Below are 64,282 nucleotides of genomic sequence, written 5' to 3'. Positions count from 1 at the left end.
CGGCTGGTTAGTCTCCGAGCCAGAAGAGCTGGGATGAGGAGCCCGGTGAGTAAGCGCTCGGGCAGCCGCGTCAGCGGCCTCATTACCTCGTAAGCGCTGGTGGCCAGGAGCCCAAATGATTCTTTTGGGTGTTGGATCAGTGGCAGTCCGTCTTAGAATGCAAGCAGCTAAGGGGGAGATCTCCCCTGTCAAGTAATGATCACATGCTTTTCGGGAGTCCGTAATGATGATTCTCGAATTGGCGTGGGGAACCGGCCGAGAGCGACTCTGAAATCAAAGCTTGGTTAAGGGCCGTGAAAAGGATAGGCAGCGAGTGAAAGTGCTGATCCTGCCTGCGCAGCGGTCGAATGGCCTCACCGCGTCGCTAGTACGCTTGAACAGCTTCCAACTCTCGTCATCGCTCTCTATCTCGCCATCGCATCCACCTGTGCGATCTGACGCGTGTCTTGGCTCCCTTTTCTCCGAGCACTCTGATAGCTCATCTCGGTCGTCGCTCCGTAAGTCTTTCAAAGGGAAAAAATGCCTGTTTCATAATGCTCATCTGGAACGGTTTGTTCATTTAGTTATTAATAACACAAGAACGCGTTCCCAAGACGCGGCAAAAAAAAAAAGCAGGTAGTGGAAAGCTGTTTTCCTCACCGCATAAATTTCCTGTGAGAGCAGGTTTACTGCGGGCTTTGCTATGCTGCCTTGTTTTTTTGCTTGCATGGCGCAAAGCAGGTACAGTGAACATAGTTGCGCTATGCTTAGTAAGTACAGTTAAAGGAGTATAGACCGCTAACTTTTTGGTGCGTGTTTTCTTCTTTGTAATGATGTGCAAGGCATCGTTAAGCATGGATTACCGCTTGGTATTCTCCAACCACGGCTAAATAACTTATAATCGATTTCTTTCCCGTGCTCTTTCGGTTTCGGTTTCAACAGCCGAACGATGGCTGTGACATCTAAGTGTGGTATAGGTCGCGGTAGGCATGAAAAACTGCAATGTAGCCAATTCTTCCACATTGGTTGTCATTCTGGCTCTTAAGGAAAGCTGGCTTCAGTGCTGTAGTGAATTAAAAAGGTGAAGCAGCGATTATGTCGCACTTTTTCCATGCCTCACGTGACCTGTAACCTTTCTTAGACGTCACAGCTATCGCTCGGCAGCTGAAACCGAAACAATGAAAGAAAAAATCCATTAGAAATTATTCACCAGTCATAAGCATAGTAGTGCCTTCAGCATCACTATAGAGAAGAAAACATGCTACCAAAATTAGGTGTCTGTTATCGATAAAGCCAGATATATTATATAATATAGGAATATCGCCGCACTGTCATCTACTTCACCATGTTTAGAAACACCTATGTTAATAATTCTGATTAGTGTGCTCTTTTGAATTTTACTGCACCGCTGGCACAGTGCAATACTGTTCGGAAATTGAAAAAAAAAAAAACAGGGGAGAAAGTGCATATAATGCCGCGCCAGAAATTAAGTTGGAAGACACCCGCTGTGTTTCCGATACAAGGAAACGGCAGGTCCGAGGAAAACGGGTGGCGCACGAGTAATAACTTTCCTGATTCATCGTAGTGCCCACGCGTTGCTCCTCCATAGAGGCCGGTGTCAAGGGTTCTGACGTGACGGAAACTAGCGGGCGGGAGCACATTTTACGGTTGCCGAAAGTCCTCAGGTGGTATTTAATTCTGCGCCTGCCCTATACCCATTCGGCGCGTGCTTATGCAGATACCACCAGTAGTGAGCTGCAGCGCTCGTTTATTGCTGCCATAGAGAAATACGACACTATATATCTTCTTTCGGTTCAGCCAGAATAGGTACCGAAGTGATTTTCAGTGAACAGGAGGTAAACGCAATCATATGGGACTGAAAAGAGGAATCAGGCTGGATATCTTTATTAATGTGGGAGAGTTATATGGCTCTGTCTGGTCAGCAAGAAGGGTCCGCAGATTTCTACGCGCAATTACGTCGTTCTCTGAAGATAAATGTGTGAAAGTGTGATTGTGACAGATAGTGAGAGACAAAATGTTGCCGTGGCGAAAATTCCGCTGATGAGGTGTAATTAGATGAGTAATTAAGCGCGACAAAACGCGAAAAAATACACTCGGACGTCAAAATAGCCACGGATGTCGAATAGTACATGGACGTCAGGAAAGCCACGGACGGTGATATAGTATGTGGACGTTTTGCTTTCGCATTGCTGCAATGCGGGTCGCCGCAGTGGTCTAAAAGTTTTTTTTCTTCAAAACGTTGTCCTACGAGTTAATACCTTGAGCGTACGTCTCGCATGTGCATGCTTTGCGGATACAATCCCCACAACCGCCAGGCACCCGCCAATGGTACAATGGGAGCAAGCTTTCCCCTGGCCTGGTGCGCGGCTTCATTAGAGTTATATGATTGGAAATGGATGTTTGGACCCGCCTTGCTTAAGAAAGAAAGGACCACAATTTGCTTTACCGTAAGCACAAGGCGAACTTTGGGTCTCTTGCGGATTGACTTTCCATCGAGGGACAGGTGAGGTTGGTTCTCAGTTCCGTGCCATTATCTAACGCGATGCTGAAGTAGATGTTGTTCAGTTCCAGAAAAATAGATTTGTGCTGCCAGCGTACAAATTTACATATTGTGCTAGCGCTACGCTTATGACGTCGTTTAAGCATATCAAGAAATAAAGCGGACAAAGCATGGAAGCATTCGGTACGCCGTGTATGATCTTTGTCTTATTTATTTTGCTGTTGCTTAACGGCAGGATCCTGAAAGTGATTTTGTTGGTAATATTTTTATTAGATGCCACCCTATGCGTATAATGCCCTATGAATAAACATTCGATCAGTATAATCAAAGGCTTTGATGAAGTCGACATAGACACATCGTTTTGTACGCGCTTTTTTCTCAAGAGTAATTTTATTAGTGAGCGTAGCTTTTACCGCACCCAGCACTCTCCATAAGGCTAGGGTAGGTGACCTTCTCTACACAGCAACAACGTTTTCCCACATCTCCTTGAACCGAAGAAGCGCAGCTCTTTTTCGATCAAAACAGGTTGCTGACTACTTTACTTCTTTATTTTTTTGCATATCGCTCATGTGACACCTTCTCCTTGAGATCATGTTTACTGGACAAAGGCTACGCTATTTTTACGCGTGACTACGCCCGCTCCTTATCGACGCCCTCTGCCTGAAGGTACTTGGGAAAAGAAAAAAACAGAAAGCAAGACAGCATCTTTTTCCTCTTGGCAGCTGGATGCATAGCTTACCGCGGGCACAAAAATCAATGCGAACGTGTCGAGCTTAAAAGGAAAGCAGTTTTAAAGACCAAAGTTGCCTATCACCGAGCGTGAGCTTGCTGTCTCAGAACAGGCATGGTAGCACGGTGGGAACGAAATTCAACGCTTTTCTTGCATACAGTGAGACTGCGACTTGTGTGCGACGATAGCCATCATTACCTCCATCTTTAGGGTAAATTGTGCGGGAGTCTGCATGAGATATCACCTGTTTAAAATAGACAGATGAAGTACCTTACATTATGCATGCAGTCGCTGTGATTACTATAGAACTGGTATATATCCTTATACACCCTGCGAAGAGAAATAGTTGCCGGTATTTGACCAGCAAGGCATCCAATTATGCTTGCGAGAAGTGGGAAGGTAGCGTGACCGTTACGTACGCTTTGCCTTCGTCCTAGATTACTTGTCCATCGCCTGGCCATACAGAAAGCCGGAAGACAGCCGCCTAACGCACAATACTCGGAGGCGATGATACTTGCATTGTAACCGCACAGTTGGAAGAGAAATAAAGCTATTCGACTCCTGCAAGAGGTGATGTCAACAGTACTAAGGGAACTCTTAAACTGAAACCTCGTTTTTTCGAGCACCGTTAACTCGGAACAGACCTTTGTGCTGAGCTAGTTGGCAGGACATAGTTGAAACTTGGTTCAGCGCGCTGCGTGTGTGTCGCTTCCTTTCTCTGTGTCTTCTGGGCTTAACCAAGATTAACTCGGAAGTCCGGATAATTCGGACAGCCATCTATGTCCCCGGCCAACGACCAAGTAAATCTACATATTGCCACGTGGTGGTGACTACAGTCTGGCAAGCATACATACCGGATATATTTGTTCAACGCTTTGATCCGCTCAGATGAACTAGTGAAGTTTCTTGGAAAGATGGTATCAGATTTCCGGACCGCACACTCTTATTAACACCAAATCACCTTTGTTAGGGTTACGAGCCGCAAAACCAGGCATTGCTTCCCTTTTCCGAGTTGCATTCATAGCTTAGCAAACTTGCTGTGGCTAAGTCGGACCATAGGTAAACAGCCAAGCAGACGTTTAGACTAGTTGGTGAATATTCTTCGCGAAAAACTGCGCTTATTATAGGGAACACACGAGCGAAGGAACACACGATACCACCATGAGAGTTGCGAGTCAGCGCCTGTGGCGGCTTCCTTGTCTTGTGTGGTCCGTCTAGTTCGAACTGTTTTTCAGCATTAGTATAGGTTTGGTTTGGTTTATGGGGTTTAACGTCCCAAAGCAACTAAGGCTATGAGAGACGCCGTAGTGGAGGGCTCCGGAAATTTCGACCACCTGGGGTTCTTTAACGTGCACTGACAACGCACAGTACACGGGCCTCTAGAATTTCTCCTCCAAAGAAATTCTAGCCGCCGCGGCCGGGATCGAACCCGCGTCTTTCGGGTTAGCAGCCGAGCACCATAACCGCTTAGCCACCGCGGCGGCTAGCATTAGTATAGAGAAGTACTAAGTTAATCAAGTATTCTCTGCAAGCAAGATAGTTTCAATCCCAAGACCGAGCGTCTTGGGAAGCAAGGATATCCTAAGTAGCTGCTTGTCTCTGTATCAGTACCAGTTCTTAGAAGTTTAAGCACAAACAAAACAGAGGGACCGGACCAAACCATGAAGAAACAAAGAAAACACAAATGTGCTTCCCTATATTCCCCGTTTCACGCATACCTTCAAAACTATAGGCAATAGAGCGCACATTAAACTAACTTTCGCAGCCTTCCTGAAGCTATGCTAGATTTCTAAAAAAAAGTTGACAACGCCATATTGGTTGCGCAAGAATGCCCCACAAAGCAGCACGAGGACCATTTCGTGACAAAGAACCCAGGTGCATCATTACCTTGTGGAAAGCAGTACGTGGGTTCGACGGGAAGGGGCCTAAGCGAACGTCTGAGCGAAGAGCACAAGAATGTGTACAATGCGGTGAATGTACTTACAGCTAGGCATGCACTGAAAAGAAAAAGTAGTGAGCCGCACCTAAAGAAAAAAGAAATTTCAAGCAAGCGCAGAAATCAGGTGAAGCGGGAAGTTATCGAGGCCGCAGAAATACCGCGGTCAAAGGATGCATGCGTTAGCAGCCCCTCGTCGGCAATGCCGCCTCTGTGGCGCCGCGGCTACGGTGCTCCGCTGCTGACCAGAGAAAGGTGGGTTCAGTCTCGGCCGCGGCAGTCGCCTTTCGATGGAGGCGAAATCCTAGAGGCCCGTGTGTTGTGCGATGTCAGTGAACTTAAAAGATCCCCAGGTGGTCGAAATTATCCGGAGCCCTCCACTACGGCATTCTTTATAGTCTGGGGCGCTTTGGAACGTGAAAGCCCACAAAACCAAACTAAACAAATCATTAGCAACGTCAGCAAAAGCATGAGGGCTTCTTTACTCCTTGGCTTCCTTCTCGTGCTCTCTTTTGTTAGGTATATTTCCATATGGTTTTGAGGTAGTAGTATTCCATTTTGACAATACCTGTCTTTTCATTTCCATTGTAGTTTCGTGGTGTTTCATTGTACCAGGTTATTTTTTTTTCCTAACCTTCGCTTTTTTGTATGACACCTGTCACCTGGCTTTCATTTTTTTTGCATCAGCTAACATTTTGTGGGCGTTCCTCGCCCTCTCTTTGTCATCCACTTCAAGGCACGCTAGACCCTTTTTCGTTTCTAACTGGCGTTTAATTTAAAATTGCAGATGCCGCATCCTTTTTTTATCTGTTGTTCATTGGCATTGATTTGTTTAAGTATGTAGTAGCTTTGCTGGGGCAGTCATTTCCTGACCTTTATCACCGATTCTTTTCTTTTGGCTTCTTCCTAAAGAGCGACTAGAAAATAAAGTCATGAGGGCTATAACTGTAGGGTATGGACGAAGCTGTTATCGGTTTTATCAAATTGATTATCTGTGCGTGCGTTCACGTGTCATTCGTAATTATGTTTCTCCTTGTTGCTTGGTGCCTCATCAATTTATTTCCACGCTCCAACCAATAAAAATTTCACTTTGAAGTCAGCGCCCGTCCTTGTGTGTCTTTCTTCTGTCGCCCTCTCAGTTGACACTGTACGGCGCCAGAAGCACTGACATCTCGCAGCACACGATAGTTTTAATACTTTGGGCGCATCTAAATACGGCCGGCACGACCGTGACCGATCCCGCAACCTTAGGGGGAGCCACTGCTGCGAATTCCAAACATTCACGGCAACCAATAGATCCCCGAAAACCTGTAAAGGAAGTAGGCTGATCCGTGTTTAGTCTGCTGTTCAGAATTCCTTGTATAACACTCTCGATTGATATTACTGAAGGCTTGGTTGACGTGTTGTTGCGTGTTGTTGTGTACTGCGCATTGCATGTGAGTATAGAGTTATGTAATATATTTTCATTCGTCGTGCAGTTCAATTTCTTTGTGCAACATTACCTTCTTTGTTGATGTACATTAACAAAAAAACCGCCAAGAGGTTATGTTGTGTCGAGTCGTTCCTACCGCTATGAGCACCCAGCAGCGACACGAGGTAGCTTTCTTTAGAATATTACGTCTATTTTCGGCCGACCGTCAAACCTTGCTCATTCCTAACGAGCGCTCTTCGACACCCCTCAAGCCCAAATTCTATGCAAAATGAGAAGAATCCTCTCCCTGATCTTCTAAGGCCATTTGACGTTCATGCCTAAGGGTGCCGTGAATGCCCCTCTCTAAGGTTCAAAATCAAAGCCCGTGACATAAACGCGTCTTAACAAGATTCAAGGGCACTTGCGGCATCTTGAGCCAAGGCTGCACCCAAGCTATGCGGTGAAGTGGCAGGAAACGCCCATCACAAGCAAAGAAAAGTTTTTAGTGAAGTATACTCCACCGCTGACCATGAGTGATAAGAATGTGCAAAGGGACGATGGAAAGATTCGGAAACAGAACGGTGCCTGCGCACTTAGATTAATATCAGTGCGATGACCTTTTCTCGTCGTCTGTTGGGCTTTGGCATTCAGCTGCGGAGACGAAGGCAGCAGGCGTAAACTAAGCCCGAGGCGGCCGCATATTTCAGCGAAGTCTTGATTAAAAAACGGCCCGTGAACTCTGCCATTTCACTGCACATGGAAGAATCCTAGCTGGCTTAAATTAATTTAGAGTCATCTACTAGGGCGTCTTTCATTGTTCATGTGCTGCTTTTGGACACCCCGCCCGCTGCTACAACACCATCCCCGTGATTTGCAGTAAGCTCTTCCAATAACAAAGCGGTGAGACACTGGTAAACTGCGACACGAAATAACAGACAGCTCTGCAAGCTGTTGTCACGGGAGGGAAACGGAGATAAGATCAGGACGGTGACTCAACTCTAGATGGGGTGGCGTGAAACTTTAAGGGTACCGCAAGAGTACGGACTTCGGAACGACATTGCTTCAAAAAAAAAAAGAAAACAAAGAAACATTTCACGCTCGTGCGCAACATAGGCCAGGCGGTAGGTTGCATTTATTTGTTATAAATGTGTATGCGTTACGTTATGAGGCCTTCAGTGAGAAGAGGTTCCTGGAAAATCAAGTCAGAAAGCCTAGGACTGTAGAGTCGATTCTTTTATAAGCTTCCACAAAGAGCGGTTTTTGATGATGACCTGCAATACACATGTTGTTGTTACCTTGGTGGCCTGGCACATACCTACAACGGGGAATAGGCCACCACTCAAGCACCGTCGTCTTCTTCGTAACCATATTGCGCATCAACCGTGTCCTGTGTTTTGCGCTAAAACGAATGCTACCGAAATCAACACTTCCGTTGTCGATGTTTGTAATGACCTCGAAATGACCGGGTGCGCTCGCGATAATTATAACGGCCCTTAAGTTGCCGTAATTACATAACTGCATTATAAATATATATACCCCAGATAATAACATCAAATGTGGAGGGAGTGAGATCAACGGAAAGGCGGGAAGGCTAACTATGCGACGCCATGTATGCGACCCTACACGTGGGAAGGGGGACAAAGGGACAGATAGAAAGGGCAGAGAGGAATAGGAAATCACTTCTCCATGTCTCCGTAGGCCATTACTTACAGGGTATATAGGGCACGCACTGCATCGTCGCATGTGGAAAATCCAAACAAGTGGTAAATGTCCGTCAGGCAGCCATATGTGAGCAGACATTTTTTTTTCTTCTATTCATCTTGAGGAAAACAAGCAAGCGTTCGAAGGCCGCCAACTGAGCCTTCCACACTGGATCATTGACTTTTCAAATAGCATTAAATACGGTGCCGCATTTTTCTGGACTTTCCCGCTCTCAGCCAACCCTATTTTCGCATGCAGATGATAATCAAGGGCAAGCCGTTTCTCTCTCATAGGTTGATGCACCTCCATGTGACTGATTGAAGCAATTAAAATGCCTGGCATAAGTCAGAGGAAAAACTTGACTCTACGCTCCAGCACGAAAAACAACTGTGAGTGGTAGCTGCCCTTCCATTTGCCCTGGCCACACAGATGGACCACATTCAGCCTCTGGCCTTGATAATGTGCATATATTGACCACAAATGACTATATATACAGCACCCAGACTACCGGCTGACTTCAGATAACATCCTCACTGCGCAGCATTTTCGAGCGGCAATTTTTTTGTTAACGGCGAATCACTAGAAAGAACCGGGTGACGACCGCGTAAATCCTGAAAAATATTCCTTACCAAACTATCCGCAACAAATAATTTTTACAAGAACTTGTAAACACAGAACAGTGTTTCCGTGGGGAACTTAACAAAATTCGCAAAGTATTGCGCATTACGCGCAGATTGACAGGGCTGCCAATGGAATCTTGTCTGCGGCATTCAGTAAATGGAGCAAGATCTATTGGCTAATTTTTGCAACCCATCCACTTCTGTGTCCTCACCACCGAGTACTAATCAACTGCACAAATGCCTGGCATAAGAACTTGTCACACGGTTTTCTCACGAGTCTATTAAAAGCATTATGTATTAATATTATCAGGGACGGAAAAACGGGGAAACGTGATAGATGGTTGTGGTTGTTTTTTCTTCTGCTTTTCTAATCAATTAGCTTTAAGCGATAACATATTCAGTAATATTCTAAATTGATCAACACCACAAAATAAATAAATTAATTAAAAATCCCCTGTGCCCCTTGGTTTCTGTGGCTGTTGGCTTCTTTCATATTTATAACGAGCCCCTCATTCCCCTTCCCTTGTTTGCTTAATTGCTTAGCGAGGGCCTCGGTTCTGGCAGCCTTGACGCCATAGGAAGCATAAGAGGGTTCTCACGCAGCTTCCACCCTCTCCGTTCGATGACGTTCTACGTAACACCTGCGGTAACTCAGGACGTTCTACGTCCGCCGCTCATGAACGTGGGTGGCGCTGATGAACGCTCTCTCAAAGTTAGGTTACTTGTAAAACATAAATACCCCCGAAAGCAGAAGACTTGACAGCCGTCGCCGTAGCTCAGAGGTAGAGCACCGGACGCGTAATTCGGAGGTCGTGGGTTCGGATCCCACCGGCGGCAGTGGTTGTTTTTTCTTCTGCTTTTCTAATCAATTAGCTGTAAGCGATAACATATTCAGTAATATTCTAAATTGATCAACACCACAAAATAAATAAATAAATAAAAAATCCCCTGTGCCCCTTGTTGGTTTCTGTGGCTGTTGGCTTCTTTCATAAAGGAACGAAGTATCATAGACCCAGTGCTACAAAATGGATTCTTGAAAGATGACAAAAAAAAAATAAAACGCTACACGCAGGGGAACGTACAACACCAAAACTAGAGAACTGAAAGTATCAAAGCTAGTGTAAAATTAAAACAGCCAAGACAGCAAGAGATACAGTATTAACAAATTGCTTGCTTTATTAGATCTCAATACTTATTTTGCATTCAGCAATTATTGCTGCATTCACATTCAAAGTTCACGAGGCTAAAGTTATATCTCCTTAGGAACAAAAGATGATGTAGGAATTTAAGCGTATCGCGCAAGGTCAACAACTGAGCAGAAAGTATCGAGAGGACACCCAATATGGCAGCTAGATACAGGCAGACTTTAAATCAAACCCGAAGATAAGTGAAGAGGTGCTTCTCAAGGAGTAAACAGATGTACGAGCACAGTAAAAAAAAGCTAACACGTTATGTTTTAGAGCCACAATGGTTACCCCGGGGTCTACCCGATAAAGGACATAAAAAATAAAGTCAAAGTAAAGAAGCCTTCCGCGAGTGGCCTTGGTCATTGATGCCGTGTTTTCGCCGCGAATTAAAAACATCACTGCTCATACGTGCTCCAAGAGCCTTTATCCTTGGTGGAATCAACCCTTTAATCGGCGAGTAAAGCTAGACATGCTGGACCCAACCACAATAAGAAAAAGATAGGTTACCTTGAATAATTATTAAGCTTCTGCCAATTCGCAGTAAACCTCTGTGCACACAGATCGGAATCAAACTGTGCACAACAGCTTTACGCAAACATCAAGCTTTTTTATTGCATTAGGAATATAGTCCCCTTTCGGCGGAAAAGCCGTGACTTCTGTGTGCTCGCGCGTGTGCTTGCGTGCGTGCGCGTGCGTGTGTGTGTGTGTTTGCGTGCTTGTGAGTGGCGCGTGTGCGTTGCACACACACGTGCCACTCACAAGCACGCAAACACACACACGCGCCACTCACAAGCACGCAAACACACACACACGCACGCACACGCACGTGTGTGTGTGGGGCGGGGGGGGGAAGCATGCGTGCGTGCGTGCGTGCGCATGTGTTTGTCAATAGCATGTGCTTCAAACACTACAAAACACTAGAAAAAGCTGTAAGAACGGCTACTATGGTCTTACGCAGTCCAGCGGGGATCAGGGAAGAAAGGGTAAGCTTAAATAGTTTATTTGTGTGTACACACACACAAGCACGCACGCGCGCACACACACACACATTATATACAAAATAGCTCCAAAATATCGAGAACCTTGAGCTCAAGACGAGAAAGGGACCATAATCCTCGACAAACTGCGCAGAACAATGGAGCCATCCACATATGATGACTGTCCACTTCAGTATTACAGCGTGAGCCAGTCTAGAAACCAGTACACGCATTTGTTACCGGCTCAGGGCGGTTCGGTGGGGACCACCTCTGTGAAGTCGACATTATCGACACAGCATAGTGTTTGGCCGCCGCTCTACAGGGCAGTATAGCGCAGTGCCTGAACGGATATTTATTCCGCAGCCGCAAAACACTATTACAATTCAAATCTACCATTCGCAGCTTGTGAAGGAAAGTTCTGCAGCGCTGCAAGTGCCTTTGCAAGTCACAGAGTACCCGTTGCGCTCCCATTTGGTCTCCTTAGCAAGAACTGGGTAGCAATCGGGCTGCACTGTGCAGCCGTCTCATTTGGTTCCTTTGTCTACATAAGCTTCATACTCTTTACGGTCAAATTACTCCGGATTTTCTCCGCCTTTTGCGTCAGATAACGCGTAATTTATAATCAAACACGTAGCCATTCTTGTGCGAATTCATCAAAATGTATGGAATCATGATTTCGTAAATTGGTTTTTGAGGAAAGGAAATGGCGTAGTATCTGTCTCACATATATTGGCGGACACCTGAACCGCGCAGTAAGGGAAGGGAGAAAGGTAGGAGTGAAAGAAGAAAGAGAGAAAGAGGTGTCGTAGTGGTGGTCTCCGGAATAATTTTGACCACCTGGGGATCTTTAACGTCCAGTGTGGCGGACACCTGAACCGCGCAGTAAGGGAAGGGAGAAAGGTAGGAGTGAAAGAAGAAAGAGAGAAAGAGGTGTCGTAGTGGTGGTCTCCGGAATAATTTTGACCACCTGGGGATCTTTAACGTCCAGTGACATCGCACAGCACACGGGCGCCTCTTGCGTTTCGCCTCCATGGAAACGCAGCCGCGGTGGGTTTCGAACCCCCGGAATCATAAGTTGCAGCGCGTTTCTGAAGAAATGAAGTCACTTAGCACAGGGCATTGACAATGGTGACGTGTAAATAAATGTTGGGCCTTTGGCTAGTGTATTCTCAAGAGAACACTAAGTCTTCAGAAATGTATTTAGAATAACGCTGCCAAACCGAAATTCTGCTCGGGTTTGAAGAGCCTATAGAAGCAGTCGCGCGGCCCTAGTTTCTCTAGTATAACGCCATCTCTGCGTGCGTGCCCGGGCAGAAACCTTCCGATCTTTGTAGTTGGGCCCTGCGGGCATTATTCAAGTGTGTTTTCGAGTGTGTATTTGAGTAGTGTATGGCACAGAGTGCGGTTTAGCTATGATGTCTTCGTCATTATGGTAGTCAACGAGAACTTAGGCGGTCCTTTCTCTCACAAGAACTGCACCGAAAATGAGTTGTAGCTCTTTTCCTTTTTCGCTCTTCCAAGTAAGCTGCGCAGCAGAGCCCATTCGCTGGTCAGAAACGCCTGGGTGGCATTACGGCTTTCTCCTCTCAAAGTTACGCGGCAAAATTAAAAGTCGGTACAAGCATGGAATATAAAGTAATTCCACGGACACTCTTATCACTCTTGGCCAGAGGTAGAGTGTGTTGCTGTAGTTGCGACTGAAGGACGGATGAAAAGGAAGTTGCAAGGGCCTGCATACGGGCTCGTGCTGAGCCACAACCGCTGCCACGTACAGATAGAGGAGAGTTGAAAGATATGAGAGGAAAGAGTGAAAGAACAGGTGTGGGAGTCAGTACAAGCCTTTGGTCAAATGTTTAGGGGAATCCCCCAAGGTGGAGTAGCTTTGTACTAAGGAAGTGTTTACTCACTGACATCCAGCCAAGCGCCGCCATACGGCTACAAAGGAAGGCTACACAGCGAAGTTTCTGAGAAAGCTGTGTAGCCTTCCTTTCTGGCCGTATGGCTGCGCATGGGTGGATGTCAGTGAGTAAACACTCTCTTAGTAGAAGCCTTTCTATGCGTAGAATGGGTGTTTCTGCGCATGCCTTGGGTACAGCCTTTGTTAAAATCCAGCCCGTGTCCTTGAGCATTGCTTGCTGTTTAGGCTACTTGAATTGCATTGCAAACCTATAGTGGTAATTAAACAGCACCTCTGAAGACCTAAAAGCTCTTCGAAGATGAGGGCAAAAACTCTAGACCCTTTGCACAAATTTAGAGCTTGAGGACTGTCGTCAGTGATACATTAAGCAGCGGAAAAGGGTACCGCAAGAGTGAACTCGTCTCAGCGGTCTTTTTTTACAGATTGTGTGTGTGTGTGTAGGGGGGGGGGGGCATCTTAAGCGCCATGTATTTTTCTAACTTGATCCTTAGAACACAAGCAGTGTTAGGGAAGTTCTTCGGTGGGAAGTATCTCGCTAAAAGGAGCAGGCGAGGAGGTGTTGATCTACCTCGAAAATTCTCCCTAGATCGCTGTTGCTTTTGGCACGAAAGTACTACTTCACGATCTCGATACGGCTTACCGAGTATGAGTGAAGTCACCCGCCAAACTCCCCTAGCACAGAAACGTCCCATGCAGAAATGAAATAAATATTGGCGCGACTGGGTTTCAAACCCGCGGCGGCGCGAACGGATCAGCTTCGCTGGCCACTGCACGAGAGCACTGTGCCATCACCGCAGCCGATCCCGCCTCGTGTGATTGATTGATTGATTGATTGATTACAAACATCTTTATTTCTTCAATATTCTCAGAACATGTGGGTGGGCCGCCTAGTCCGGTAGTCCACTGGCTGCTGCTGCTGCGCTGGCCCTCCTCACCAGCCAGTGCTGACGGTCAGGATCATCGCTGAGCAGAATAGCCTCCCACTGCTCCTCCGAGGGGTTGGGAATGGGGTCAACTAAGGGATTACATTGGCATGCCCACACCATATGGTAGAGGTTAGCTACCTCTCCACAATGTGGACACTGCGGAGAGTATAGTGTAGGGTACCACTAGTGTAATTTAGCTGGTGTTGGGTATGTGTTGGTTTGTAGTCTCCTAAGGGTGTTCTAACTTATTGAGGGATTTGTGTGGTGTTGGATACTACTCTCTGGCTGTTCTGTATGGCGCGAGATTGTCAGCATACACTGCTAAACCTATTAGGTCGCGGCACCCTTCATGGTCATCAGGGGGAGACGCCCGGTATAGAAGAGCTCGGGCATGCCTGTGGGCGGCTTCATTTCCTCATGGTAGTTCCAGGTGACCGGGGAACCAGATGACTGATACTTGGTTGGGTGGATGCTAAGTCACTAATGACAACCCTGACTTGTGAATTAATCCGTTATTGAAGTTGCGACAGGCGTTCTGGGAATCAGTGAGCACAACGGCGTTGGGGTTAGATGCTACAGCTAATGCAATAGCTGCCTCCTCTGCGTGAGTGGGGTTAGATGTTTTCACCGAGGCGCAGTTCAACATCGAGAGGAGGAAAGCAAGAGGTGAAGCCCTGCAGAAGAAATGGGACAAGCAAATTAACACCCTTTACGTGGACGCAGCAGGACTAAAGAATGGAGTCATGACTATAGTGGTCTCAGCGCCTCGTGTGAAACTGCAACACACTCTCGCGCTGCGCATTGCACATCGTTGTCTTCATCAACTTCCATCTGCGGCACGAACAGATTAGATCAGCTTAAAGGTGCAGTGAAGACAAATCTGAACTCGTCTTTCTGCCGCGGCAACTCAATCTGCACGTTCCGAGCATTCTTAGAAACTTCGATTTATTGCCCTGTGTGGTCGATTTCCCTAATATTAAATCGAATTAACGTCCGGCTCCCACCTTTTTTTTTTTTTTTGAATTATCCCCCGTACGGTGGGCGGAGTCGACCAACGCGTGGAGTGCCTTTCACCCAGTCCCGTGGCGGCTTGCCGCTCTGCCATCGGCGGAGTGATACGTAGTAGTCAGTAGAAGGAAATAGTCCGCGCGTATTTTTATTTCTGCGGGCTTATTTTGCGGCTATATTATCTGCGAATGAAACTATTGTTCAGGGAAACCTAAAAAACAAAATAAAGCGAAAGCAAAGCCTCCACGGAGCTGGCTGAAAGGCACTCCACGGTTTGGTCGACTCCGCCCACCGTACAGGGGAGAATTCTAAAAAAAAGGCGGGAGCCGGACGTTAATTCGATTTAATTAGAGAAGTCGGGCACACAGGGCCATATCTCGAAGTTTCTAAGAATGCTCGGAACGTGTTGATCGAGTTCCCGCGGCAAAAAGACGAGTTCAGATTTCTCTTCAGTGCACTTTTAACTGCGACCACAGCTTAACCTGAGTGCAACATCGTCGCCAGACCTGCCGACGACCCAGTAAAGACAGCCAACCTTCGCTAAGCTCATGCTTTCGCACTACTATTCGGTTTAGCTACGTTAAAAATATCCCGCTTTTTTTTTCCTACAGTTGAGACTTTTACAATGTACGCCAATTTCCAACGTTTAAATCACCATGCGGAAAAGTATACGTGAAAATACATCTATATAATCGTACCGAAGAACGCAGGTAAGGTAATCAGCGAGCCAGTAGCAGAGTTGTCAAGAACTACTCGCAGTGGATGGTAGGCAGCGGGTCGAAGCCGCCACCTCCGTTGTTGGCTCTGGCAGCCCGGATTCGACGCACTCACGAGTGTTGCATCGGATGTTCTAGGCCAGGGCTTAGATTTCTCACCGTAAGCCCTGTCTGTAGCACCCGGAAATCCGGTAGCGCTCAATGTTGCGCCTAATTCATTGCCTTGCGGTCCACTTTCGTTGCAACATCTAGGTACAGTCAGGGACAAAAGTCTCCGGACCACGTGTTCCTCAAACGAAGTTTATAGCTCAACTAACAGACAGCGGATGGAGACCTCACTTGTGAAGATGAAAGAACAAAAAATTAACTTTTACCTCCACAAGTGTGGTCTCCAGCCGCCGACTAATAGCAGAGCTATCGGCTTCGTTAGAGGAACACATGGTCCGGAGACTTTTGTCCCTGACTGTACGTTACTTTAGGTAGTAAATCCTCACAAATCCTCCGTCAATCCAATATTCCAGGCAGGTCTCAATAGACCACTTCTTATGCCGTGCCGGAAGGACATGGAAGAGTTGTGAATTTTTTTTTTGTTATCTGCATAGCAATAGGCGCGCGATAGAATGGGTTCAATGCGGATTAGTTGCAAAATCTAACGCACCAGCTCTTCCTGTTCTTTATGCAACCAACAATTCTGGACAAAAGCAATTCTGAGCGAGAAAGAATTTATGAGCGTAATTTTTCATATATTTTAGGATTTTACTATAAACGGAGCAGGGTTCTAATTCTTTTTTTTTTTTGCTATCAACGTTTTTGCTGTCATCAAAAGAGTTTCCTACTGGTTTTATATGGCTGTCTTGACTCTCGACGCGAGCAATTGAAACAACATAAAAGAGAAATTTTCCCACAAATTGGAAAAATGAACCATTACCTTCAATATTTCAATACCAGTGCCCTACAATTTTCTAATGTAAAAAAATTTTCGCCCAAGAGTGTTGGGCATGTGAGGACAAAAGCTTTTGTTTCAACTTTATCCGTTTGAAAGGTGAGATCCTATTGGTGATCTTTTAAGACAAAATATGTTGCCTTTAAATCAACGCAAGATTGACAGTCGCACCCATACTGCAGCTCCCTCTTCAAACGCATATTTGCGCTCTGCAGCTGTGCTAGCGCGTTTGTTTTTCTACAACTCCGTCCCGGCAATCTAGGCGCAGATATAGCAGCAACGTCGAGGAGTCAACGCGCCGTGTTTCTGGGTAAGGAAAAGTTATCAGCCCACGTACTGAACGGATAAATGCGAGAAAGAGAAACCGAACCGCCGTCCTTGACCACCACAGAGCCTCCTCCTCACCCAATGCTTTCCTCTCCCTTTCCGTGCACTTGGAGCGAGTTTGGATGCCCCTCAGCTCCGCTGAAGCCAGCCGCGTGTGATTTCGGTGCGGCTAGTGACGACGTGCGTAGCGCACAGTGCACAGAAGTTGTGCGCTGCCTATCTGCGTGGAAGTGTGTGTGCGACTGTGTGCATTTATAGACAAAGTGTTGTCATGAGGACATCGTGGGTGTTGTTCGCGATTCTTCTGGTCGCGCTCCGATATGCCTGGCCCTGGCTCCCTTTTCTCGCAACGCTGTCTGAATGGTTGGGCACGACGTTGATACTGGCCTGCGCCGCGCACTGCCTGGCGCGGTTCCTCTGGCGAAGATTTTTCGTCAGTCTGATCAACGGAGATGGCAAGGCGGTACTCATCACCGGTAAGAGTGAAGGCGTGAGATGCTGTACGGGAAAGTCGCAGCTAAATATAAATGAATATATGTTCTGGATATATATCCTTCTAGACATAGATATATAGTTCGTCAAGTTGGCTCTTTCAGACATTGCTCCCCATTTTTGTCTCAAAAACTCTTTGCCGAAATTATTTTTTGCAAGCCCCAAGAAAGACATATTAATCATTTTTATTACAGAGCACAAGTGGCATTTTTTTTTTGCAAACTCCTTGCCGAAGTTGTTTTTGCAAGCCTCAAGAAAGACATTAATCATTTTTAATACAGAGCAAAAGTGGTATTTTTTGCAGGTATGCACGAAATCTTGAACAAAGCGGGGCAGTGGTATAAAAGTGTAAGATCAGAACACGAGAGTTAGTCAAAATGAGTATTCGATGACTGAGGGTAGCGCATTTTTTTTTCGAAGATGTACGCGCAGTTAAAACGCCGAAAAGGGAATTACATTACGGGTGACTGTACCGCGCGCATATAATAATATGTGACCATATGGTATAATAATATATAGTATGTTATAATATGTGACCATATGGAAGGCCAGGGCCATGTTACCACCGGCCGACCTCTCCACCTTTTCCTCTCATTCCTTCCTCTCTATTCCCTATGCTATTCATTGCGTTCATAGGAAATCTCTCGTTGAAAAATGCGCTTGTCCACAATTCCTGGGTATGAGGTACAAACATATAACGTAATCGAGCTTATCTCTCATCTGTTGAGAACTCATGGCACACAAACATCTACATCACTGATTCGATCTAGCACAACTCATTAGTGCATATTTTAGCCGGCCGCTTGTAGGTCAACTGTTCTTTTTGCAGTTATAAATAAATCTTTGCAGTTAATAAAACGATACCTGCTCGGCTCTGTGTAACGTACCCAGAGACTGCCATGTACTCTTCTCTTTTATTTTCTCTCTTTCATTCCTCTTTTTTTTTTGTGCCAGAAAAGTAGCGTAAATCGTTGCAGGCGCCCTGATGACAACGTTTGTGCATTCTTTATGTTCTAGAAGGATCAGGCTTGACTTGGGCAAGCGTGTCTAAACGTTCCTTGATCTATAAACGTAAAAATAGCAGTGAAGTGGTTTACTTAGCCTCATTGGTACTGAAAGAGCGAGACCATAACTAACTATATCTTTCGGCTCGCCTTCTGCGTACGCACACTGTTAGGCTCCTGAGTCCTGACACTGAAAACGCTCAAAAAGACAAGGACGACAGAAAAAGAAAAAAACATATACAAAGCGCTTACTTGCAATTGATTTCATTCCATACGAAAAACAATTTTATACTCTTGGTAGTCACTTGCGCATGCTTACAAGACAGTTTACCAAAGAGTGATGATTGGCACATTTTATCAGGCAACCCACGTGCCCGATATGACACTTTTTTTCCAGACAACCAAATTGATGGAGCGCTTACGAAACCGTCGCCCGCTCGTGCTATCTCAAAAGCGCCCAGAATCTCTCGCGTAATTGGACATTTGCTTTTCAAAAGTATTTTACATCTGTGAAAAATGGGACGATACCCTTCCTTGCTTTTCTTGCTCTAGTCCTTGCACTTCAGACAATGGATACCCGTGTGCCCCCCACCCCCCTCTTTTGTTTTCCACCTTGTAATTATGCTTTCCCAACCTCTCGTTTAGGCATACTCTTATCTGCCGTAAACAATATTTGCCACAAGTCAAGGGCACCTTGCACGCAGTGCCTTCTACGCATCTTACAAACAGCTTTTGGTGCCTTATTGCGCAAGCGGCCTTTCCCTGGTTTCCACAAGGGCTCTTCCTACACAGGGCGCTCGACTCATTCGGGGCTGAAAACAAAACGTTTATGTTTACCCTGTTGCCAATTTTCTCAGGTTGTGTGATAGCTTATGCTTATATGGAATAACAGCAAACCTCCTTTTGTCAGTTGTCTTATCCTGCTTTTGCTGGGTCGTAGTTTTCCTTTTTTTCTTTCTGACAAGTCCTTCGGCCCCAGGTACCTGCAAATGAAGCGGAAAAACCCGCGTCCTGCAACCTTTTTAACTGCAGAAACAAGCTCTCTTCAGTCACCTGAGGGCATGACTGTTTAAGACAGTTAAGAAGCCCTAAACGAGCTATGTTTCGGTTGATGTGCTTTTTGATGATTTTTGAGGATTTTTCCATTCCTAGGATGAAAAATGCAGCATGTGTGTTGTTTTAAAAACGTTAACTTGATGTCAAGAAAATGTATGCTATTGTTTACAGGTGTCTCATGTGTGACGAGCAGTGGAGATAAGCAGTCTGAAAAATGTTCCAAGAATCGTCCCACGGCCTCATGAACGCTGATGCCAGTGGCGTCTAAAAATATTAACAAATAACCAACAAAACGAAAGACCTTGAAGACTCCCAGTACTTCAATACAGGCAAAAAGCCTTCCGTCGCATTCAGCTAAAAAAATATCGCATAAAATTGGAGCAACACTGCATCCTATGCATATTCCTTGTTTTTTGTAAAAACAGGTCATCGCCCAACTTAACAAATGTAGATTTAAGATAGGTGCTTAAGAGCTCCAAAAAAAAACCTCCAATGCTCACAACCACGGAATTCTAGAAGGCAACGACACCCATTTCTCGATACATCCTTCTACGCACTGTAACAAACCATTTTGGGGGAGCGAATAGTAAAGGTCCTTTCTATCGACTGAAAAAGGAACCAGATTCTTTCTTTCAGTTTATTTAAGTAAAGAAATCACACTTTCTAGATTTTTTATCGAGAAGGGGTCATCAACGACGAGTTACTTTGCACTTTTTTTGCATAAAATCTGAGACTGACTTTTGCTAAGTGTCCTCTTACGAAACAAAAATTCTTAAAAAGCACACGATGTTATGTCTCTTGGCAGAAAAAAAAATTTCAACATTCACACCCTTGGCTTGTTCTACGCACTGAGCTAAACGGGTGACATTCAAAGGGACACACAATTTTTTCGCTTTTGACATTACTTTAGTCGAGCGCCCTGCGTAGGAAGAGCCTTGGGGAAACCAGGGAAAGGAAGCTTGCACAACCCGGCACCAAAAGCCGATGCGTAGAAGGCGTTGCGTACTAGGTGCTCTTCACATGCGGCAAATATTATGTAATGCAGACCGGAAGATGCCTAAATGAGAGGTTAGGAAAGCATAATTACAATGAGGAAAACAAAACAGGAGGAGACATGAATATCCATTGTCTCAGTTGCAAAGACAACAGCAGGAAAAGCAAGGAAGGCTGTCGTCCCTTTTCTCACAGATGTAAAATACTTCTTACAAGCAAATGTCAAATAACGCGAGAGGTTCTGGAGGTTTTTGGGATAGCACGAGCGGGTGATATGGTTGCGTAAGCGCTCCATCAATTTTGATGTCCGGAAAAGAGATGTCATATCTTACATCGGGCACGTGGGTTGCCTGATAAAATGTGCCAGTCACCAGTCGTTGGTAAACAGTCTTGTAAGTATGCGCAGGTGATGACCGAAAATATACAATTGTTTTTCGCATGAACTAAATCAGTTGCAAGTAAGCGCTTTGTATATGTCTCTCTTTTTCTGTCTTCCTTGTCTTTTTGAGTGCGTTCACTCTCAGATTGGCAAACCAACTTACCAGTCACTTCCATTAAACCGTTAGGAATAAATCTCGGACCAACGGTTACCGTGTTCTTCGTGATCTCGGAAAAAAACAGGCCACTGCAATGCGTGTCAGTTTTTTACGAGCCACAAGTTTGACCAAATGTTTGGGGGAATCCCCCAAGGTGGAGATGATTTGTAATCAGGGAATAATTACTCACTGACGTCCACCCAAAACGCAGCCATACGGCTACAAAGGAAAGCTATACAGCTTTCTCAGAAACTTCGCAGTTTAAGACAAATTCGTCCTGGTCCGCGGCTTGAACCCCGGACCACTGCTCAATCGGAGCAGTCACTCTACCAACTGAGCTAACCGGGACGGCAATCTTATGGTAGGGCGAGAGCGAATTGAACAATAACTCGAAGTGGGAACAATGTGACCAAATGTTTAAGGGAATCCCCCAAGTTGGAGTAGATTTGTAATCAGGGAGTAACAAGTTTTTAACGCCTCTAATTCAAAACCTACCTCAACCCTGAAACATACCTATTACTTATTCCTGATCAAACACACGATAAACTTTTATGAACCCATGTAGTTAATTATCGGTTGCGTCCTTCATTGAAAACCTTTCGTAACCCTGATCATGTGTATTGAGACGGTTAAATACTCATGAGTTATATTCAATGCTTTATTATATTCTTCTTGGCGGAGAAATCTCTAGTGCTGCCCATGAACGATACATCGGTGCTATTGTCGGCTCAAGACTCGATTTCCGTTACATCTTCCATTGTCTTGCGAGCATTGAGACACGTTGGTGTTATTACTCGGTTAACAATAAAGAGAACGTGATAACCAGTTTCTTCACAATGTTCCGCGTTCTATTGAATGTGAACAGTTATTGATGTCTCCAACTTTGGGCGCTCACGCAAAATCCGGCAAGTGCTTAGATATATTTCACCCGGAGATGCATTCCGTCTGCTCTATGACTTGGCTGCAAATCACTTATAATGAAATGTTTTATAATTCGGACATGTTTTCCTAAATTGCTGTTTTCATTGCACTCTTCGAACTGTCAGTAGCCCCGGAGCCGCTAGATTTAAGGCGAAAGCCTTTAATGGCTCATACTGTCGTACGTTAGCAGACGGTGTCACACGCGTTTAACTCGGGAACTAAAAAAAGACAGAAGAAAACCAATGGTTGCTTCATATCGAAGAGAATAAAATGAACACAAAAGCCAAGTTTGATGACTGTAGATTAACTAGTTAATTAATTATAAGCAAAAATGTTGAAATTGCGTTGAAATAGCGTGGACGTCGATATAGCCACTGGAATGGTGTGACGTCACATCCACTGGAAGTCGTCACGGCATAGTGAAAATTGTCACATAATGGTCGGAGAAACGTCGGATTTGTGTCAAATTAGATGAAAAATTAAGCGTAATTAACACTAAAGACCCCCCCCCCCCAAGGTGTACAATTTGGGTATCAATATAGCCGTTGAAATGGTGTGACGTCCCATCCACCGGAAGTCGTCACGGCATAGTGAAAATTGTCACATAATAGTCAGAAAAGCGTCGGATTTGTGTCAAATTAGATGAAACATTAAGCGTAATTGACACCCAATATCCACGAAAGATGTATAATTTGGGTATCGATATAGCCACGGGAACGGTGTGACGTCACATCCACCGGAAGTTGTCACGGCATAGTGTCATCGGCTTTCGCCTCTCAACACTTTAGTTTCCAAAGTGTCCACGCAATTTTTCTTCGGGGATCGCTAAAGAAAGCAATGAACTTTGTTCGCTTCAGGTCAACATAGGCGAGGTTTCTGCGGTGAGCATTCGTTCGGTGCACCGTTGTCGGTGCTCCCGTTAGCTCACACCGCTTCTTTGCCGGTGAAAAGAGCTCAAGGGCAGCTCGCGTAGGCCAGACCTGTCGAAGCAAGAGTAATTAAGCACTTCGAAGTAAACACACGCAGCACGAGGGAGGCGAAACGGGTCGAGGCTGCGAATCGCCGCTTCGACGTCGGGCGAGTCGTTCAGAACGAGAGGCACGTGTGAGGAAGTAAAATGGAACGAATATACTATGGGCTGAGAAAACTGGTCAAGGCTAGCCTGTTTCCGTGTTTGTGGGTGCTTCACAAAATTGCAACACTGCACGCAACTGCTGCTTCACTTTGAGATCAACAGATAGCTGCCATAGCTAAAAATATGATGTCATCAAGCGTGAATTTGGCTCGAACCAACATGTACGAAAAGCAAAGTTTGCAACAGGACAAGCACGTACTTGTGATGACCTTTCCTTTGAGTTTATGTCCGTTTTGCCCTGTATTCACTTAGGGTGCTCTACACGAAGCATTCGTTGCCAGTGAGCTGTTTATGCAATAGTTTTGTTGATATACTACACCAGCAAATTTAGTGTCAGATGTGCACAAAACTGGCGCTTGCTTTGAAGACCTTTTGCTGTTCTCGTTTCGTATGATATCGCTTTATCTCTTCCTTTGTTCTACTGGCAATGTCACTGTCACAAGTAATGGACAAATCGACGAGGAGCTTTAAAGGCAGTGTAGATGCAGTAGCTGTGCGTAGGTAAGAAGTGTTAGTAAAAGTCAGCTACACCAAATTGGCGTCTAATAAATAGGATATAAGCATTTAAATGGCGAAGTGCAGAAAGTACCAGTATCATTGACGAAATAGCACAAGTAAGAGGTGCTTTCCTTACCACAACAACAAAGCACAATAAACAGAAGTTACTACCTGCACTGAAACGTGCAGTCTGCAAATTGCATTCCCATGAATTTCCGCGCTTTAAGCAATATGGTACTCAATATATTGACATTTTGCGCCAGTTAAAATTATTGTGCACGTACAAAAATGCAGTTCAAACAAGTAATGAAGTCATGCTTGTAGCCTTTAATCTTCATCAGTACACACCAGTGTACAATATACGACGTCGCTTGCCCTGGCTTCTACCTTTTTGTCGCATCTCATATGGTAAACAGTCTTTATCCTATAACACAGCACACTACCTTAACATTCTGCAGATAATAACATACGTATAGAAGAAAAATCACGCAAGCACTTACTGTGCGTCACGTGCATTTTTGAAAGTTTTGTGGTATAGTTGTAGATAAGGGCGGTGTATTGTGATGTTTGTTGTTTTTTTATTTTTATGTATGTCCACCTTCTTTTGTTATGTGCGGGTTGAGCGTTGTACTTTTTTTTTGTACGCGAGCATACTGCTGTTGATGTATACGTGGGACACTGGGTGCTACTTCAAGCGGTCTCAGGAAGCTTTCTGCCAAGTGTCCCTTCTTCTCACAATGATATGCGTTAGAAAAATAAGCTTTATATTTCAGTTAAATTTCCTGACTACAGACACATTGTTAAGTTGCATTTTCTCTTTTCTTTAATATTGCACGTGGTATTCGCTTACGAGCGCTAACTAATTGAGATTTGAATTCAGTCCCTCATACTGTTTCGGTTTCATCAACTGCACTATGATTGAGCCCTGTAAGAAGAGTTTGGATCACGTGATACTTGAAACAAATCTGCAGAATTACCATTCATACCTCGTTTGTTGCCATTCCCCCTCTTGAAGCAGGCTAGCTTGAATGTTGCAGTAAACTAAAACAGTGCAGCAGCAACTATACTGCAGTTTTATTCATCCCTCTACAACCTAACGCTTCGTACATATCGCACGCACCTTTTGGTTCACGAAACAGAAAGTAAAACAGTTTCTACAAGAAATCTAATTATAAGCTATTTACCAATCGTAAGAGAAAATCCACGAAGTGATCCGTGCAATACTGAGGCCGAACGCATAATTTGAAACTAGAAAACACCTAAGCAAAATTTTGGTGGGTACTCCTTTAAGGGGTTGCAAGAAACCATAGAGTAAGGATTTTTGTCAACAACTTTGTGCCATGTACTGCTTCGTGTATTTATTACATTTAGTTTTTTTTTTTTTTCTATGGCATGCCGCATTGCCATGCTAGATAGTGAGTTTCTAGGCAGGAGATGCTAGCACGACAATTATTAGATTAATTGGCGATACTGAGTGCATAAAAACGTCCGTCTGATTGGTATTTTATACACAAAAAAAGCCAATAGGAAGGCCACACGAAGTCGCGGATTTCATCTACCATAAAGAGGAAACTCGTCATACTTTTTCTGGCTATTATGCTTTATTAAACAGTCAATAAATACGGCCGCGGTACGCATGCTTCTGTCAGAACGCTCAATGATCGTATTCTTCATGGTAGAGACGATGTAAACAGTTGATTCAAGCATCGTATCTACGCTTAGGCGTACCTCTTCTATAACGTATGGCAGTGCGTTAATTATTTTTTTCCTGAGGTTCTGACATTACTTGTGCTTTTAAACGGCATCCACCTCACAAAACGCAATTTCATATGCCTTTTATATCGCAGGCTGCGACACGGGGTTCGGGCACATGCTGGCAAAGAGATTGCCTCAAGAGGGGTTCATGGTTTATGCCGGCTGCCTTGATTCCAACAGCGAAGGGGCCATGGTCCTTAAGAAGAGCCGGAACATCAAAGTGCAGCAGCTTGACGTGACGAAGGACAACCAAGTCGACGAAGCTCTCGAATCGGTTAAACGTGACCTCGGCTCAAACGGTACTCAAGTGCTTTCTACAGTCAAGTATGCGACGTTCAGAGCGCTCAAGATTTCATTATTGTCAGAGAAAGAGCTTTAGCTTCTTGTGAAATTCTAAATTAAAAAGACCTTCGAGCACATACTTCAAATGATCCGCAAAATCGTGCTACTGTTCAGCTTTTTGCACTGCGGTGGATGTGTGCCGTGGATTCCAAGGGAAGGCAAGCGTGGTAGGGGCCGGCAGAAAGTTAGGTGGGCGGATGAGATTAAGAATTTTGCGGGGATACTGTGGCCGCAGTTGCAAAGGACAGGTTTAATTGGAGAGGCATGGGAGAGGCCTTTGCCCTGCAGTGGGCGTAGCTGCCCTGGCGATGATGATGATGATGATGATTACGTACAGGGACTATCAGCTTTTGAGCCATGTAGTGAGGCCTTTAGGAAACCCCCGAAGCTCAAAAGCTATAGAGGGTGATGAAAATCATCGTCATCGCCTTTGAGGCCCATGGTAGCTTCAGAGGGGTGGTATGCGCCCACTAACTGGTCAAAAGAAGAACTAGCGGCTGATAACTGATCCTGACCAACCCTCTTTGTCGTTTTTAGAGCCCGAAAACTTCCGAAAGCTCTTGAGAAGACAAATCTGAAAAAGAAGCAACTTATTTTGTCGGGAGAACCGCAATAGAAATGAAAAAAAAGGGATTTCTTTTTGTGGTGAAAAGCACTCAAGGACTAGCGACGGGTTTGGATAAAATTTTCAATGGGTGCTATGATTTGTAGCTTTAATTAGGCGACTTTCTGTATTGATATCCAGTGTATTGCGTCATAGGTTTCATTTTATATTCGAATGCTAATTGTTCACTGCATACACGCAGTGCTGTGGGCGGTGGTGGCGAACGCTGGCATCCCGAACAGCGGCCTGATTGAGTGGATGACCATGGAGAGCGTCATCAGGGTCTTCGACGTGAACGTCTTCGGTGTCGTGCGGGTCGCCAAGAAGTTCCTACCTCTTTTGAAAAATTGTGGAGGTCGCGTGGTGATTGTTACCAGCGCCTACGGTGAGTCTGAAGAGAATCAGATGATATGGTAAATCCCCATTCATCAGTGACCTTGAAGCAATTCACTGCGGAGAATCGCCATACATGTCTGATTGCCGAGGCAGTGCTTGTTATCAAACATACTTGCATGCTGCCATAACTACGCAGAAAGCTATCAAATATAATTGCCGAGTTTTGGTTACACTGTGATCGAGTAACAAAAGCCCACCTGCATAGCCCACAGATCCTGTGCCATTGAAGTGTACAAAAGGTTTAAATTGCAAATATTCCTCTGTTTTCTACTGAAGACTGCTTCATGCTCCAGCTGTGCCAAACTGCATTAGCTCCTGGTTAAAATTAATTCGTTTGTTTAACGTTCGCTACTTTATTCATCTATTGCTATACCACGCTTTCAGTCTGTTCTCCCTCAACGATATTTTTGTGAAGTTTAGTGTTCTAAAATCTGACCAGTTTTTTTTTCTCAGTTAAAGGAAAAGTTGAAGCTTCTTGTTCACTTGCGTCTCAGATTTCGCGAAAATATATTCATTCTGAGGTCAACCTGCTATACGTAGTGGCAAAAATATAAGCGGAATATGGCTTCAACACATGCATGTAGAACATAAGCGAAAAATACCCAGCCCACAGGATTTTCTTACGGGCCATCAATTACGGCTCATTTCGCAAATGACGAGCTTAGATATCTCGATTATCTTTATTTCTTCATTTCTCAATGCTGCCGGCAACAATTGGAAACCAAGGCATGAGTGGCCAGAATGAGCTTTGTTATGTTTGTGCGATGATAAAGAATAAAAAGTAATAACTGAGAACACAAGCACCAACAAAAGCAACACACTTAAACCCATTGGCACTCGGTGAGAAATTGGGAGAACACACTGGATTCACAAACAGGGAGCAACGTTTTCTAAAGAAAACTCGGCTGATTGCCACCTCACTTTCAGATTTGGCTGTCCGTTCAACTCAGTGACAGTCCTTGGATAAGAACAGCATTTCTACGCATCCATTCGATATTAATATTGATTTGTTATATCCTGCCTTCTTGTGTCCTGTTGCACTGTATTTATATCTCGAAATCCAGCCTTGCCTTATTTTACACTATGTTCAGGGTTCTATTAAAGTGCAACTTGCGCTGAATTGCAGACGGCAAATGTCTCAGTCAGGCTTACGATTTTCAGCAGTGCTCCTAGAGCCTCAGTGCATACGAGAAGCATACAAGTTCAGCATTTTAGCGGATGCGAATATGAGCAACTAAGCTCTATAGCGCACCAGTGTCTTCGAGTAATTACAAGTGCTCAAGACATACCTAGTGATCTAACTCAGGGCGCCAGTAGAACACATTCATATGTCATGAACAATTAACGGGTATTGGTGTGTTTCGACTGACAGCTGTGTTCTAAGTGAGAGAAACTACTTCAAATTTTCAGCACGTCATTGAGTTCGTTAACACAAAATTATTTTTGGCTCGCTTTACAAGAAAAACATGACTGTTTTTCAACTAGTTTTCCTCGCCGGTATCACAGTGAATTAACCACTCCCTCCCTTGCGTTGAATACGCCTCGCACTAAATTAACCAAACGCGGCTCTTTGTGACCGTTTTTCTTTCATATCAGCGCACCGAAAAGTTCTCCATGAGGACGAGTTATTTACACCGGCGAACGTTTTTTCAGGTTCCTGCACGTTTCCGCTGGCCACAGCGTACTGTATGTCAAAATATGCTGCGGTGTCTCTTGTCGACGGCCTGAGAAGGGAGCTTCACGGCAAAGGCGTCGACGTTATTGCCATTGAGCCTACTCTCTACAAGTAAGTTCAACGGCTAGTATACTTCTCTTTGCTGAAAATGTTCGGTGTAGACCTCGTGCTTAGTGTGCGGTAAATTCTTATGACATGACTGCAGTTTCTTTTTTCGTTTGAACCAAGTCGCTTTAAATTTACGTCACATCAGCGGTACCTCAGGACGTGCTACGTCCGCCGCTTAAGAACGTGGGTGGCGCTGATGAACACTCTCAAGGTTAGGTTATTTGTAAACATAAATACCCCCGAAAGCAGAAGATGAGACAGCCGTCGCCGTAGCTCAGCGGTAGAGCACCGGACGCGTAATTCGGAGGTCGTGGGTTCGGATTGTTTCTTCTTCTGCTTTTCTAATCAATTAGGTTTAAGTGATAATATATTCAGTAATAATCTAAATCGAACAACAGCACGAAATAAACAAATTAAATTAAAAAATTCCTTGTGCCCCTTGGTTTCTGTGGCGGTTGGCTTCTTTCGTATCAAGGGTAGAGAAGTCAGTCTTTGCTATAGCAGCCGCAGAGCCACAACTTAAACGACCCGAGAGGCAATGCATAGTAGGGAGGACATCAGAGAAATATTTGTGGCGTGGCGTAATGCTGCTTTGCATCTATAGTATCTTTAGATTTGCGCAGCAATTTATTTCAGGAGTGTAGCATTTAACCTGAAAAAATGGACTTTAACACGTCCAACATTCTCGGATAAAAATTTTGAAAACTGAAAAATGGCAATATACTCCTATGCAAAATTTTGAAGGAAATGGGCCATTCTACTGATTTGTAGCAAAATCTTTCGTTTAAAAGGTATCCATCGATCGCACTGAACAGTTGAGGCTGCCATATACAAACCAATGGGGAACGCTTTTCACGACAGGAGAATCGTTAAATGAAAATAAAATTCAAGACTGTAGTCGTGTGATCTAGAGATATATTGATTGTTATAGTGAAATCATACATTATATAAAAAAACTGCATTCATCAAAGGTTTTCCCGTTCAAAAATGCGTTTGTCCAGAGTTGTTGGGTATGAGGAACCCTGAGATGATTTCGATGGGCACATTCTGGTGCAACAGAACTGTAGAGGTGGTCTTGTGGGTATTCGAGTCAAATTTGAAAGCCCTGCGCTAGAGCTATACTTTAGAAATAATTTTTAAAAATCGCTGTTCGCAGTAGCTCGCAACCTATTAGGGCGACACACCTCACCGCGTGCCCCTATCACGATGACGTCAGTGGGCAGAGGGGCCACCCTTCAAGCTCGCCCCGTCTACCCCACTGACGTCATCGGGGTAGGGGACGCGCGGTGAGGTGTGTCGCCCTAATCGGTTGCGAGCTACTGCGAACAGCGATTTTTTTAAATTATTAAGGTGAAAGCCTTTAATGGCCCATACTGTCGTCCGTTAACAAAGCGTGTCACATGCGTTTAACTCGGGAATTAAAGAAACAGAAGAAAACCAATAGTTGCTTCAGATAGAGGAGGAAAAAATGAACCTAGAAGCCAAGTTTTACGACTGTCGATTAATTAGTTAATTAATTATACGCAAAAACGTCGAAATTGCGTCGAAATAGCGCGGACGTATATACAGCCACGGGAACGGTGTGACGTCACATACACTGGAAGTCGTCACGGCACAGTGAAATTTTTCACAGAATGGCCGGAAAAACGTCGGATTTGTGTCAAATTAGATGGAAAATGTGTAATTAAGCGTAGTTAACACTTAAGATTCCCGAAAGACGTATACTTTGGGTATCGATATAGCCACGGGAACGGTGTGACGTCACATCCACAGGAAGTCATCACGGCATAGTGTCCTCAGCTTTCGCCTCTCAGAACTTTAATTGCCAAAGTGTCTTCGCAATTTTTTTTTAATTATAGGGTCCATGCAGAGCTTTCAAATTTGACTCGAAAACCTCTAAAGACCACGTCTACAGATCTGTGGCACTAAGATGTGCCCACTGAAATCATTTCAGGGTCCCTTTAAGAATCCATGCATTAGAATTCGGTTTATTTCGTCTCATGCTGTTGCAATTAGGTGCCAAATACTTTATTCTGCCCAGTACCGGCATCAATGAGAACGTTGGATCACAGCGTGCTGTCGAGAAAGATTTGAAGAAGCAAGCGCCGGAAGTGGTCGCTGACTACACGGAGGCAGAGGTGAAGGGCTGGCTGAAGACGGCTACAAACTTCTACGCGTGCTTCATGCGCGAGAACGTCAGCGAGGTTGTGGATCAAATGGTCGCAGCTGTGAGGGAGACGGACCCGAAGACTTGCCATCCTGCCACTGGTCCCTTGGAGTACGCAGCCCTGTGCGTCCTGAGGACTTTACCCAACGAGGCAGTTGACTATCTAGTCTTGAGCACGCGAAAGATCATCAACCTCTTCACCTGAGCAGTGCTTCGGTTCTGGTAATTGTAAAAAAGAAACTAGCTATGGTCTATGTGGCGCTTTACCAAGGGTTGGGATGAAAGACAAAAAGAAAATAAGGAAGACTCTTGAGCGGGAACTCAAGAGTAGGGGTGATAAAGCCTTTAACTCCTCTTTTCCTCTCTTTATTTCTTTTCTTTCTAATTTCTCACCGATTACCAGTCCACGATCACAATACCGATCACAGCCATCAATTACCACTACAGTTACCGATCACATTACCGATCAAAAATCACAATAGACGATATGCGAAATTGCTTGGCGGTCTGGCAACACCGCGCCCACAACTTCTGGTTTCCATCTTGGCTCGGTCGAGCTCGTCGAGCTGGTGCATCGTTCGCTATGCGTACTGTCTTCATGCGAGTGGAATTTCAACAGGCAAGCTTCAGCTGCTGCGTTTTTTTCACAGCTGATATTTGACCAAATGTAGGTGCTTTCAATAGGCGCCAGCTTACTCCTACCGCGTCCTCAGCTTCGCTTCAAGTCTGGCGCTGATGATCGCAATAATCGGCACTCGAAAGTGGGTTGGAAAGTCGAACCATGACCGTGTGCTGTTGTCGTTTTAATGCTCGCATTAAAGCGCCAGTTCAAGCATAACGCATTATCATGACTATTTTATTCCCAGGTGGACGCGAATTCATCTGGTAGAGTAGCGAGCGGTTATTTTGCGCTGAGTGCGCACGTGTGTTGACAAACTTCTGCGACAGTGCGAACTTTTGTTCGCGCCGACGCCAGGAGCTTCGTGCATTGCAGTAAAATCACATAAGACCGTCGACCAGCTGTGTAATTCGATTCCTCTACTGTAATGTGCAATGCGCATCCGCGGTTTTCAACGTCACCGTTTCAGAGCCCAGCGTCGGTTGATTTTCGCCACAATTCGTTGAAACCGCGTCCTGCTTAAGACGCAGTCAGTCAGTCGACATTAACAAGAGGAAAGTAGGCATGCACATATAATTCAAAATATTGTTAGCAAAGACGCAGCTTTTTTTTCAGATGAGCACTGAGCCACCGCGGCAGCTTGATTAGAGAAAGATGCTACAGCTGCAGGTGCATATGCCCGGACTCGATACGCTGGTCAAGCTGTGTGTGCAGGTGGGAAATTTGCAAGTTCGGTTGCTTCCGAAACTTAATTAGCTTACTCCCAAACTTGGACAAATGGCTTTGTTGCGAAGCAAGCTATTGGAGCTTACCACAACGATAATAAAATCTGATGGCCTGCAGCGTTTTCAGAACACTGCTGCACGTACTTTCTAGCTACGAAATGCGTCCCTCCTTCATAGTAAAGTAGCTATATTATTCGCTTCTTTTTTTTTAAAAAGATTTTCGTCGCCGCAGATATTGATGGTATAGGAATCCTCAAGAAATAAAGCATTCGCACCTCAGTTTTTATACGTAGGGTGTATTGCTTCACAAAGACTCCTTAACGCGTATAACATATGCGTATGGTCCAGAGAGTTTGCTCCCCCTTCTAAAACTAATTGAACACGGGAAAAACTTAACTGAACACGTAGCAAACTAAGCAGTAATCGGCATATGGTTCTTCGAGTGAACTTAATTCGCCACGGCACGAGCGATTGGCCCGCTCAAAAAAATACCTTCTGTATTACGTTGTTCAAGTATGCGCTTATATATTGCAACGGATAATCTCCGTGAAGACGACGCAGAGGAAGTGCCCGGTGTGTGCGCGCTTGCCGCTCGGGGCTAGCTGTGATCTGGACCCTGTGCTCCGGTCGTCCTTGTGCCGACATAGACTTCGGGCCACGTAACATCTTTGGTGGATGTGCGGGGTAAACGATCTCCACGCCACGCAGCTCCGAAGCGGTCGCCAGGCCGGGGCTACTACCATCATGGCTCCACCCGGCGAGTCACGAACCACTCCCTCTGCTCCCTCTGCTCCCTTCGTGGTCATGGCTCATCCCCGTGACCCTGGTACCTTTTCTGGGAACGACGGCACCGATGTCGACGACTGGCTGAGCCTATATGAGCGAGTGAGCGCCTATAACCGGTGGGATCCCACCGTGATGCTAGCGAATGCGATCTTCTATCTTAGTGGCACGGCCCGGGTCTGGTACGAAACCCACGAAGAACTGACGAGCTGGGACACTTTTAAAGAAAAGCTCCGTACTTTGTTTGACAGACCCGATGACCGGAAGCTCTCCGCGAAGAAGCAGCTCGCGTCGCGAGCCCAGTCGTCAACCGAAAGCTATGTGGCATATATCCAAGATGTCTTGGCGCTTTGCCACAAGGTCGACGCCGCCATGACCGAGTCCGACAAAGTGAGCCATATTCTGAAAGGGATTGCGGATGATGCTTTTAACTTACTGGTTTGCAAAGACTGCACCACCGTGGACGCAATAATAAAAGAATGCCGTCATTTCGAACAGGTTAAAAGCCGCCGAATTTCACAGCAGTTCTCTCGGCTCCCTAATACTGCCGCTACTTCTTCCTGTGAGGAACACCGATTACCGTCCCGCGCCTCTTCCGATGATGACCCCGTTACCGGCACTGTGACCCGCATCGTTCGCCGCGAACTGGAAGCCCTCGCGCCTGTTCTGCCCCGTCCGACCGCACCTGATAACTCTCTACCCACCGTGTCGCTGATTCAGGCCGTCGTGCGTCAGGAACTCGCTAACCTGAACCTTCCTCCGGCTGTGTGCACCATCAGAAGCCCGGACACCCCCCAGCCACCTCTCTCTGTTTATCGTCGCACCTATTATTCTCCGCAGCGTTATCGCAATCCAAATGAGTGGCGTACGGCAGACGACCGCCCCATCTGCTTCCGGTGTTCTCGCATTGGCCACATCGCCCGACATTGCCGCAGTCCATGGTCTTCACCAGCCCGCAACGTCTGCCCCTCTGCCCCTCCTTCTACAGTTCTACCTCGACCCGCACCTTCTCGCCCCGAGCCCCGTCCGAACCATCTGAAGCAGCCGTTCCCCCTCCACGCCGATTCTCCCGCTCTCCGTCGCCGCAGGGCCGCCGCTCTCGCTCCCCACAGTCGCCTTCAACTAGCCGCTCCCATTTGGAAAACTAAATGATGCAGCTCCCGGAGGTGACGCTGCATCAAAGACCCGGACCACAAATCCTCTCTCGACCTCTCGACCAAATCTCCTGGACGTCTTTATCGGCCGTGCGCGCCCTGATTGACACCGGTGCTCAAATATCAGTGATGAGTGCTGCCCTCCGCCGTCGCCTACGCAGAGTCCTCACGCCTGCAATGTCCCGTGTGCGTGTCGCGGATGGTGGCACGCCTGCTGTCGACGGTACGTGTACCGCGCGCGTTACCATTGGCGGCCACAGTATACCGGTTCAATTCACCGTGCTTACCACCTGTGCCCATGACCTCATTCTTGGCTTGGATTTTCTGACTGACCATTCCGCCCTCATTGACTGCTCGGATGGCGTCCTACACCTTGAACTTCCACTGCTGTCAGCCACTCTGTCAGCCGGTCTGCTTCAGCCCATTGACGTCCCACCCGAACCTTTCCATCGCGTAGGCTTAGACCTTTTGGGAACATTTCCGGAATCCGCCTCGGGCAACAAATGGATAGCTGTTGCCACAGACTACGCTACCCGTTACGCGATCACACGCGCACTGCCCACCAGTACGGCTACTGATGTTGCCGACTTTCTTTTGACCGACCTTATCCTACATCATGGAGCTCCCCGTCAACTTCTGACCGACCGAGGCCGATGTTTTCTGTCCAGAGTTGTCGCTGACATTCTTCGATCGTGCTCTACGAAACATAAGCTCACCACCGCCTACCACCCGCAGACGAACGGCCTCACAGAACGCTTCAATCGCACTCTCACCGATATGCTGGCTATGTACGTTTCTCCGGACCATCGCGACTGGGATACCGTTCTCCCCTATGTGACCTTCGCCTACAACTCCTCCCGCCATGACACTGCCGGTTACTCCCCTTTTTATCTTTTGTATGGCCGCGAGCCCCTGCTGCCTCTGGACACGCTGCTTCCCACTTCTACTGCTCCGCCGTCTGCATACGCCCACGACGCCATTACCCGCGCTGACCACGCTCGCCAACTCGCACGCTCCCGGCTCCTCGCTTCCCAGACCTCTCAGCAGGAATTCTACAACCGCCGTCACCGTGTGGTCTCCTTCACCCCTGGCTCCCTCGTCTTGCTTTGGTCGCCATCTCGCCGCGTGGGGCTCTCTGAAAAACTTCTGTCCCGCTACATCGGCCCGTACCGTGTCCTGCGCCAAGTCACCGCAGTCACCTACGAGATCGCTCCGGCCTTCCCCGGTGCCACGTCCTCTCAGCATCACACCGATGTTGTGCACGTCTCTCGCCTCAAGCCCTACGTCTTGCAGTCCCCCTCACTGCCCTGATGAGCACCGCGACGGTGCTTTTCCGACCTGGGGGCCATGCAACGGATAATCTCCGTGAAGACGACGCAGAGGAAGTGCCCGGTGTGTGCGCGCTTGCCGCTCGGGGCTAGCTGTGATCTGGACCCTGTGCTCCGGTCGTCCTTGTGCCGACATAGACTTCGGGCCACGTAACAATATATTCACGCCCGACCGGAGAGTTGATAAATGCACGAAATCGGCTTCTAATTTTGATCAGAGACAACAAAGGCTGTAGTCCCTATCTTAATTTAAACGCAAATCACCTCGAAAGCTTTGTCACAAATCAGCGCAGAAAGCGAAAGCTGCGCACTGATCCGCGTGCTGACACATGATACCTCGCATGGCGTTTTGTGTTACTAAAACGTTGGGACGGAGTACAAAAATAGAAAAGCGAAAAGCTTGAACGCACCTTGTTCTGGCACGCATCGTAGTGTCCTTTCACAGTGGAGAGGGTAGCGCAACACTGCATCGGCATTTTACTTTTCAAACGAAGCGCAGCCGTTTTAACCCAACGCTGGGCAGCAGTTTCGTTTTCTGTACCGAGCCAAAATGGAGGACTTAGTTCTCGGAGCGCCGAGAGATGGCGCTGCGCATTTCGCATATCGTCTATTATCGATTACTAGCCAGCAATCCCATCTAGGTAACACTCCACGAGATATTACGCCACTACATACTCATATCCACCATTTCTTTCAGTACAATGAAGCACCATAACACCACCTCTTTATTCCGCGCAATTTCTGACGCATAATTACCATATTTATGTTTAGATTTATTTTTTAATTACCACAACATCGGTACACATCCCAAACACACGTTACCAAGTCATACACACCACAACCCGTTCACTGGGTGCCTCTCTAACATGCTCAAACCAACGACTTTTCGTGGCTTAAGTCCTTGCACAACCGTTTTTCTCGACACTAAAGAAAAAGAAACTCAAGAGAAAAACAAACAAGTAGAAAACGAACAGACAAATACACCTCATGCATGAATCTCCAACAAATCGATCACATTACCGATCAAAAATCACAATTATCGATTACAGGCCAGCAATCCCATCTAGGTAACACTCCACGACATACTACGCCACTACATACTCATGCCCACCATTTCTTTCAGTACAATGAAGCACCATAACACCCTCTCTTTTTTGCGGGCAATTTCTGACGCATACTAGCATATTTATGTTTAGTTTTATTTTTTAACTACTACAACGTCGGTACACATCACAAACACACGTTACCAAGTCATACACACCACAACGCGTTCACTGGGTGCCTCTCTAACATGCTCAAACCAACGACTTTTCGTGGCTTAAGTCCTTGCACAACCGTTTTTCTCGACACTAAAGAAAAAGAAACTCAAGAGAAAAACAAACAGGTAGAAAACGAACAGACAAATACACCTCATACATGAATCTCCAACAAATCGATCACATTACCGATCAAAAATCACAATTATCGATTACTAGCCAGCAATCCCATCTAGGTAACACTCCACGAGATATTACGCCACTACATACTCATATCCACCATTTCTTTCAGTACAATGAAGCACCATAACACCACCTCTTTATTCCGCGCAATTTCTGACGCATAATTACCATATTTATGTTTAGATTTATTTTTTAATTACCACAACATCGGTACACATCCCAAACACACGTTACCAAGTCATACACACCACAACCCGTTCACTGGGTGCCTCTCTAACATGCTCAAACCAACGACTTTTCGTGGCTTAAGTCCTTGCACAACCGTTTTTCTCGACACTAAAGAAAAAGAAACTCAAGAGAAAAACAAACAAGTAGAAAACGAACAGACAAATACACCTCATGCATGAATCTCCAACAAATCGATCACATTACCGATCAAAAATCACAATTATCGATTACAGGCCAGCAATCCCATCTAGGTAACACTCCACGACATACTACGCCACTACATACTCATGCCCACCATTTCTTTCAGTACAATGAAGCACCATAACACCCTCTCTTTTTTGCGGGCAATTTCTGACGCATACTAGCATATTTATGTTTAGTTTTATTTTTTAACTACTACAACGTCGGTACACATCACAAACACACGTTACCAAGTCATACACACCACAACGCGTTCACTGGGTGCCTCTCTAACATGCTCAAACCAACGACTTTTCGTGGCTTAAGTCCTTGCACAACCGTTTTTCTCGACACTAAAGAAAAAGAAACTCAAGAGAAAAACAAACAGGTAGAAAACGAACAGACAAATACACCTCATGCATGAATCTCCAACAAATCGATCACATTACCGATCAAAAATCACAATTATCGATTACAGGCCAGCAATCCCATCTAGGTAACACTCCACGACATACTACGCCACTACATACTCATGCCCACCATTTCTTTCAGTACAATGAAGCACCATAACACCCTCTTTTTTGCGGGCAATTTCTGACGCATACTAGCATATTTATGTTTAGTTTTATTTTTTAGCTACTACAACGTCGGTACACATCACAAACACACGTTACCAAGTCATACACACCACAACGCGTTCACTGGGTGCCTCTCTAACATGCTCAAACCAACGACTTTTCGTGGCTTAAGTCCTTGCACAACCGTTTTTCTCGACACTAAAGAAAAAGAAACTCAAGAGAAAAACAAACAGGTAGAAAACGAACAGAGAAATACACCTCATGCATGAATCTCCAACAAATCGATCACATTACCGATCATAAATCACAATTATCGATTACAGGCCAGCAATCCCATCTAGGTAACACTCCACGACATACTACGCCACTACATACTCATGCCCACCATTTCTTTCAGTACAATGAAGCACCATAACACCCTCTCTTTTTTGCGGGCAATTTCTGACGCATACTAGCATATTTATGTTTAGTTTTATTTTTTAACTACTACAACGTCGGTACACATCACAAACACACGTTACCAAGTCATACACACCACAACGCGTTCACTGGGTGCCTCTCTAACATGCTCAAACCAACGACTTTTCGTGGCTTAAGTCCTTGCACAACCGTTTTTCTCGACACTAAAGAAAAAGAAACTCAAGAGAAAAACAAACAGGTAGAAAACGAACAGACAAATACACCTCATGCATGAATCTCCAACAAATCGATCACATTACCGATCAAAAATCACAATTATCGATTACAGGCCAGCAATCCCATCTAGGTAACACTCCACGACATACTACGCCACTACATACTCATGCCCACCATTTCTTTCAGTACAATGAAGCACCATAACACCCTCTCTTTTTTGCGGGCAATTTCTGACGCATACTAGCATATTTATGTTTAGTTTTATTTTTTAACTACTACAACGTCGGTACACATCACAAACACACGTTACCAAGTCATACACACCACAACGCGTTCACTGGGTGCCTCTCTAACATGCTCAAACCAACGACTTTTCGTGGCTTAAGTCCTTGCACAACCGTTTTTCTCGACACTAAAGAAAAAGAAACTCAAGAGAAAAACAAACAGGTAGAAAACGAACAGACAAATACACCTCATGCATGAATCTCCAACAAATCGATCACATTACCGATCAAAAATCACAATTATCGATTACAGGCCAGCAATCCCATCTAGGTAACACTCCACGACATACTACGCCACTACATACTCATGCCCACCATTTCTTTCAGTACAATGAAGCACCATAACACCCTCTCTTTTTTGCGGGCAATTTCTGACGCATACTAGCATATTTATGTTTAGTTTTATTTTTTAACTACTACAACGTCGGTACACATCACAAACACACGTTACCAAGTCATACACACCACAACGCGTTCACTGGGTGCCTCTCTAACATGCTCAAACCAACGACTTTTCGTGGCTTAAGTCCTTGCACAACCGTTCTTCTCGACACTAAAGAGAAAGAAACTTACGAGAAAAACGAACAGGTAGGTAACGAACAGACAAATACACCTCATGCATGAATCTCCAACAAATGGGTATGTACTACATACACTCGCCGTCAAAAGTAAATGGAAGGCGACTTTGTCAAAAAAATTTAGTTTATTTAAATCTAAAGAGTAATGGATCATGTTTTTTGATGCACTGTGCAATTCGAACATACACAATTTGGCTGCACAAATGTGTTCAAGGATGCATGAATTGGGGTGGGAATGAATAATTTTTTTCGTTAATATTGCCTTCCAGTTACTTCTGATGGCACCTGTACTTTCCTCCGCCAGTGTATCGCTCTCTGTATTCTGATTTACCAGGACATGACGTCCTCAAGAGATTACGTAAAATGCCCCACTCACCACGTACAAAAACAGTTTTCTTTAGGCTACTCAGTGAGACATTACCAGTTAAAACATGGCTAGAGAAAAAGGGCATTTTCGGGTCTATGGTTAACTGTCTGCTTTATGATGCTCGTGAAACGATTCGGTATTGTTTCATCAAATGTAAGGATGCAATACTCTTCTGAGTCATCGTGCAACGGGCATTTAAAAAAAGACTTAATTTAACGCCGCATTCTTTACGATTTCTCACTGCATTACCATTTGCTGATGAACTCTAAGATATGCAATTTTTAATTGGATTACACAGTCTCTGAAAAACACGCATGATGGACCGACATTCTGAGTCTGTTGTTTCTCCTAAAGACCATTTCTGTAGAATGATAGTACACCTAAAAGAATTGTATGCCCAGACCTAGTTTGAACCAGAGTGGCACTGACTCTTATTGCTATGTTGTTCAATGCCTTTTTTCTAGGTCTTTGTTGCTTAGCTGAGTCGTGTTATGATGTTTTAGCTATGTGCTCCGAACTGACTCTTTTCTCGTGCTTCCCTGCTTAGGTGTGTTGATTTGCCCCTGTTTTTTTTAATGTTTGTAGATAGCTCATGAACATAAAACATCGCATCATTCTAATAATTACAATGTAAAAAAAAAGAAAAACTCTTCCTAGCCTATGCGTTTCGTGCTCTCCTGGCATGATTTTGGTTTGAACCCAAAGGTCGGTTATTTTGTTCTGATGATTTCCTTCTATATTTTGATTTCTCTGTCTTCCGAAAAATTTCCCCACTGACACAAAACGACGCTCGGAGCTTGGTTTTCAGCAGAACGCGTGCGTTTTTAGAAAAATGCATAAAGAAACGAACACGCAGCAAAATGGTCGGCAGTAGTAAGAGAAATGTTTTCGCACTACTGCATATAAGCAGATTTAAGTGCACCCCTGGAATTTCTTTATGAGAGTGAAGGTTCTAAATGCACCCAAAAAAAGTTTTTCATGAGACTAAAAGCTTCTTCAATTACTGCCGCGCCTGGGATTCCCTCGTAGATAGGGGGCAAATTTTTCATTGCTGGGTCTGAGCGGCTTATCACGATGCTGAATGGAAAACAGGTTGCACGCAGAGAACGTATCGCCCATTGCTGCCCTCTTGAATGCCACATAACTGTTCGGGGTTGATGGGGGGAGGCGACTTTGAAATCTCCAAAAATGTAAAAAAAATTTATTGTCTTGATAATTTTTGTGTCGACTTGTATGTCTTGTTTTCTATGCTTACGCGAAGTTTCACTGCTGGAAGAACTGTAAAAAAAAAATTCTTGAGCCGCGGCGTGACTGCATTAGGACGAAGTGCTGGAACAATGGCCTTGTTTTTTCATTACGATTTTCTGCTTAGATAATCACATTGCAGAGCGAAGCCCTTCACGAATTTTTTATATTTTTGGGGGGCCTCGACTGTTTTGTTCCGCTCCTAGGATCATATACCAAGTCAACACGCTGTTTTTAAAATTTGCCAGTTTTATAAAATTCCTCTATGAAATTTTTATCTCATTCTAAATATGTCAAAGGAAGCTACGCAGCAAAAGTTCAAACCCAGAATTTGTGCTTACCAAAACAAAAATTCTGACAATGTTTTGACATGCAGCTCACTTACAAGAACGCATTGAATGTTGAACCAGCCTCCTACCACATTTTTTTAACTCGGCAGCCTTTTCAGAAGATTCAGAGGAAAAATATGAAGTACAAACCAATTTTCTGGATATATAACAGTCAAGTGCAGCGAATAGTAATAAAATTATTTCGAATATGCTCAAAAAATTTTCACGCATATACGTCTCGAAATAAAAGTTTTGCTGAAAGCACTGTGTCCCTTAAATGGTGTGCTTTTGCAGATCGGGATGGAAAAAAACAAAACAGAATTGCCAAGTTCCCATGACAACATTCCACTGCTCGCAGGAAGGTTGCCCGAATAGTTGTATTCAGTTAAATGCCATTCTGTGGCGAACTGCATGGTGGGTCACCACACCACCGCAACCCGCACACATGCCGATATCTATTGCATTAGCGCATCAGAAAGGCACCTGGGCGGAGCGTTTTGCTTTTGGAACATCTGTACCTGTTTGGCTACTACTAGTATTACTAGTACTAGTAGTACTAGTAGTGCTACTAGTGGTACTAGCACTACTACTATTAGTACTAGTAGTACTAGCAGTGCTAGTACTAGTACCATACTACTTCAAGCTCTAGTAGCCATCAGTGAAGATGGCGCATTAATACAACGGTTGGATAACACATTTCGCGGCAACGATAGGTGCGAAGACCTGCAGTTGGCGTGAACACTTAGCGCTGTGTTTCGTAAGGTTTTAGTCAGATAAATTGATTTGGGATTCCCTTGTAAGAAAGCATTTGAGATTATGCCTCAAAAAAAGTTCATTTCTTCCAAATCGACAGCTCAGAACACTCACTCGGTACAGAACAGATATCGCCCTCTGACCTCCGTAGACTTCTACAAAAACTGAAGAGCGGAACAGAGGACACGAGCCGGAGATACAAAAAGATGGGCAATACTCACAACGAAAGGCTTGTCGAAACACCGGCTTAAGTTCTGTGCCGAAAAATAGTAGGTGCAGTCGACAGTTTGCACGTATTTTCCCTCGCAACTGTTCCTCTGGCACTATCGCGCTCACTACGGCTTGCAGCCTCAAGCAGCGTGGCCGGAGCGCTCCCCGGAAGCATGGTGGAGCCGACAAGCGACGCGCTTGGAAACGAAAGGGAAACTATTTTGCTGTTCCGCCACAGTCTTCTTCCCTGGGCCGTCTAGTCTTGGCAGTACCATGACGTTATCGCATCGCCGGCGCGTGCGTGACGAATGCAAGTCACATGTCAAAGTTGATTTTGTTTCATTCTTTTGCTTTCACCTGTCATGCCCGATAAAACCCAATCGCGCTTCAATCACAGCATGACTGGAGCGGTTTTGACGATTTGAGCCTAGAGGGGCCGGCACCTGCGAGAATTAACGAGCTCAGATTTCGTTGAACAGACGACGCGTGGGGTGCGCCTGGCTGCTGGAACAGCAGAATCCTTTCCACTTAGCTTTCAGGCGCGCCGTTTGTCGGCCCCACCATGCTTCAGAAACTGCTGCGGCCACACACACGCTCGCGGGTTGGAAGTCTTATTGAGCGCCGTAGTACCTCGGTGAAGACTCGTTTAAAGAAATCCCCGCAATGCACCACCAACTTCTTTGATCGCTTTGCTGGATTTACACTCAAGCCTGGCTGCTAAGAAAAAGGCAGACTGATTTCAGTTTCAAACAACAAGCCGTAAAATTGTGCGCCACCCGTCAGCACATGCAGTAGTTGTGCAATATGCTTTAACAGTTTTATACTTAACAATTTGCAAGGGCGAGAAATCACGCCTAGGTACTGCGTATCTTGTGGCCCCATTTCACGACGATGAATTAACGTCATTATGTAATGTGTTTCAACCGAGGTTTTCAAGGAGCTTCCACTGAAGCGTCGAAAAAATTAAACGCTTGCAAACACGCCACAGTATACCACGGATTCCTCCGACATTTAGCAAGTTGTTTCAAAAATTTTTAGAGAGAAGGTCGCCTGTCCACAGGGTAAAAAGCGAAATTGGAAATTGAAAATTGGTTTTGAGGAAAGGAATTGACGCAGTAACTGTTTCACATGGACACCGGAACCGCGCCGTAAGGGAAGGGATAAAGGAGGGAGTGAAAGAAGAAAAGAAGAAAGAGCAGAAATGCTTTTCTTCCAAAAGCTTGGCGAGGTTGTGTTGTCGCGACTGAAGGAAGAATGAAAAGTACACCGCAGTGGCCTGTCCACTGGCTCGTGCTAAGCCACAATCGGTGTCACGTGCAGACAGCAGGAGAGTTAAAATAGGTTTGAAAAGAGAGACTGAAAGAATAGACGCGTGTCCGCCGAAGCCACGACGACGGCTCTAGCAACGGATACACCTGGTGGCGAGGAACCCTAGCGATGTTGGCGTTAGTCCCTAAATCTCAATCCAGTAGTGCCAAGAAGTCACCTCCCGTCCATTGGGCAAGGAAATCAGAATCACAAACCTACGGATTATGTCCCATATGCTGTGCACTGAGGAGCTGAGTGTAAAAGTAATAGGCATGAGACTCTATAAACACCTAGAGGAAAACAGCCCACTCCCGAACCCTACGTTCGGATTTAGGCCCAAACTCCCTTTTCAGGGCATCCTGATCCAACATAAGCAGACACACCTTAGCTCGACCTAGAGGTAATCAAACCAGAGCCACCCTTACACTGGACCTTAATTGCGTTTTCGATAAGTCCTCACACGAAGTGTTCCTAGACGGCTCCAACGGAACCAAGTGCGGAAGCACAATTTACCGCTACATCAGTAGCTTCCTATCACGTAGCCAAGTGCGACTATCCCTGCGCGAGACAAAATCAGAGCTCGTAGAGCTAAGCAGCAGAGGCATGTCTCAAGGCGCCGTACTCTCCCCGGTGCATTTCAACATGGCTATAAGGGGTCTGCCAGCTGTGCAGAGAAACCATACCATACATCAAACACGCCCTCTACGGAGTTTATATCACAATTTAGACGTCTACAGGATCCGTGGGTACAACCAAGACACCCTGCAAAAAGCGGTTGGTCAGGTCCACAAATACGCCACTCACTGAGGACTATTAGGTGCCCCTGATAAGCCAGAAGTCATTGTGTTTAGGGGGCAGAAGGAAGCATCCTCAGTCATCCTTCGATTAGAAAATCAACAGATTGTAAGAATCAAAATAATCAAGAATCTAGAGCTGATCATAAGCAACAAAAGGAAATGCAAGGAAGAAAGGAATAATTAGGAAAATGCACACTACTAAGCATCAAGTAGCACGCGTGATCAGCCAGGTGTCAGGATGAAAATTCGGTTTATAGTTTTTGGGAGTTTTAACCTCCCAAAGCGACTCAGGCTATGAGGGTTGCCGAAGTGAAGGGCTCCGGAAATTTCGACCACCTGGTTTTCCTTAACGTGCACTGACACCGTACAATACACGGGCCTCTAGAATTTCGCCTCCGTCGAAATTCCACCGCCGCAGCCGGGATCGAACCCGCTTCTTTCGGGTCAGCAGTCGAGCGCTATAACCACTGAGCCGCCGCAGGTGGTCAAGACGAAAGTTAATACTAGTTAACGCCTTCATCATAAACGAGATCGAATACTCCAATTTATCATTTCTCGCAGCCCCTACGGCCATCCCGTCCCCCCAGACCTTCTAATATCATAGGTCCACTTGACTTTCTACCGCCCCCTGCATCTTTCCCTTCTCTTGAAATCAACTCTGTTACCCAAAGCGAACATCATTTTCTGCTCTCTACATCAAATCTTCACGCCATATGCATTTCCGATGCCAAGGGAAACGATTCATTGCAAAATACGCATATTGGTGGTTCCCACAGCGAGGAGCCATACATTGTGTGGGATCCGAGTGGCAAGATTACCTCACGGCATACACGCTCTCATCTCCCGTCGCCGTTTCAACGGACTTTTCGTGCCCGACACTTTAAATGTTTAAACCAAGTTCTGCTTCTTTAGCAGGGCGTAAGTCTTGGGACAAAGGGCCTTGCGCAGCACGTCGTACGCGGAGCCACGCTCCACTTTGGCTGATCGACTATAAGAGTTCCAGAGGTGCAGCGCATAGCTTTCAGTCGTGGCCCGCATGACACCCACTGTCGCGTTTCTGAAGAAGGTTTTCTGCCACTCCAAGTAGCTGACGGGGTAGAAGGCCGCGCTGGGAAGTACAGTGACTCCCGAACACTCGACGAGTGGAATCTTTCCCAGCATGTTCCGGGGACAGAACCATGCTAGCACACGCTCCAGGAGTCGGGGTCCGTTGTGAGCCCACTTGTGAGACCTGCGCCAGTCACGAATAGAATGGGTTTGTAGTAGGCACTGCCTTGCGGATTCTTCCTATATTACATATATTCCCAACCTGCTGCGGTGGCTAAGTGGCTTTGGTGTTTGCCTGCCGAACCCAGAGTCCGGGAACGAACCGTTGTCGTTGCAGCTCCATTTCAGTCTTGAGTAATTTGGAACTTCTACTCCAATGAAGGCTGAATTCAGAAAGAATAACTGTGCGCAGTGAGTTGTGTTACAAAAAGCCAAGGTATATATTAATTCCGAGCCCTGTATATATGCCGTCTTTAATGGTCCATAATGCAGCACCCCCCACCCTTTCCCTCCGCAGGTACACACGAACACATACACCTTCCGCGTTGACTTAATGGCTACGGCGTTCGCCTCCTGAGCAAAAGGAGCGCAATGAGATCTCGGCCGCGGCGGACTCATTTCGATGGAGGCGAAATTGAGAAGACGTCCGTGTGCTGGTGAGATGTGGTGGTTTGTGTGCTGTGTGATGTCAGTGCAAGTTGAGGAACCTCAGATGGTTGAAATTAATACGAACATCTCCACTGCGGCGCCTCTCGTGCCCAGTAGCAACTTCGGTACGCTAAACTCCAAACAACACAAGACTTCGATTTACGACTGTTGGCTGTATCGAGACATATCTGCAAAAATGTGAACTGACCAAAACACGCAAGGCCAACTTCAAAATGAGTGCATTTTCTGGAAATACGCACTATTTAACCATCGAGGAAGCTATACAAAGAAAAAAAAATGACATGTGATTCAAGGATAAGACACACACGCAAACACAACAGGAGAAACACGACGGGCATCCAAAGAGCTATAAAACCATTCATATTTACTACTGCGCGAACAAAACAAGGACCGAGCAAGAACACAGTAACACACACAAGCGCAGACTTCAAACTTTTTGTGTGTTACTGTGTTCTTGCTCGGTCCTTGTTTTGTTCGCGCAGTTTTAAATATGAACGATTCAGACCAACTAGCCCGCCAGAAGATACTTTTGAACTATAAAACCAATAGCGCAGATTAGATAATCATAAGCATGCCAAAATAATTGGGGTCTGTTTTCATTCGCATAGAACAGAACACAATCAGAGGTGTCAGTCAATAAGGCTGCTGTATAAGACAGTTTGTTGGTTGATTTAACGGGTGTAACGTCGCCAAGCGACTGAGGCTATGAAGAACGCCGTACTGGAGAGCTCCGAATAATTTCTGTCATCGGGGGGTTTTTAGCATGCCTCCACGGAAATGCGACCGTTTCAGCCGGTATCGAACCCGCGTCTTTCGGCTCAACAGCCGAGCCCATTAACCACTAAGCCACCGCGGCGGCTACAATTCGCAAAAAGTGTGGAGACCTTGTCACTCTCTATAAGATACCTCAGAGTCGTGTGTAATGATGGCTAATCGACTCCAGATAGGCTAAAGGTCTGGCTTACTTGTACGTCCAAGAGAACTCCTCGAGACTACGCAGCAGGAAAGGGTGTTTTCTTTCAAAGACCATGACACTGTTGCCAACGTCTGGGAAGTGCTCTCGCGCCAGGACGTTGCGGAGCTTGCCGAAACTTCTGAGGGTGAGGACGTCCATGTCTGCGTAGACACCACCGTACTTCCACAGTATGAGCAGCCGCAGGGCGTCACTAAGATGGTTGATCCGAAAGGGGCTGCGGATCCAGTCTTCCTTGATGTACCAGTGCACAAGTACGCTGTCTCTTACTAGTGCGTTCAAGTCTATGTTGAGCAACCTAAAATTTGGCAGGTAGAGCAGATTTTCAAGGAACCTGAGTAGAAAAGAAAAACGAAACTGGTCTGTAACATTTCACTGCATGTTACCATCTTTAGAGTTAGTTGCAGCGATTTGTTGTATATGAGAAGTACATTTCCATGTGAACTTATGCTTCGTACCATACACCATGCAATCCTTTTCTTCGCAGTGCTAACCACTTTCATGGGGAGTATACAGAGGACATACTTTGAAATTCACAGTTAGGGGCGCAAATATTCGCTGATGTGCACTGGGAACAAAAAACTATTTATCGATGTACCCAATTAAGTGTTCCACTTCATGGGTTGTGTTCGTGATCTAGAATTCTTGAGCCTTTACAAAAGCTTTTTTTAGAAAAACACAGTGTTCAAACCACACAAGTTGTGGAGGCTCTAAGGAAGTGAAAGAATTCTTGCCCTAACAAAGCCTCAAGGATTGAATACAGTAATGAGCTATAATTGTTAAGGAAGTTTTTCTGCATTACTGAGGATTGTAACGGCCAGCCAGCTGGCAGAATAATTAGGGACCTAGCCCTTTTCGGAGGATTTCCGAGCCCCGATCTAAAGCACATATGAGACTGGTTCATTTATTTATTTATCAAAGAACCTACAGAGCCAAAGCATTACAGGGGGGGGGGGGGGGGGGGGATTAGAAATAGATAAAGTACACAATTTACGACACCATTGCTCCTAGGCAAAGTAAAAAATATAAAAAACCAGAAAAAGGACAAAAGAAATGTAACGCGCCAGACATGCACATACATTTACAACATAGAAAAGAAAGCATCATTTGATGCAGCACCCACGACACCACTCGGCAGCCTATTCCATCCCCTAGTGGTTTTAGGAAAGAAAGACATCCAAACAATTCAGTTTTTGTCGCAATTTATCGAACCTCCTAGGGACTCTAGGGTTTTACATGCTTTAACAGTGACAGTCCATTCCAAAAGGGTGACGGTGAAGGTAATGCGCATGCCACAGCACTGCAGAAGCACTGCCTCACAGCAGAGGTGTGATGTGCCTGCAAAAGCAGCAAGAAAAACATGAACGGCATCGCTTCCACCATGCCGATTCCACGCCCGGATTCTAGATTGGTTCCAGATTGGTCACTCCGCCTATTTGCGCGCATTGTGATCCTAATTCACTCCATTCGGTGCTTAATATACATATTTATCTATTTAGTCTCATTAATTATCACTGTTCCCTCTTATTCCTGGAGGGAGAAGTACAGTTCGGATTGTTTTCATGATGGGTTCCAAAGCGCGACAAGACGGAGAGGAAAGGACGGGTTGTTTTCTTCTTCGAGTGGCTAGATTTTCCCCCTGCCTGGCTCACCTGCAGTCACGCATGTCGAGGATGGTGAGCAGCCACACAGTGTAGTCCGGGTTCCGAAGCGCCGCCGACTCGATTGAGCAAGCTGCCCGATCGCTGATGCACGACGCACCGGCAGTCTCGAGGAAGAAAAAGTTCCTCTCTGTCTCGTTCGGAGCAGTACGCCGTTCGAGGTCCTGGAGATTGTCTTTGGGACCTGCACAGAATTGAACAGAACAGAGCTGCTTTCTTGACTGCTGTCAATATTTTCGCGTTAGAACGGCGTATAGACAATCTTAAGATCAGAATTCGTATGACTTCTAGCACTCTCAGCTCGGGACGTCTAAGAAAGCGAATCATTTAAATAGTTGAGATCCTGTTTGCGGTCGGAGTTATGAACGCCAGGGGTCGTCCGGCAGGTGCCTGTTTCAATAAAGCAACAAAAAGTAGTAAAAAAAATTTACAGCCCACACTTTTTTTCTTGTGCCTATCACAAAAATGTTGGCACAGGAACCCTGTTTGCCCTTTTAGCAATTTGTCCAAGAGGTTTAACCACCAAAAAGTGGCCCAGGCTATGAGAGACGCCGTAGTAGAGTGCTTCGCATAATTCGACCGCTTTGGGTTTTGCAACGTGGACTGGCAGTGCACAGCACACGAGCCTCTAGCATTTCCCTTTCATCGAAATAACATTGTATGAAAAGCACAAGGAAGAATATGAAACCAAACCGCAGCATAGACATTCGGAAATAAGGTATCTATGATCACAAAGTTCGTACTGTGTTCTAAAGCCTCCGCGGTAGCTCAGTGGTTATCATTACCGGCTGCTGACATGAAAGACGCGGGCAGGATCCTGGCCGCGGCGGTCGCATTTCTATCGAGGTAAAATGCTAGGGGTCCGTGTACTGTGCGATGTCAGTGCGCGTTAAGGAACCACAGGTTGTTGATATTATCCGGAGCCTTCCACTACGGCGTCCTTCACAGCCTCAGTCGCTTTGGGAAGTTAAACCCCATAACCGAATCGTACTGTGTTCGAGGAGACGCAACATGTCAAAAAGAGACTTACTGAGGCACTGTTGCTTCTTTGCCTTGGAAGTGATCACCAGTAATCCTCGTGGATCGTAGCCAAGATGCCTTGCGCTGACTTCAATGCCGGGCAGGAAGAATCAGAAATCGGTGCACACAATTTTAATTGATGACACACTCAACAGCAGAAGTCTAAACCAAAAGTGTCGGGTGTCACGTCACGGCTGCCAAGGATGAGAAAATGATTCCCCACGTTTCATTAACGTCAGTGGTTAACAGTTCCTGGTGCTGTTAAAGAACGCTTTTCTATCAAATGGCTCTCGTGACAAACAAAGCGCCCTTTATGACAATAACCTTCACGTTTTATAGACTCCGTGCCCCCCTGATTTTCATTCTCAATTGACTGCCTTTGTAAATTTTCTGAGACTTCACTGTTTAACAGAGATGCGCTATCATCCACTGTCGTCCTCCGAGTGTTCATATATATATCTGCCCCAAGATTATAGCACTCTTGCGCACTGCAGTGAAGAAAGTTGTTGAGCTGTAAAAATCAGCTAGATATTGCTGGAATAAAACATTGTTTATTTAACAATGGGGCGTACTATACTTCTCACCATTCTGTAGTGTCTTGAAGTAATGCAATATTCGGGTATGGAGACAAGTGTGTATACTAGCATACACTACTGAAGCATTGTGACCGCTAACGCTATATTAAACAACCACCTTAACAGGAATTGACACCGAAGAATTCATGCTCCCGTATACTCCTCGTCGTTCTACGGTAAATCCTCCTGATGGCCGCTGACCAGTCCTCGAGATAGCTAACAAAAATACGGTATGCGAGAAAGGAGACTGATGAATTATCTTTTCTTAGTTCCCGGGGGTCATTTTTAACCAGATTCCACATGTTGAGGAGTTGTAAGGCTGCACAAAGACATAGCTCGGAGCATGAGCGGGTAGCTATAGTAAGGTTTTCGTTCACCCGGTTAATTTCTGCTTATTGTTAGTCAGTTCGGCTTTGTGATTGGCGGACTGAAGTTTCACCACTCTGCTACCCAACAGATACACAGATAGTAATTCGGGTCTACCTCGATTACGGAGTGAATAAGAATATGATGACACAATCCGACAGCGTTAAAAGCAGAACAGTACATTGTCAGTTCTGAGGAAGTTTCCACAGTTTTGAGATGAGTTGCGTGCTTCGAGGGAGATAGGAAAAAGACGGACATGTAGAGTAAGAAGTAAAAAGCAAGAAAAGTTCGAAGAGAGAAACTTACGCATGATTGTGAGGAGAACAAATAAAAGGACAGTAACAAGGGCTGTTAGCTCCGAGCTTCCTCGACCGTACAGCCTCGATATTGGCCCCTGCGAATAGTGGTCCCACGAGAGCAGTGCAGCCTCATTTATAAACACCAGCGGTTTGAACACGTGACGTATCTTCAGCGTCAAAACTATAAATGCCTGCGCTTTAAGGAGCACTAAAGTTTAAAGCTCCCGAAAAAGTCTGACCACTCGAAAGCGGTTTGAATGCGGTAGGGTTCCTTGTGCATGGAATGGATAGAGAAATATTTGGTTTGTTTGTTCTTAAGCCGAGTGAAGCAAGCTTCCTCGTCATCGGAAATGAGTTCATGGAAACCAAGCTTAACCAGCAAAGCCTGACTTGACCACCCATTTCTTATATCGCGAGAGAAGGATATGTTCTGAGAAAGCATAAATGCCAAAGATTCTTCTGGAAAGATGCACTGTGCTGCTGTAAAGTTCACTTCAATGAGAGTGAATAACAGAAATCTATTCATCTCTAGAGCTTAAAATTCGCTAAGATGATTTTCTTAAGATGATTTGACATGTAATTCTACGAGCACAAATTTTGCACTCGAGAAGCTTCGACAACCCCTTGTATATTCTGGGGCTTAATTCGTGATTGTGTCTTCGCTGAACGCTAGACTGATTTCAAAAAGCGGTTCCAGCTAGGCGATGTTTTACTAGAGATAAGTTAAGGGAAATTTCATGTATGACCGTTCGCTCAGTGTCCTTAGTTCCACTTTCTAGGTCATCATTAAAACACGGTAAATATTGGTACATTCTTTTTTTTAAAACAAGAAAGAATGAAGCGATTTCTCGCCTTCTAACACGGGCTTCCAGCACCATGGTTTTCAGTTCAGAGCAAGGCGTCAAAAATAGATTTCATAACTAATTCCAACACACTTATCTACGGTAATCTGCATTAATTATCTCCTCAGACGAGTATATACTGTGCCACGTTTGAAGGAAATCTATGAAACTGATACTAAGTGCATTTGCAAGAAAATTTTAAAATTTGCACTTGCTGCCCTCTCCTCGCCACTGCGTCGGTGATAAGCCCTTAAAGGATTAGCACCTACGCTGCGCGACCGCTTACAACAAGGGTTACTTATCTCGAGTTTGGCTTAAGCGGGAGCGTAGAAGTGTTCATTTGCATCAACTGATGTTTAGCTCATAACGGTTGTCGAGCTCATCTAAGGTTGTGTGTCCGAGTTCAACGGCTCAACTAACAAGACGGCGACCTACTGACCCACCTCATTCGCGGGGTCGATGATACTTTCCGCATTAATTCCGGCTCGAACTGCATGAAAGATTGCTGGCCTGGACAGTGCAGTGCCCACAGTCTATAACGTTCTCCCATACAATGCATGTAAAAGCGGAATGGCCAGTAAGTTTCCCAACAGCTGTGGTTAGGCGCCGAACTCAAGAATTCCCTTTTCTTTCGGCAGCGTTCAGCAGCGGTTACTGCAGAAGCCACGCGCCGCGTGTGTGTACTTGTACTAGACTGCGTAGCCCATGCAAAAGCATTGAATGATGTCAGGTTTGCGCGTCTCCGAGTCAAGAATGTGATCCTCGCTTCTGTCGCGACCTAAGTAGTCACCGGCGGGATGGCATTGTAGATTAATCTCAAAGGCATCTGGCAGCAAAGTTTGTTGTTTGGTAAGTCAGTCAGTATTTGGCACGAGGAAAGTCAACACACACAAGCAACAGTAAGTAGAGTGAACACGGACGCTGTCCTGTATAGTGGCCTTCAAAGACATTTGCACATACGCATGTGCACACACATTCTCCAGAATAAACTGAAAACAAGGTTGGGAGAAATGGAACAATGCGAAATTGCAGAATAAAACGGCAGCATGAAAAAACTATACTTGCGAAGTTAACAAAAAATGGACCACTTACCATGACCCACAGCCAGGAGAACGTCACTTCGCGACACCGACAGTCATGTTTCTAAACACTCTCCTCCGGGATTCACTGCCGAGCCACACCGGGGCAATTGCGCATGCAGGTAACCATCGGAGACATCGCAACGGCGCCTGGCAGCTCTGCACTTCTCGACAGCGTGTGACTCATAGCCAGAAAACGCTCACCAACAGAACGAAGAGCTACAACAAAAAACGAAAACTGTTTTCTGCAGAGCTCCCCCCTCTTTCTGAGCACTACCGTTGACACTTGACACCAGACACCTAGAATAAAAGAAAGGGAAAAGGACACAACAAAATTCAAGCTCCCCGTGCTTCCTACAGCCCGCTTGGTGAGAGAGTGCGATAAGTAGTCAAAAAGAAGTCTACAAAAGCTGGCAAATAGGAACGTAAAAACAAATGCCGCAATAAACGATAAAATAATGAAATGGAAACTGAAACAGAGCCTGTTGGGAAGGGAGCCGGAAACATAAACGAGACAAATAAAGGAAAGGGGCAGAGACAAGAGACAGTTTAGATAGAAGGCGTGACGAACATAACCAGCGGACATTCCCGGAACGTGCCCGTTGTCTCTTTTGGAGCTGATGGTGACAAGCTCGCTGCGAGTTTCCGGCGGTCGTTTTGTGCGGCTCCGGAATCGGACTTTTCCGTCGCGCCTGTTTGCGGGACAAAGTGAAGTGAGCGTGGCCGCATAACGAGGAGCCAACTGCGCATCCGCCTGTTTGCCGCACGCGACGCCATTGTTTTGGAAACGGAATGGCGGCCGCACACGGCCGTCGCCTGTGGGCGCCTATACCCCAGGACTCTGATGCCTCCAGTTGGCAGGCTTGTGCAGCCCTAATAGCGCATCTAAACGGACCACTATTGGAAATGTATTGGGACAGGCCTATCCTACAAACAACCAGGGTGAACAAGCCATTTCCAATATTGGACCAATTAACTGTTCTGCTCAGGACGGGTGGGACGTCCCAACCGTTCTTGTGATCGCATTGAAGTCCCACTCAGTGCAAATAAATGTCGAGCTTTTACACCGATGGCATTACAAGTGCTCAGTACAAGCTGCTTCGAGAAATGATTGTATTGAATGTTTACAGCAGGCATGCTCGAGCTCTTTTATACCGGGCATCTCCCCCCCCCCCCCCCCCCTGATGAACGACCTAATAGCATTAGCAGTGGCTGTTGACAATTTCGCGCCATACAGAACAGACAGGAGGGAATACCCAACGCCACATAAATCCCTCAATAAGTTAGAAGAGAACACAAACCAACACATACCCAACGCCAGCTAAGTTACACCAGTGGTACCCTACACTATACTCTCCGCAGTGCCCACACTGTGGAGAGGTAGCTAACTGCTACTACATGGTGTGGGCATTTCAATATAATCCCATAGTTGACCCCCTTCAAAGCCCATTAGAGGAGCAGTGGGAGGCTATTCTGCTCAGCGATGATCCTGACCGTCAGCACTGGCTGGTGGGGAGCGCCAGCGCAGCAGCAACAGTCAGTGGGCTACCGAAATAGGCGGCCTACCCCCATGTTCTGAGAATATTCAGCAAATAAAAATGTTTTCAATCAATCAATAGCGAAATGATTGGCAAAATGGTGACGCAGTGCAAACCTAGTTTACATATCGCAGCTGCAATGGCGAAGATGGGTACATGGGTAACTAATAGGTGACGAGACTGCCTCGTGTCCAACATTCCTCGAAAAAACTTTGAATATTAGTAAATTGTTGTTGTGGAAATATTGAAGGTAATGATACATTCTAGAGATGTGTAGAGAAGTCTTTTAAATTTTCTCCATCACTCTCACCGAGCAGTTAAGACTGGCATTGAAAGCCAACGGGAAACGTTTTCGACCGTAGCAAAAAAACTGCAAATCTGTCGACGGGAGATCTGATATATTGGTTGCTAGAGATGTCTTGCAATATAGAAAAAATTTCCTCCATGAACTCTTTGCCGCTCATGAATGCCTTTGTCGACATTGTTGCGTATGTTATTACGTTCGGTCAGAGCGCTATTCGCAACTGTGCCGATTTTATTAATTTATATTATTTCTCCGTTGTGGACAGGAAAATGCGTACATAAGGCATAGGAACATGTACACAGCACTGCTTGCAGAACTCCGGACAGCGGTTCGCGTCTGGTGACAATACGGCTATATTTAATCTACACTGAAATGTACACGTCATGCACGCTCTAGTCGAGGAGTGAAGGTCAGGGCTAAACCTATGACATGCAGGAGCTGCGTCCGCCAGTACAATCCTCAAGCTTTTGAGGGTCCGTGCGATGTCATAACATGAAATAAAAAAATATTATGTTGCATGGCGTTGATTAGGGTAACGAGATTGAAAAAAAAGCGCGATTCTTCCATAACGCAGAGCGCACCCTACCAATGTGCACCGTCTTCTCAGTGAATAGATGGACGAGATCGACGCGATCGTCAGTAAATTTCTCGCACAGTATTCATCGTCACATCAACAATCCGCAAATAAGTTCATCGTGATGGTCATATGTTTAGGATTTAGGAGAATCCCCCAATGTGGAGTATAGGTTTGGTTTATAGTTTGTTGGGGTTTAACGTCCCAAAGTGACTCAGGTTATGAGAGACGCCGTACTGAAGGGCTCCGGAAATTTCGACCACCTGGGGTTCTTTAACCTGCACTGACATCGCACAGCACACGGGCCTCTAGAATTTCGCCTTCATCGAAATTCAGCCGCCGCGGCCGTTGCTGAACTCGCGTCTTTCGGGTCAGCAGCCGAGCGCCATAACCACTGAGCCACTACGGTGGCAATGTGGAGTATAATTTGCTATAAGAGAGTATACTCATTGACATCCACCCAAGCACAGCCATACGGCTACACTCTGAGAAAGGTGTACAGCTTTCTTTTGTAGCCGCATGGCTGGGCTTGTGAGGATGTCAATGAGTAATTACTGCCTTATTATAAATCATTCTCCATCTTGGGGGATTTCCCCAAACATTTGACCAACACTATTCCCACTTCGAGTTATTGATCAATTCGCTCTCGTCCTATCATATGCTTGCCGTCCCGGTTAACTCTGTTGGTAGAGCGACTGCTCCGGTGTAGCGGTGGTCCCGGGTTCGAACTCCGTACTAGGACGAATTGTTCTTTAACTACGAAGTTTCTGAAAAAGCTGTATAGCTTTCCTTTGTAGCCGTTTGGCTGCGGTTGGGTGAATGTCAGGGAGTAATTAGTCCCTTATTACAACTTCATCTTGTAAAGCGCGAAGCATCCCTGCTTCTGCAGCGTCCAGAGGAACCACACTCTACGCCGCGTTGAAGCCGTCGATCCGCGGCAAACGGGGGGAGTCTGCAAGCGGCTGTTACGGCTCTCAGCCGGCGAGATCACGACCCCGTCTCGAGCCATCATCACACTTCCCCATGCGCAAACGTGAAAGACCTAACGGTCGGCGTAGAAGAATTCGGGTTCTGTAATACCTGATCAGTATAGATGACCGTGTGTATTCATGAGCTACCTATACGTTACGGGGGTACCTTCTAACAACTGCTACCACGCGCCCGAACGCGGCTCTTCCAAACACGAAGTAGCGTTCAGCATGAAACACATCTTTCAGCCGTACAGACGATCTGATTTTCGTAGAATATAGTGCTGCTGCTGGTTGCGAAGCATAGATGCACCACCACGTCGTTGCCGTCTTCAAGCGGACGGCTATCAGGGAAGTCCTCAGGCACAAAGCATTTTCCAAAGCAGCTGCGTCTGACGCTAGAAAATAGCATCGAGTCATTGTTTGAAATACCCCCCTTCTTTATGCTCTGCTAGCCTGGATCTCCGAAGTGTATTTTGTAGGCTGCACTATTGGTAAAACAAATGACTTCGTGTAGATAGTGGGAGCTACACTTTTTCTGCACTGGCAAAAAAAAAAATGAGGGGTTGCGACCCAGGTTGCCCCTCCTTGGCAACTTCTTGCGACCAATAATTAAACTGCCACCAGCCACCGTGGTCAGTTTGCTCACAGTTCAGTGGGCAGGTTGCGATGACAAAAGGTCACGTAACCTAGGTTTCTCCACCAGAGATTTTTCACTCACAGCGCCCACGACGACACCGTATTTGCACCACAATTAAAGTTATCGTGTTAAAAATGGACTCATGCTTCACTGGGTAACCCAGGGAGTGTCTGGCTTCATATTTATTTGATACTGGCGATTACATCAGAGATCATAATACATGAATACTGAAAAAAAAATTTGTATCATAATCTAACCAGTCCTATATATGTGGAACCTATATTCCTTGACTGCTCAATATGACATTGCATAGCAAGCTTCATAAAAAGCAACTTAGCACAGTTTCAGAATCTTGTGACAGAGAAGGAGGAAAAAAGCGCAGCTGACAACTAAATTCTTGTCGTGAAGTGAGGCGAAAACTAAAGGTCTTGGAAGAGTTGTTGCACACACTAGTGGATCCTCTATCACTCAATGTCAAAATTTAGGGCTTGATTACATACTTTGATAAAGCCGTAGAAAGCTTATTCATGGTGAGATATCGGACTGAGGTAAATTAAACAAGTGTGTTCCAACCTTGGGCAATCTCTTGATTAACTCACTAGTTGCTAACTTCGCGGAATCGCAGAAATAATCAGGAAAATTTGGCAATTGGGACGTTCGAACAATAGCTTCAAAGAGACACTACTACGTAGTAAACACAGAATGAGAGAGTACCTTCAGCAGTCCACATCGGGTAAGTTCTGACAACCAAAGGCACGGGAAAAGTTCGGCGCTGTCATTACTACAATATTGCACGAAGTCGCCACTTCGCTAGTGTGGCCAGCGTCGTCGCGGCGTCGAGCCGCTAGAGAGCACGACATGCGCGCGAGACGCAAAAAGAAGAGTCTCAAGAGGTCGTCGCGCGCCGACAGGTCGGCGCTCTCCATCACTGCCGCCCGAAGCGCCACCTGGGCTGCCCAGATTCGTTCCTTCATTTCCAGCCAGTGGGCCTTGGACGCCACTAGGCCTAACTGAGACCGCGCGTAATTCTCCATGCAGAGGGAGTAGCCGGTAGAGCTCCAGTTCTTCGCCAGTACTGACCTGATGGCGAGATCAGCGAGGAAATAACCAAGCGTTGCGTAGTTGATGACGTGCTCTGTCACCTCAGGATGGTAAAAGTCGGGCACGAGCAGTCGCATGAGGGTCTCTCGATCGCTCCATCTGATGGCAAACAAGTAGAGGCTGAAGAACGGTTCGCATCTTCTCTTCGTGCCACTTATTTGCGAGAAGCGGATTACGTTAGAGATGAAGTCTCGGCTGTATTCAGAAGGCAAGGCAGCGCCCTGGATCCGGTCGTGCGGTGTGCTTCTTTCGGTGTCTGGAAGAGCTGTGCAGTGAATGAAAATAGTAATGGACTCAACTGTGCTCAAAAGGCACTTGAACGTTGGAAGCGAATTTCTCATGGCAAAGGGTGGCGACAGGGCAGGCAGATGGGTTTCTTGACAATACAAGCAAAGTGAAGAAGGGAAGAGAACCTTTTTTTTTTAAGAACTTGCTTCGAGTGAAGCCCACCAGTCAATCTTGCTGTTCTATTTGTCTTTTCGGAGTAAACTCGTATAATGCACCGTCTATGATGTTGCCACACGTAAAAACTTTTACCTCTTAAGGATTCTATTCATCGAGGTTAGCCAACCGTTCATGTATCTGAAAAGACTCTAAGGCGCAGCAGCAGTTCAATGTTTACTTTTTTAAAGACAGACATAATTAAACTGAAGAGAGATGCTTTTTAACATACCGAGGATTTTCGGAGACGAAATCAAGCTTTACAATACTGTCACCACGGAACTGCTTCGAATGTTTAGGCTCGTGACAATTGTGTATTTGTATAAGTGACGATGAAAAGAAGTGGCTAACTCACCCGCCTCTAACTCGGACAGCGCTTGCAAGGACTCCCAGTCCAGTGAGGTACTCCGGTGTTCTTGGATGAAACTTTTAAGCGCAGCCAGCACAAGCTTCCAGATTCGGCTCACATCACTGGTTGTCCCTTGCTTGTGAATATGCATTGACACCCATCGCCTGTAATGCTCACCAAAGAGTAACTCCAGCGCCCGGACACACGCCTCGTACTTCGCCGGTCTTTCGCCACCGTCAATGTTGATGGGCTCCTGGCGCTGGACTTCATCCTCAATAAGGAAGAACTCCGCCAGCGGAGCCAACATCAAATATATCGCGACAGACAACCTATCAACCTTAGCGAGCTCCTCGACGACTCCTCGAACTCCGGAAATATTCTCTACTTGCGCCTCTGATGGCGGCTCTCTTCCGACAAGCTCAGCGTATTCGGCAACCGCTCGGGACCAGTTTGCCTGGGGCTCGTCCATTTCAATGAGGCTTATCTCGGTCTTGTGAGTCCCGGGGGAACATGGCGCTGCTACCTTTTCCGTTATAACGTCATCAAGATTCTCCACAGCCGCGATCTGGCTGGGCGTGTTGTATTGGCCGATAAGCGAGAATCCGCGGATGACGAGGCGCCGCCGAGAACTGCCCATGCGCTGCACGATGCTCATTCCGGTGGAGATGTCCAGGAATTCAGAACCGCCACGGTCATCTCCCCAGCGGACATCGAGGACGGATGTCATGTTGTACTGAAGCGCGTGCACGATAGCGAGAACGAAGAGGTCGTCGAAAGTTGCCACGCTTGCCCATGCGTTGAAGTTGATTCCTGAGGCCCGCATCGTCTCGACCAAATCCACTGGTTCTTCGCCGAAGAATCTCAGGCATGACCTGCGGCAAATTTTAAATTCCAAGTTCAAAATCTCCGAAGGATAGGTAGGCCTATTTTTTTTTCTTGGTAATGTCATTCATCTTTATTGTTTTGCTATTTGCTTTTGTTTTTAATGAATAACTTCATTTTGCTTCAGGCAAGGTTACCGGAGTGCATACGGAAGAACCTGTTGTTCATTTCTTTTATGAGTAAGTGGTTTTAGTTTCCCTCCTGTTGAGATCTTTTTGCCGTCAACTCGTACAGCATTCGTCATGCACGCCGTTTGCTTTCATCTATGCCGCTTTGGGACGTTAAACCCCACAAACTAAACTTTCATCTGTGCAATGCCAGACGTCTCTAAATGAAAGAAATAAGTGGCCACGTGCTTTGACTTTCCTCCGAGCATGCGGGAGGTGCGGAGTTCGATCCCTAATGGCTCATTGACCCCGCGTTGTATAGACGAAAATACTTTGTGTCATTGCACTCTCTGGCCAAAGCGACCCTCACGCCATGAAAATACATCAGCATCATGGAAATTATGTAACAACGAGGACGGGAACACGTAAATTCAGAAAAGAGGGCAACTATATATCAGTCTTTGTTGTTGGAAGCTTGAAAGCTGTAGCACGAATAGCAGCCACTGGTTCTCCGTACAATTAGCTGCTACCTGACCTTTCCTTTTTTTTTCGCACCGGGAAGACACTCTAGTGCACAGTAACTGGTAAAGAAGCGACTGGCATGCAGAGTTTAACAGCTTTGGAGGGGTGTTAACACCCTGGGAGGGACGATTCCAAACAATTTCGAGCACTCGCGGTTCTTTAACATGCACGACATACGAGGTCTGTTAGAAAAGTATCCGACCTTTGGCCGTAGAAAAAAAACTTGCAAAACTGCAGCGTTGCAAACCTAGTCACCTTCAAAGTAGTCTACTTGGGACTCCACACACTTCTCCCAGCGGTGCTGCCATTGTGGGAAGTATTCCGAAAAGGCCCCTTTCGGAATGGCGTTTAGCTCAGCTGTCGTTGCAGCCATAGTGTTCTTCCTTGTCTGAAATCGCGCTCCTTTCAATGGCCTCTTGATTTTGGGAACCAGCCAGAAATCGCAGGGGCCATATCAGGAGAGTAAGGAGTCTATTGAACTACAGGAGTCTGGTTTTTCGCCAAAAAAGTCTGAATCAAGTGCGAGGAAATGTGCAGAAGCATTGTCTTGATGGATGCGCCACTTTTCTGTTGACTTCAACCCCGGTTTCTTGCGCCGCACAGCATCACGTAGGCAACGGAGGTCATCCCTGTAGTACTCTTTGGTCATTTTTTGACCCTCTGGAGTGCGTACTCGTGGTGTGCCACACACAGGGAGTCAAAGAAAGCAGTCAGCATCACTTTCACATTGCTGCGCACTTGGCGGGCCTTCTTTGGTCTTGGTGACGTGGAATGCTTCCACTGTGACGACTGGGATCTGGTTTCCTGGTCGTACCCGTACACCCAAGACTCGTCACCAGTGATTATGATGTTGATGAAGTCGGGGTCACTGTTTGTGGAATCCAGCATGTCCTGTGAGACTTCAACACGCAGCTGCTTTTGCTCCACCGTGAGCAGGTTCGGCACGAATTTCGCCGCAACTCTCTCCATGGCCAAATCTTCGGTGATAAAAGAATGTGCGGAAAAATTGCTCATGTCCACCTCTTAATCAATTTCTCGGATAGTCAGGCGACGGTCCCGCATCAACACAGCGTTCAGTTCGGCAATGACCTGGTCATTTCCGCATGTTGATGGCCGATTGGAGCGTGGCTCGCTCTCCACCGATGTGCGGCCATCTTTAAATCAATTGTACCACTGCTTAATCTGTGTGCTGCTCATAGCATCGTCGCCGAAAGCCGTCTGAATATTCCAAATGGTTTCCACTTGGCTGTAGCCCAGTTTATGGCAAAATTTGACGCAGTAGCGCTGTTCCTGTCACTCCATTTTCCTTGCAATAAAAAACCGACGAGAGCACTGCGCACTGCCTCACTCAAATGCTGCGTCCCAGCGACTGACGCTATCGGCAGACAGGAAAAAATTCGTGCTTGCGCACGAAATTTCAAGGTCGCCTGATGCAAGCGCGTTTGTTTCATATCCATCAGGTGTTCGCAAAAAAAAAATAAAGTCGGATACTTTTCTAACATACCTCGTATAGTACAACACACAAGCGTCTTTGCGCTTCACCCTCATCCAAGGTGTTCACCGCTGCAAGGTTTTATACCGCGGCCTTCGGAGAAGCTGACGCCAGAACCGCTAAGCCACCGCGGCACCACTAAGCCACATCTAACCCCAAATTCCGTTTTCCGTGCCGAATACGGTACTTCTTTCTGTCAACTTCAGACCCCGAGAAAGACAAGACATTAGTTTCGCTTTACAGCCCGGCCTAAACAATGTCAGCTCCAGACAATGCCTGCCGAGCTCTGCATGCCAGCGGAGTTAAAAGCAAACAAAAGTGATCGAGAGGTCAGCGTATACTAATAGAAGCGTCCGAAATTTAGCAGGCGTGGTCTGCCCAAATGTTGGAGTGTACGACGCCATCGAATTCCAAATGCAGCTGCCGTCAGGAAAGTTGCATCATGAGAAAATATCGGGATAACTTTTGACGTGTGCTAGCACTAACCTGTAGACCACGGACATGTTGCTTGCTGTGCTCATCCACTCTACCGAGGGACCACGCGGCGGCCGGAGTAGACTGACGTTCACGGCGGTTACATAGGCACCGCGCTGGATTGACATGTAACTGTCGTGCCGCTTGCCGTGGCGTACAGTCGAGGACGACGACACGTTGCCCCAGCGACCGCAAGCGAAGCCGTAGAAATTCTTGCAAGGCTCCACGGTGAGGTCTATGGAAGACGTGAGTTCCCATACGGCGTCCAGGCAACCAGCGGTAACACAGGTGTTGCCCATTTGTTCTATCCACGGCGCGATACGCAGCTGGGGCGTCCTAGGGCGAGGCCTAACCAGCAGCAGCGATACCAGCACCACGCAGGCCCACGGTACCACGATCGCGACAAAGAGCGTTGTGCGGCTAGCCTTGGACAAGTGGCTGTCGGAGGTATTTGCGTTGGGGACCGATCTGGAGAACCGGTACCTGGGAGAGCTCTCAGAACCTGCGATAGAAATAAGGTTTGGTTTGGTTTATTGGTGTTTAACGTCCCGAAGCAACTCAGAGGGACGCCGTAGTGAAGGGCTCCGGAAATTTCGACCACCTGGGGTTCTTTAACCTGCACTGACATTGCACAGTACACCGGCCTCTAGCATTTCGCCTCCATCGAAAATCGGCAGCCGCGGCCGGGATCGAACCCATGTCTTTCGGGTCAGCAGCCGAGCGCCGTAACCACTGAGCCACCGCGGCGGGGCGACAGAAATAAGGTTAAGCGCAACCTTTATAATAGTGGTCTATAGACACTCTATAGGCTTATTATTTTGTGTACTAACAGCATATACGCTGCATATATAAACAAAGTCTACTAAAAGTGTATGGCCATAAATCTAGATCGACTATAGACTGTCTATAAGATTTGAATTGCCTATGGACTATTCTCTAGGATTTGTGTTCAGATGGTCCAATGACTGTAAGAGGAGAGCCTATGAAAAGTGTATGGCCATGAATCTATCTATTGTCTATAGACAGTCTACATGATTTGAATTGCCTGTACTCTACTTTGTAGGATTCGTCTTTGGAGCGTCGAATGATTTATAGACATGTCTACGAAAAGTCTATGGCCATGAATCTATACATTGTCTGTAGACTGTCTATAGGATTTGAATTGCTTATAAACTATTCTCTAGGATTTGTCGATAGAGAGTCGAATGACTTCATAGACAAGAGCCTATGGACAGTCTATAGAGTGTCTACAGAAGTTTTAATAACAGAAGCACAGCTGTGACCATCACATGCGGTTAAGAAATATTGAGAAGATCCTTCACAAGTGCTGCGGAACTGTCCCAGAGACTTCAATGACAGACGATCTGCTCGGAAAGTGACGTGATTCGAATATGCTATAGGGGATAACAGTTCCCAGGACGCTCGGGCGGCAGCCGGAACTGATATCTCCGTCATTATGCGGTAGTAAACAGCCACATTAAAGGCAGAGAAAATCAGACTCCACGGCAGCAATATGCTGCAGTCAAAAGACGTGACTGCTAGCAGACGTGGCCCATGCGAGCTTAGATCGCTTTTAGTGTGCCCTAAAATCTTGTCCCAGATAATAAGAATTATACACTGACCAGGAAAGTACTAAAGCGCGATAACTGTCAGGCCTGCTTACTATAATTATGAGAGGGTACCAGAGTAAGGTCGGCCTAGAGAAAATGTTGTGCAGAGGGATTAAGCTACCTGTGCACTTCGGAGGTGACGCTGAGTATTCTGCAGTGTCTCGAAGGCATTTGATTTATGCTAAAATAAACGAACTTCCTTCATTCCCACCTAGCCTGGTAGCCCTCTTTATTATTCTCCTTTTGCTGGCAAGGGTTTTTGATGCTCGCGCATGTTGCACTGTTGCAAATACTTTTCAAGGTGCCGACTTACATGGAGATATTTGGGTGTAAGACTCCGACTTCCCCAGCCTCCAAAACGCCAAGAAGGACCTGGTTCTGGAAAGAAGCGTTTCGTCCGGACTTCCGATGTCCATGAAGACACCCTTTCCCCGCGTTGCGACCCGTTCGGGTGACGACGGAGCAGTAGTGCTGGAAGGACTGGTCCCTTCTGCCAACTGCGCATCTCTCTGCACTACTTTAGCGTTGGTTTGCTCTGGAACAAGCCCCGATGCCCCATGGTCCGGTTCTTCCTTGAGGTCACTGCGAGGACTGCCCGGAGAGGAGCACTTGGAAGCGGGGACACG

General features: G+C 46.0%; 2 protein-coding genes across 2 annotated transcripts; one reads left to right on the top strand and one right to left on the bottom strand.

Annotated features, from left to right (window-relative positions):
• Nucleotides 1-17,018: 17,018 nt before the first annotated feature.
• On the top strand, nt 17,019-31,762 carry LOC149330591 (short-chain dehydrogenase/reductase family 9C member 7-like). Its single transcript, XM_089561210.1, has 5 exons — nt 17,019-17,376; nt 25,383-25,589; nt 26,439-26,621; nt 28,286-28,418; nt 30,457-31,762. The coding sequence occupies exons 1-5, from the start codon at nt 17,172-17,174 to the stop codon at nt 30,785-30,787; spliced, it is 1,059 nt and encodes a 352-aa protein (XP_089417336.1). The 5' UTR covers nt 17,019-17,171; the 3' UTR covers nt 30,788-31,762.
• A 4,136-nt stretch (nt 31,763-35,898) lies between these two features.
• LOC149330590 (lactosylceramide 4-alpha-galactosyltransferase-like) lies at nt 35,899-53,167 on the bottom strand. The gene is made up of 6 exons (XM_089561206.1): nt 52,668-53,167; nt 50,741-50,828; nt 49,504-49,581; nt 48,465-48,657; nt 46,805-47,146; nt 35,899-45,354 (listed from the first exon to the last, which is right to left on the bottom strand). The coding sequence occupies exons 1-6, from the start codon at nt 52,668-52,670 to the stop codon at nt 45,012-45,014; spliced, it is 1,047 nt and encodes a 348-aa protein (XP_089417332.1). The 5' UTR covers nt 52,671-53,167; the 3' UTR covers nt 35,899-45,011.
• Nucleotides 53,168-64,282: the final 11,115 nt, after the last annotated feature.

Source organism: Amblyomma mixtum, chromosome 9, assembly GCF_055824585.1.
Source record: "Amblyomma mixtum isolate Tamu chromosome 9, ASM5582458v1, whole genome shotgun sequence".
NCBI lineage: Eukaryota > Metazoa > Arthropoda > Arachnida > Ixodida > Ixodidae > Amblyomma > Amblyomma mixtum.
This window is presented reverse-complemented; position numbering and strand designations above follow the sequence as displayed.

Bases quoted from the DNA above. Each gene is read 5' to 3' on its own strand.
- LOC149330591 (XM_089561210.1), top strand. From the start codon at position 17,172: ATGAGGACATCGTGGGTGTTGTTCGCGATTCTTCTGGTCGCGCTCCGA. The intron at 25,590-26,438 runs GTACTCAAGTGC...GCATACACGCAG, and splicing joins ACGTGACCTCGGCTCAAACG to TGCTGTGGGCGGTGGTGGCG. The intron at 28,419-30,456 runs GTAAGTTCAACG...TATTCTGCCCAG, and splicing joins ATTGAGCCTACTCTCTACAA to TACCGGCATCAATGAGAACG.
- LOC149330590 (XM_089561206.1), bottom strand. The intron at 48,658-49,503 runs GTAAGTCTCTTT...AATTCTGTGCAG, and splicing joins AAAGAAGCAACAGTGCCTCA to GTCCCAAAGACAATCTCCAG. The intron at 45,355-46,804 runs GTAAGCCAGACC...TGACTGGCGCAG, and splicing joins GAGTTCTCTTGGACGTACAA to GTCTCACAAGTGGGCTCACA.